At 40.0% G+C, this 62,074-nt stretch overlaps 2 protein-coding genes and 1 long non-coding RNA gene across 3 annotated transcripts; all 3 read left to right on the forward strand.

The window, feature by feature from the left end:
* The first annotated feature begins 5,986 nt into the window (after positions 1–5,986).
* Positions 5,987–30,993, forward strand: SYT8 (synaptotagmin 8). Its single transcript, XM_070957408.1, has 8 exons — positions 5,987–6,122; positions 10,199–10,359; positions 11,555–11,650; positions 12,495–12,662; positions 13,124–13,291; positions 26,766–26,883; positions 28,158–28,291; positions 30,760–30,993. The coding sequence occupies exons 1-8, from the start codon at positions 5,996–5,998 to the stop codon at positions 30,991–30,993; spliced, it is 1,206 nt and encodes a 401-aa protein (XP_070813509.1). The 5' UTR covers positions 5,987–5,995.
* A 14,470-nt stretch (positions 30,994–45,463) lies between these two features.
* On the forward strand, positions 45,464–47,089 carry LOC139308989 (uncharacterized). The gene is made up of 2 exons (XR_011599778.1): positions 45,464–45,547; positions 47,056–47,089. It is a non-coding gene; the product is annotated as an uncharacterized lncRNA (long non-coding RNA).
* Positions 47,090–51,063: 3,974 nt separating this feature from the next.
* Positions 51,064–60,536, forward strand: TNNI2 (troponin I2, fast skeletal type). Its single transcript, XM_070933020.1, has 5 exons — positions 51,064–51,102; positions 53,030–53,158; positions 55,095–55,184; positions 56,159–56,335; positions 60,138–60,536. Exons 2-5 carry the CDS (start codon positions 53,036–53,038, stop codon positions 60,228–60,230), a joined length of 483 nt encoding a protein of 160 aa, XP_070789121.1. The 5' UTR covers positions 51,064–51,102; positions 53,030–53,035; the 3' UTR covers positions 60,231–60,536.
* Positions 60,537–62,074: the final 1,538 nt, after the last annotated feature.

Raw genomic sequence — 62,074 nt, forward strand, 5'->3', positions numbered from 1 at the left:
AGCTGCAAGCTTAACTTTGTTGATGATTATTGAAACTAGGTATTACCATGTATAATATTTAAGGAAATATACACTGTTAATGAGTCTTTAAAGGCAAAACCCCCTCCCCAAAGAAATGGCTTCTAATATCATCATTATCATAATAATTTCTGTGAATATCCATTTCAGTGATATCCTCTCTGCCTGTGGAACATTCATACATATAACCTCCTGCAGGTTAATTCAGATTTGAAACAGCACTAGCTCTACTTGGAAAGGAAGTGTTGGACACTGACATAACCAATCTTCCATAAGAAAGGAATGAATATGAAAATAATTTCCATGTATTTTGAAACTCAACTTTATTGGTATATTTTTACTGCAGGCCCCCCCATAGGGTGTGTTTAGAAATATGGTAGCTATCTTTCTGCAGTGAATAGCTTCTGCTTACTTTGAATTTTGTTTAGTGTAACAAGTCCCATGGCTTGTATATAGTTATTATAATAATCTCTAGTAGTTCCTTTTATAGTTGGAAAGTAGACTTTGTGATTAATCTAACCGATATATAACTAAAATCCGAGGGCACTTAATCACATACGAATTTCTCAAGACTCCTACATATTCAGGCATTCAAAACCAATTAGATTTCAGAATATTCAGCCAGGAATCTCAAACCATTATGCAGGAAATGCTGGCAATTAAAGCTATTGTTATACTTTAATCAGCATTTAGTTATTCAGTTCAGTAGTTGGATTCATTTGATGTGTAACATCCATTTGATGCTCACAGTTCACAGTTTGTGCTCTACAACAATCTGAACTGTCGCTTTTATACATAGCCAAGAATGCAATTATAATTTCATTGTTTGATTGCACCACTGCAGGAACAGCATTTTGATTATCTCATGCAACATAATTTCTGTGTTTCCAAAAGCACAGCTTGTCTTGGGACTCACCAGACAAAAGAGAACTGATTTTACTGTGCCCTGGTTTAGATGATAATACAAGCTGTGTGTTGGATCTTTTGGCTGTATCCTATGTCTTTTGAAGGAACTGATATATTTTTAGCAGTAGCTCATTTAGATTAAGTGATAGCTATTGAGCCCAGAATATACAGCATCAGAAATCAAAAAGAATAAATGCAGGAGGTTAACACGTGTATTATTCATTTTTGTATAAAATATCAAATGCATACCTGACAGGAGATCTGGAATTAAATATATAAAACATCCTATAACCCTCTAACTCATGGGTGTCACACTTGCGGCATCATGTTGCCATCACATGCCATTTTGTGACTTTTTCCCCTTCATGGAGATGGGGTGGGTGAGGCATGCATGTGACATATCCGGCCCATAGGTTGTCAGTTTGACATACCTGCAGTCTAACTGCTGTATTATTGCTCAGGGGGGCATGCTGTAGTTTCTAATAAGCCTAGGAATAGTCTAGATTTTTCTCTTAAACCCCACTGCAAACTACTGCTGTTTGTATTGATTTGTAATATAGAATAACTTAATTATTAAAACTATTTATTTATTACTATTTTTATTTTTAATTTATTTTATTTATTTATTTATTTATTTTTGAGGGGAAGGAATTATTGTGATTGTGGTTTTAAGCCTCCATAAAACCCCAATAAATACAACCTAGAGTGAACTGCCTAATATTCAAGCATTTGTCAAATCTACTGACATTTTTGGGGTGGGGGGTGGCTTTAGAAACCAGGAGAGGAAGGCGGAAGCACTTTGAGGAAAATTCTCCCTGGAATATCAAGGGAGCAAATTACCTCCACAAAACTCGATGGCGCCGACATTTCATATTTATTATGAAATTTATTTGCCATCCATCTTGTGTCCAACAACTCTGGGTGGCTTAGAACATAAAAACATTAAAAAAACATTAAAATCCTCAATTATAATATAACAAAGCAGATAAAAATCATGAATGCAACATGGCAAAGGAGGGAGCCAGATACATCTGGCAGGGAGGTGGGATTAGGTTTTAGTTTCCTGTATGAAGCTGCCACCATTGGAGAGAGCCAGGTCTTAAGGCTCTTATAAAATGTCAGGAGGGTGGGAGCCAATCTCACCTCAGAGGGTAGGATGTTCCAGAGGACAGGAGCCACAGCAGAGAAGGCTTTTCTCCTGGTTCCCTGCCTCCAACAAACAAACAAACAAACCTCCCAGAAGCAAATATTTAAAGACTGCAGGGTAGGAAGAATGGAATTCCTTCTTAAATGTGCTTGGCATACTGTATATTGCATAGGGCAGTGATGGCTAACCTTTTTGCCATCGTGTGCCAAAAGAGGGGGGAGCGCGGGGGGGGTGTCATGAATGTATGTGCCCACATACTTCAACGCCTCCCTGTGCCCGCCCCCCGGCACCCCTAATCACTTTTAGCACACAATGGCATGATTGTTCGCCCTCCCCAGGCTCCAGAGTTTTTCTTGGAGCCTGGGGAGGGCAAAAACGGCCTTCCCCACCTCCCTGGAGGTCCTCTGGAGGCTGACTTCCAGTGGGCTCGGAAGGCCCAAAAATCAGCTGGCGCGCTGGAGCTGAGCTAGGGCAATGCTTGCGTGCCCACAGATATGGCTCCGTGTGCCACCTGTGGCACACATGCCATAGGTTCGCCATCACGGGCATAAGGTTTAGGGCTGGCTTTCTGGATTTATAATTTCCTTAACTGCATTTTTATTTTCATCTTGTTTTATTTAAATTGTATGCCATCTAGAGTCATTTTGGACTTGGCCAGTGCAGAAATTAAATGGAAGGAGGGAAGGAGGGAGGGAAGAAAATAAATAAATAAAGAGAAGGGGAGAGAAAGAAAGAAAGAAAGAAAGAAAGAAGGAAGGAAGGAAGGAAGGAAGGAAGGAAGGAAGGAAGGAAAGAAAGAAAGAAAGAAAGGAAAGAAAGAAAGGAAGGAAGGAAGGAATGAAGGAAAGAAAGAAAGAAAGAAAGAAAGAAAGAAAGAAAGAAAGAAAGAAAGAAAGAAAGAAAGAAAGAAAGAAAGAAAGCAGGATTGGTGGGAGCATCCCTCTATTTGTCTATACCCCTCTTCCTTATTGGTACAAGTTCTGCCACATTGTTTTTGTGTACATAAACTTTACACCAATAAGGTGTAATGCAAGAAAATACAAAAGGAAGGGAATCTAAAAACAAGAGCAGAGGGAATGTCCAAATGAGATTTAATGGTCTAGAAATGGAACTATTAAGAATAATTAAGAAAAGATCTAGACACAATGATCCCCAGTACCTGTTAAGAGTTAGGCAATTAATAGAAGTCCTGAGAAGTGTGAACAGGAAGAATATTAAAACAACGTATGCCTGTGGTTAAGTAAGGTCAATCCTAGCTGGGATCCATCTCAATCTCTTCAGTGGTGAAGGAAACAAAATCTTGTAATGCTGACATGTATTAGTATAGTCGCGGTGGCACAGTGGTTAGAATGCAGTACTGCAGGCTACTTTTGCTGACTGCCAGCTGCCTGCAATTTGGCAGTTTGAGTCTCACTGGCTCAAGGTTGACTCAGCCTTCCATCCTTCCGAGGTGGGTAAAATGAGGACCCAGCTTGTTGGGGGCAATACGCTGACTCTGTAAATCACTTAGAGAGGGCTATAAAAGCACTGTGAAGCGGTATATAAGTCTAAGTGCTAATGCTAAGTGCTATAACAATAGAAAAGAGGGACAGAAATTCAAGAAGTGTGAAGGAAGAAAATAGGAGATTCATTGTTTTTTTTTTAATAAAATAATTTTTATTGAATATAAATATTAAAAAAGACATACGTAACATATACACAACAAACATTTATACAACATATACACAAAAAGAGTATAATTTCTTCTTAAGCATTTTTTCAGAGTGACATTCTACAATTCTACTTATGATATATTCCTTCACCTCTCCTCTTCATTGTTTTTTTTAAACCCCAAGATGGTTATGAATAAAAAAGGTGAAATGAAAAGACACTTTCCTTCCTAGAGCTACAATACTATCAAATTACAGAATGAATAGAGAAAATATAGAGGAATATATTTTAGAGAACCTCCATCCTCCCAGGGCTGATCATGCCATCAATAGGCATTGTACCACATCTGAGCACTTATAACAGGTCTTTGAATGTGTACTGGCCAAAGAAGAAAGTAAGCAGCTGGATCAGCATGGAGTGCAGGATTATCAGTAAACTGATTATGTTGAGTATTGAATGGCTGATTCAAATGAGCCAATCAATGAAAGAGACCCGGGAGTGGGACACTTAAGCAAGCGTCAGTGGCTGAAGCCGTGGACAGCTCCGGACTATAAAAGGAGCTGCCGTGGCTGGGATTACTCATTGCAGTTACGGAGTTTAAATAAAGTATTTGTTGCTAACGGAGTGTCCAGTCCTTCTTTGCGCCCTATACTTAATAGATTATACTTAATTTATATCTCTGTCCCACCTATCCTGATGAAGCAGTTCTGTCTCAGTGCCTTGAGGCATTGGCAGGCTTGACTTAACCCTGCCAAGACTGAATGGCAGTGGATCTGAAAGTGGAGACTTTCCATCCTTAACTCTGAGTTAAGGCATCCCATTGCCTTGCTTGGGCTCTGTCTGCAATTTGAGAATCTTCCTGAACTCACTACTCCTGCATGCGGGGTGGCAGTTGTAATCAGGGGGCTTTGCACAATTTTGTTTTGTGTGCCTCATGCCTTAGTCTAAGGGTCAGCAACCCGTGGCTCTGGAGCTGTGTGTGGCTCTTTTAGTCCTCTGCTGCGACTCCCTGTCTCCAATTGATAGGACTTTCAGTTAGGAAAGGTAGAGGAAAAAGGATGCCACGCTAGGAGGAGACGTTATGGTGGGGGGGAACCGGACTTCCAGTTGGCTCCAGAATTCAATGAGGGGCTTCAGGTTAGGACCTTTGTGGCTCTTTGTGTGTTTAAGGTTGCCGACCCCTGCCTTAGTCACTTGCTGTTTGAATTATTGCAATGTGCTGTATGTGGGACTGCCCCTGAACACTTCCAGGAAGCTATAATCAGTATATAATGTGGTGGTGCGGGTAGTTATGGTTGCTTTTCACTATGCCCATGTGACACCAATACCCTGCAAGCTGTATTGGCTCTCAGTTGGCTTCTGGGTGCAATTCAAGGTGCTGGTTACCATATGGCATAGGACCAGATTATTTTGGGAACTGCCCTATCCCCGATATATCTTCCCCCTTATTCACTCTGAAGAGCCTGTTCTGAGCACCTTCATTGGAATCATGTGGGATCCTCCAGGAGGTATACCTTCCAATGTCTTCCTTCCTTCTGACTTAATGAAATGCTCAATCCTGCTGGCTTTTAGGAAGATTGTCAAGACCTGGCTCTTTCCTCAGGCATTTGGGTCATGACATGTTACACTCCCAATTGGATAATAGTGTTGTTTCACTTTGGATTGGCATTTAATTGTCTTTTTCTTTTATTATTGCTTGTAGGTTGTGTACCATGGTTTTATGTTTTTTTCATTAGGCTTTATCTGATGCCTTACTGTTTGTACGTTGCCCAGAGAAATCTTGGTTGATTAGTTGGCCATGTTTTTCAACAAACAAAGATTCTCTGTGGGCAGTTTATAAAAAGACAATAAAATGTTAAAATCCCATTATTAATAAAGGCAAAATGCTAAAAACAAATCCAGTAAAACCTCATTAAAAACTAAAATATAAAAAATCTTGGGAGGTTTGTTTCATAGCACAGGAAAGAGCTAGTTAAGCAATGATGTCAATGGATGATTTAGGAATGCAGAACAATACTCTCTTATTGGGTGACCCTATAAGTTCAATGGCCCTATGTTGGCACAATGGTTTTATGTATCACTGCAAATACTTTAAACCACGGATGTCAAATTTACCATGTCACGTTGCCAATCTGACTGGCTAGTGCTAGTGCAGATACTGAGGTATAATTAAAATTCAGGTTATATGAACATCTATATGGTGATGTTGGAACATAATCAGCCTCTTGTAAATAATTATATTGTTCCTTTTTTCCAGCTCACCTTTCCTGGGCCATGGCTTCTAGAGCATCATCTGGCATCACTGTTGTTGCTCCCAGAGGCTCCAGTAACCTCACCACAAGTGCTGTGCTAACCACTGCCCAACCCAGCTTCATCGAAGGCCTTATCAACAAAATTCCATGTGAGTCAATTATTATTATTATTATTATTATTATTATTATTATTTATTAAATTTCTATACCGCCCTTCTCCAAATAGGACTCAGGGCGGTGCACAGCCAAGATAAAAACAAAGCATACAAAATTTAAGAACAATATTAAAATAATTAAATGTTTTGGCCGAAATTAAGATAACCCAATTTAAAATCAATTTAAAATTTAACTCAGGCCAGCCCAGCTTGTTGAAATAAATAGGTTTTCAGGGCCCGACGAAAAATCCGGAGGTCTGTTATTATACGTAACTCTGGGGGAAGGTTGTTCCAGAGGGTGGGCGCCGCCACAGAGAAGGCTCTCCCCCTGGGGGTCGCCAGCCGACATTGTCTGGCGGACGGCACCCTGAGGAGGCCCACTCTGTGCGAGCGTACTGGCCGGTGGGAGGCTATTGGTGGCAGAAGGCGGTCTCGTAAGTTCAAGGCATGATGGAATGAACAGTTCATTCAAGGATCTTATTATGTATAGCTCAGCTGAGAAGTTCCAGAAGGTCCAATTCATACTTAAATTGGATTTCTTTTTAACAAGTGATTGGAGGCTTATTATTTTTTCTTTCTTTCTTTCATCCATTCAGTCAATCATGTCTGGTTCTTGGAGACTGCTTGGACATGTCCCTACAGTTTTCTTGACAAAGTTTTTCAGAAGTGGTTTACCATTATGTCCTTCCTAGGTGTGAGAGAGAGAGTCTGGTCCAAAGTCGCTCAGCTGGCTTCATGCCCAAGGCAGGATGAGAATTCAGTCTCCCAGTTTCTAGTCTGATGCCTTAACCTCTATACCAAAAACATTTACTAAAAACATTTACTAAAAATACATTACTAAAAATACATTTACTAAAAAAAAAGATGACCATGAATGTAAGACTTCCAAGGAACAGTGTGTATGTGTGTAGAATTTGCCTAGCTTCTTTACCTTGTTGATTTAACAGCGATCACCAACACTTGAAATTACTCCTATAAATTTCCCTACCACAAGAACCCTGGCCAATAAGTGGTTGCAGAATGTGTGTGTGTCCTCATTAAAAACCACCTTCCAGAAAAATAAGGCCCCATTGTCAAATTGATAAAAATTACCTAAAATACACATACTCCATTTCTAAATTTAATCCATCCTCCCAAATCTGGACATACCAATTTTTCTCATGTATACAAACTGCTCAAACATGCAAGTACATGCCTGTATTCCTCCCCCCCTTTTTTTTTACCCAGCAGAAGCAGCCACAAACAGAGGGGATACATGGGGAAGGATAGTTTATAGGGAAAATGTAGCTGTAGTGAGATGTGAAAGAAGGGATGGAAAAATGGATGAAAATGAGACAAGAACTGAATAGGAAAAAAAAGGAGGTGAGAACTTTGTTTAGGTATTACAAACAATGGTAAAAAATAACCAATATTCCCCTCTAAAACAGCAATTAATTTATGCTTTGCAACTGAGATGTCTGCAGCCACTTGTACCTGTTGATCTTTCTAGCTTCTTTTAGATTAGAGAAAACACCCTCAATTTTGAATTTTAAGATGATTTTACAAATATAAAAGTAGAGCATAATTGGTGATGTAGACACTGCTAAACAACTCCAATAACCCCTGAAAGCTTTTATTTAAAGTCCACTGCTCCTACATCAGCTCTATATTTGATAATAAGTCCTGGAGATTAGTATAGAGAAGAAAAAGAGGAGATAAATTGGCCCATTCTGATACTCTTTTACATGGCCCTGAAGATCTGGTTTTGCCAATGGGACTGGGGAACCCAGTGTGAGATGGAGGCCATCAAGTGATTTATTGGATTGACTGATGGCTGTGGCCAGGGGCATGGGAGGTTATTGTTTTTTAATTGTTTTTTTTTTAATATTGGTTTTTTGTCTTTGTAAGCTGCCTGGAGTCACTAAGAGTGAGTTGGGCAACCATATAAATGTTCATAAATGAATGTATGAATGAATTAATGAATGGTTGTCTATGGCTTTACATTACATTAAGCCATTATAGAATGAGACGTAAAGTGTCAGATGTGGTTCATCAATGTAACACAACCCATGGTTAATGAAACTACAGCCTGATTTGATGTATGAAAGTAGGCAGACTCATTAATGACATTAAAAAAAACCCCATTATTTGTAAACCCACTTTCATCAGATCATTTTAGCAACAGAAGAGGAGTCTTCCTTGTATGTTCCTAACATTCTACATAGCTGTTTATTCTAGAACATTATTCTGTTCTTTTATTCAAGAGAAATTAGTTGTCCGTTTAATTCTCATGGCAATACATACATAATGCCTGGGAACCTTGCTGAGATTATAAAACGAGTCTTTAAAAATACTCCTGGACTGAACTCAAACTCTCCATTCTAAAACAATAGGATTGCTGGGAGAGCTTGCCAAACTCTCTCTCTCTCTCTCTCTCTCTCTCTAACACAATGAGTGAGAGTAAACATTTATCTCCTCCTTTTTTTGGTTCTAAAGGACAAAAATGTTTTATTAATGTGTATGAAAAGAAGAGCATTTAGTGTAGTCCCTGTCGTATGTGTTCATCATGACTCAAGGTGTCCAAGCCTAACTTCAGTATGTTCTTTGCTTCTGCAATCTTCCTCATTTATTCTTTTCTGTCCCATTTTTGCTTTCATGCCTCAGAGGTATTAAAATGCAGGCATTCATTGAGGATGACAATAAGATCTGCCATCTTACAGAGAAATTGGAAAACTATGGGAAAGAAAAAAAGTCACTCCTATCAAATAGATGTCATGCATCAATAAGCTATTATCACAAATGTGTTTGTGCATGTCCTTTTTAATCTTTTGCTAATTGACTTTGGCATGATAAGATGAAGGAACAAATTATATAACTTTTGGGAAGGTGGCATTAGATGAATAAACAAAAGTCTTCTTTAAAAAACAAACAAAGGAACTGACTCAATAATTTACTATACCCTTTTGGCATAGTGATTATAAAAATTAAAATATAATTTATGGTAATTCCTACTATTGATGTCCTTCCAGATGTGCTAGATTCTAATTCTGACATGGTGAACGATGTCAGTCAATAGGCATCTTAGCTGAGGGTAATGGAAATGGTAGTCTAATGTGGTCGGCTTCTGAATGCAGTTCTAGGTATTAGTTATGACCTTTAAAGTTCTTAATGTCATAGGTCCAGGCTATCTGATGAACCACCTCATCTCGCTAGGACAAGCCTGTCCTTCTTGTGCCAGCAGAGAGTGCCTACTTTAGATCCTATCAGTCAAAGAACTCTGGTTACTGAGATTCAGAAGAAGATCCGTCTCTGCTTCAGTGTCTGACCTTTGCAACATCTTACCCTCTAAACTAACATCTGCCCCCACCCTCCTATCCTTCCACAAAAGACCAGAGACCTGGCTCTGCAGGTTGGCCTGGGTACCAAATGGGGGAGTTCCACACTGGAGGTGGCTGCTAGATTGATGGCAGACTGTACGCCCCCCCCCCCTTTGCTCTCTGTTCTCCACCCATCCATCTTTTTGGTTATCATATTGATGTATTCTCGTGTTCCTTTTTCGTTGTTTCTTTTATTGTTCTATTATCTTACTTCTGTTTACACTCCTTTCATTTTCTTTTTTTTTAATTATTGTAAGCTGCCTTACATGGCAAGATAGGCACCAAATAAATTTAACAAATCAATAAATCTTTGGTGGATACTAGGATAGGCATTAATTGTTGTAAATGCTTAATTCTTTGACATAGCAGCCCCATCTATTTTGCAGATAATTATTATGATTTGCCTACATTTGGAAGTGATACTAGACCAGCGTCCCCCAACCTTTTGGACACCAGGGACCAACTCCATGGAGAAAGGGTTTTCTGCGGACCAGAGGAGGTGTGGCTTCGCATGCTGCCTTCATCCCACGGATGGGGCTTTGCTTGTTTGCACAGATTGGTTGCTGGCATGCTGTGGACCAGTACCGGTCCATGGACTAGGGGTTGGGGATGGCTGTACTAGAGCCTCCAAATCTTTGTAACTTTCCAGAAAGAGTTCCCTGATTTACATTACATGATTTCTTTCCTCTTTTTTGTCTCCTGCTGCGGAAACAGTACCCAGATGGGCTCTCATAGCAATTGCTGTAGCAGCAGGCTTAGTCCTGCTACTTTTCCTTATCTGTATCATCAAGTGCTGCTGCTGCAAGAAGAAGCGCAAGAAGAAGGAGAAACTCAACTTAACAAACATTAATGGTGCCTCCACAACAGCCAGCTTGGTAGGTAACCTTGACTTTTAGGATGGAATAGCATTTTGATTTTTAAGTTCAAATTTCAAGAGGACTATAACCCCTGGAGAACTTTCAATGAGTTCTCAGTTACAAAACTCCTTCTAGTCTTGAAGTACAAATGGTTTCTAGGCTTGAAATATAAATACACAGCAAAGTGGATAGGAAAACAAGATGGATACTATTCAACTGATCTCAGTAGGGGTTAAGCAAGAACTGGTAACCAGGCAGTGAAAAAAATCAAATTGGTGGCCATGAATGCATAATCAAGCTTATGGTACTTGTTAAGAAAGGGGCAGAGCTTCAATTGTGCACTTGTATGCCATCTTGACTTTTTGATAATCTGTGTAGCTGTCCCTGGTAGCTAAGTGATTGGGAACAGTTGATATGACACAGAAGCTCAGTTTTGGAGTATATTAATATCTTTGATAGATCACTTGTGAAATCATACACAGCTCTGATTTTTACTCCTTGGCTCCAAATACTTATTTCTTAGTACAGGTGATCCACAGTTAATGACCACTTGTTCAGTGACCATTCAAACTTGTGATGGCACTGAATGAGGGTACTTATGACTGGTCCTCAGGGTCTGGCTGACACAGAGGGCAAACTGGGTACTCAGCAACCAGCCCAGATTTCTGGCCAACACAGTGTCCCACAGTCATGTGATTACAATTTGCAATCTCTTCTTCTGCCTTCCCACAAGCAAAATCAATGGGGAACTGGCCGAAAATCAGAAGTTGTGGACACATGAGGTCCTCACAATCCATGAGGATTCACTTAACAATAATAACCAGGAATTGCCAGAACTGCTGTCCCTAAGTGGTATCACCAAACACACTTTACAATTGCATCACTTAGAGATGGAAATTTCAGTCCCAATTACTGTTGTTAAACAAAGACCACCTGTATTCAAAGTACAATTTTTTCATTGCTGTTGATAAGATTTGATAGATTTTGAGTTGGTTTTGTGTCTCCAAGAACTGAATATACTGTAATACAATAAACACCAGAGGATTGTTGTTATAGGGAAAAATAGAAGTGGGAGCGGGGGATCACTGACTTCCTGAATGTAAGATGGCATACAGTATATACGGTCAACCCAAAGTAAGTCATACTTCATAGACCATTTATTATATGAATTCCATTGAATGTTTGAATGAAAGGTGTTAATATTTTGATGTAGGTCCAACCTGATTTGGAAGACATTGAATGTGGACTGGAAGATGAGAAACGAGGACGGCTGCAATATTCCCTAGAATATGACTTCCGTGGCCAGGAGGTATATTTCACAAATCCCAGGGTGACAAATTTGCACTCCTTTTTTATTATTATAAAACAATATTAAATAGCAATACTTTTTCTTTCTGCATTTCACGTATTTGTTTTCATCTGTGTCACCCTTGTATGTTTTCCTTTACTCTACATTGATTCTTTCATCCAATGATGACCAATTTTAGAAAAGCTACCATCCTATTGGCAAATGCTGATAACCTGCATAGCTTCTGGGTTCTTCCTATTCATTACTACTCCAACAAATTTGAGGCAGTGACTAAGGCCTCAGTTGAACTATCCACCAGAACTTAAGGGAAAGTTGAAACATTCACTGAAACCAATATGGGTCCAGTATTTTGATTGGTTGTGATTGCTCAATAGGACTTTGTTCCCTATGACGTTTGGGCAACACTAGCAAACAATCAGAGAATGATCAGATCATGGCAAAGGACTGATGGTGAAGTCTTGTACTAAGATCCTGTCACAACTGTCTGGGACAAAACAATAGATCTAACATGTAGCCAAGTGTGTTTTGGACCTTCAGTGACTAAAGTCAATTCCATGACTTAAAGCCATCTAGGCAAATTAAAGTTTCTCAAACCCAGTGACAGAATCTAGAAGTTTATTAAAGGATGTTGTTGTGCAGTAGGGAGACCAATACAGCAGAACAATCCAACTGTTTCCTAGAATCAGATTTCATCCAGAGAGTCTAATGTCACAACTTTTAAGAACATTACTTTTCTATTCTGGTTTGCTTGCCTACTCCATTTCTAGCCCAGGTCTACAGATTTGCAAACTTAATACACATTGTCCATTTCAAGACTTTCATATTTTTGAATTGATTCTCTAAGTTGAAGGTTAGAGTGAAGCAAGCAGCAGATCTAAAGGCCATGGACAGTGGGGGTACCTCTGATCCCTATGTGATTGCTTTCCTGACATCTGACATAAGGAAGAAGTACGAAACAAAGGTTCATCGTAAGACACTCAATCCTGTTTTCAACGAGAGCTTCATTTTTCAGGTAGGATGCAAGGCCCTCTGTAAGTTCATTGACCTGTTTCAATTCAGTTTGGTATTGTTAAAATTTAGTTTATAAGTTTGCAAAGATATTCATTAACAAATTTTTCATTGTTATTTCATATTCTTGGTTAGCTTAATTGACTTTAGTATGATTTGTGATGTTGACTTTACAAACCCTGTCTTCCATTGAAATCACACCTTCTTTATTGTGGCACCTGATTTTGATAACCCCATTTCCTCTCCCCCCTGCACCTGAGATCCATACAGGTCCCAACCTGTTGGAGAACCAATGTTGGAGAATCAATCTTGAGCAAAATGGATACAATTTTTTGACTCCATTCTTACTTTACAGGATGATTGTCCCGTATCGCTCAGATTCACTGCTTCATCATTTGAGAAGGACATGAGATTTCATCCATTGGTAGAAGTGAAATTGCCATTCCCTTTTTTCCTCTTCTCTAGGTCTCCCAAGCAGAGCTGACTGAAGCTATACTGGTCATGCAAGTGTATGATTTCAACCGCTTTTCCAAGCATGACATAATTGGTGAGGTGAGCCTGCCTCTTGTGGATGTGGACTTACAGCATGTAATGGAACAATGGCTTGATCTCTCTCCAGCTGGCAAGATAGAGGTACGTATCTCAGATGTGAGGGTGACAATTTTGTCTAAATTAGGTGATCTGGCATCTTATTCATTCAGGACAAGGGAAGCAACTCCCAGCCCCATTTTTATGCAGTGGTGGGCTGCTGCCAGTTCAGACCAGTAGTTCTGACAATCAGCTGGCCCTGTCCATCCACACCCTATCCTGTCATATATTTCCTTCTTTCTGGCTCAGCTGATTCGCACAGCACAGCTGATTTCCACACCTCTGCTGTTCTACTTACCGGGGCTGCCTTAGAAGGTAATCAGCTGAGCTTCAAATTGCTGTATTTTGAACCCTGGATTAGGTGTGTGCTCACAGAACCAGACGTTAAAACGGTTGCAGCCCACCACTGTTTTTATGGGTCTAAAGCAGTGGTGGGTTTCTACTGGTTCACCCTTGTTTGGGCGAGCTGATAGTGACGGCAGTGGAAGGCTCACCCACCCGGACGTCACTACGGACGCTCTGTGCATGCACAGAAGGTTCTGTGCATGTGCAGAAGCACTGCACACGAGCAAAGCAAGTGCGCACACACGCACGCACCCAATTCCGAACCGGTAGCGAAGGTTAGTGGAACCCACTACTGGTCTAAAGCTTTCCAAGGTTGTATCATATGAACATGGAAACAAATGGTTTGCCTTCAGCAGTATTGGTTGTCACTTTAGATACAACAGCAGTAAACTGAGAGTGATAAGCTGAATAATTATTTCATTTCAAATATTCAAAGGAAAAATAAGAAGCAAATAATTTAGATGCTTTCCTTATTAATCATCTCAACCTCTCAGTGCCAGACCTCTTGTGGACCCCCAGGCTGAAACAAAAATCCCCAAATAACTCTGACCCCAATCACAAAATACCTGCTCAGCTTTGATGCAAATAATTTAGATGCTTTCCTTATTAGTCATCTCAACCTCTCAGTGCCAGACCTCTTGTGGACCCCCAGGCTGGAAAATAAAAATCCCCAAATAACTCTGATCCCAATCACAAAATACCTGCTCAGCTTTGATGCAGAGACTGGAATAAATCTCACAAAAGTTCACGTGACATCATTATGAAACTCTGGAGCTAAAGAAGGAAAACGCTGACTGGTTCTATTTAACTGAAGAGTTAGATCTTGGTGCTGATTCTCTTGACCAGTCAAAAGTGTTCTTTCAAGCTTAATTATGCAGATTGTATCACTTAATTGTATTATATTAATTATATAGGAGTTGTTTCCCAAGCTGAAGGTTTTGTAAATTCTTCTGCATGTGGGGCATATGTTGCCAAAGGAAGGAAGGAAAGATCTTTTTTGAGGCACTATAATAGGATGTGTGGAAATTGAGGGGATTGTGGCCCCCCCAGATGTTGCTGAACTGCAATGCTCCATTGTTGGGCAACCTGGCTGAGATTGCTGAAACTATAGAGTACACAACGTTTAGCTGTCTCCCCTCCTTACCTGTAAGGTAAAGTTAGCAGCGGGATCATTTACTCAGTGTTTGTTTTCAGATTTGGCAATCCCTGTGAAAAGAGATTAGACTAAATTACTTTGTTATTCTGCTGGTAAAAGACAACAATAAAAAGGGTTTTTTTTCCCAGGCAGGGAAAAATGGCTTTGTTGTTTGTTTTGTCCCTAATTTGTGAGCGTGTGAACCATTTTATTCTGTGTACTATTAGCTGCCTTGAGCACCATTGTTTGATAGAGAGGCAGGGAATCATTACAATAATAGATCTGTTTAGTTCCTGTGGTGTGCAAAATATTGTAACACCCTGTTCAGATTGTAAACTTTGATAAATCCCCAAAAGAGCAGATGCTATCACAACCCTTGCATAGTATAATGTTAAATGCACCATCTTTCTACAAATTTAAATGCATTCTTAACACTTTATGCACAGTTGATTATAGATTCACAATAAGAACATTGTGACTATTGGCAGGTGCAGAAATTAATTTGATTTGATGCTATAGTTTTTACAGTACAGTGGTTAATAAGGCCCCTGAAGGTGATTGAGTCATTAAGTCTACAATTACAGAGGTGAAGAAAATTCCATTGGATATATAAACATTCTGAACCTTCAAATCTCTCAGGCTGTGATATTTGTTTATTTTAATGGTCCTTGACTCTTCTAAAAGAGTTATCTGAGTATTCAAAAATGGAGATAATTGTGTCTTACAAAGTAGGGGAATGCTAGCAATTTTAGCTGTGAGAAACATTGTGAGAGGAAAGCTACATGGAACTGTGGAAGTCCAGACTAGATCTGAAAAACCAAGAAAAATATCTGCTGGTACTACTTGAAAAGTTCTCAGATTTGCAAAAGAATACCCTCTGTGAATCACCTACTGAAAAGTTTAGCAACAGATAATATAGCACCATTAATGCAACAAGACCAAGACTCCTACAAGGAAAAACAGAAAACATTTCCAAAAATCACAAATAGAAACACTTGTACTTTGCTATACAAAACATTTAGAAACTCTTATTTCTGTCAAAGAAGATATTACAAAGTGTTCAAACTTTGCACCTACTATATTCATTGTTTTCATATTTTGAAGCTCTAGAGAACTGCACAATAGATACCTTGTGTTGAAATTGATAAAAAGATGCTGTGTTTAATTTTGCACAGTTTTGAGGTCGTGTCACCTTCTGTTCACTTAGGAAGTTATCAGTGTGTACAACTCGACCAGGATGCTGAAATTTTTATATGAAACTGCATAGCCTAGGTCCACATTTCAGCTCATCATAGTTTATTAAACTACTTATGACTTTCTAGATTGAGACATGGCTCACAAACTGCACATTATGGTTTGGAGCCATGGTGGCGCTGTGGTTAGAATGCAGTATTGCAGGCTAACTCTGAATTTTATTGCCAGGAGTTCGATCCTGACTGGCTCAAGGTTGACTCAGCCTTCTATCCTTCTGAGGTTGATAAAATGAGGAAACCAGATTATTGGGGGCAATATGCTGACTTTGTAAACCACTTAGAGATGGCTGTAAAGCACTATGAAGTGATATATAAATCTAAGTGCTATTGCTATTGCTATGCTCTATGAGCTAAGCCAGAAAGAGTTGCTATTCTTATTATTATATTAAGCTAATGGGAATTGCATTCCAACTTCTGGAGGACATCATATTAGGAAGATACTGTAGATTTAATACTATTAAAATTCCTAAAAATAATTTGGAATATTCTGATAAAATTAGTTCTTAGTAGTAAGACATTCCATGCATGTTCAAACAACCACTTTTCTTTGCAAAAGACTCTTACTCAAAATCTGCTTTTTGAAGTAATCAAATTCTTCAAAGAGAGAAGAGGTTAGAGTAAGTTGATGTCATTAGGATGGTCAGTAATTATTATTTAATTATGTTAACTATATCTAATATTAATTTATTCATCGATGTTAGATTTTATTTTTATTATTTGCCAAATGTTCATCTTTGGTAATAAAGTAGGCTATAATTCCAATAACTAAATAAATAACAGGGCTACATAAACAATGTAATGGCAAGAAATTTACCCATTTTGTACCATTGGAGCAAAGCCAACTCATCACTTAATATCAGTCCACTTACGCAGTAAAGACTAAGAGGAGAGACATAAGCCATTTTTTTCAAAGTAAAGTTCTGCTTGCAATATGTACTTCTTGTTTTTGATCAATTATAAAACCAATTACAAAATTGCTGTGACTGGCAAGTGTACCGTACAGGTATCTAACTTACTGACTGCCTTGATCATCAACCATTTGAAATTGCGATAGCGTTGAAATAGCATTGAGGACCTGTCATAGACTACTGACTGGTCTTCAAACTTGCTGCTGTTGCAATGTCCCTGTGTTTGCACAGTTGTAATCTGGGCACTTTGCAACTGGGACATATTTATGACAGTTACGGTGCTCCAGGGCAGGGGTGAAATGTAATTTTGTTACTACCGTATCTGTGGGCGTGGCTTGGTGGTGGTGGTGTGATGTGACTGGGTGGGTATGGCCAACTTAAAAAAAAAAAAAAAACTTTTCAAAGCATTTTTTCTAATGCTTTGAAAAGCCTCTCTGCCAATCAGGGAAATCAGCTGGGATCGTCAGAGACTTTTCAAAGCATTTTTTTTACCACCTCTTCGGCCAAGAGGTTGCAGAAAAAAATGCTTTGAAAAGCCTCTGATGATCCCAGCTGAGCTGCACGATCATCAGAGGCTTTTTTTTTTAAAAAAAAAACTTTTAAAAGCATTTTTTCATCGGAAGAGGTTGTAGAAAAAATGATTTTAAAAGTAAAAAAAAAAAGCCTCTGATGATCTTGCGGCTCAGCTGGGCATAATGGTGGTGGTGGGGCCACAAGGATTTTTGCTACCGGTTCTCCAAACCACCTGCCACCATTGCTACCGGATTGGGCGATCCGGTCTGAGCCAGGAGCATTTCACCCCTGCTCCAGGGGTGGTATTCACTTACCTTCACTAACGGCTCGCAAATGTGAGTGCTTGTGTGCTTGGTTCGCTTGCACGTGCTGCCTACACGCATGCACAGGACCTTCTGTGCATGCACAGAGCATCAAAAGCAGGACGTGAATGTTATCTGGGCGGGTGGGTGGGGCCTCCTGCAGCCGCCGCTACTGGTTCTCCCGAATCAGATAGAACCGGATGAATACCATCACTTCGGTGCTTCACAGTCACATGAATGCCACTTGCAAGCTTAACAGCTGGGAAGCAAAATTTATGGGGAAGCCAGCAGGAAGTCACAAGTCTCAGTCACATGATATCATGCATTGCTTAGCGACAGAATTGCTAGTCCCAATTCAAGGTCAGTAAGTGAGAACTATGTGTATTTTTTGTGTCTCAGGAATGAAGCTGAGGAATCAGTTCTAATAGTATAGCTTGGACTAATATCTTTTGATTAGACAGATAGGGATACAATAGATCTGGGTGATGGAGCTGCATGTATAACAGAATAACATTCCGGTAGTTGGAAGGGGCCTTGGAGGTCTTCTAATCCAACCCCTGCCCAGGCAGGAAACCCTACACCACTTCAGACAAATGGTTATCCTATATCTTCTTAAAAACTTCCAGTGTTGGAGCATTCAGAACTTCTGGAGGCAAGTTGTTCCACTGATTAATTGTTCTAACTGTCAGGAAATTTCTCCTTAGTTCTAGGTTGCTTCTCTCCTTGATTAGTTTCCACCCATTGCTTCGTGTCTTACTCTCAGGTGCTTTGGAGAATTTGTTCAGAAGCTGAGCTGATTTCTTCCAAATCAGCTACAGGGTAACTGAAACCATAAGGCCAGGTTCTAATATATGAGAAATGTTGTGGATTAGTAAACAGTCTCTTTTCCCGTTTGCAAAAACTTCTGCCTTATTCTGTTTCCTATCTCCTAGGCCAGTCATGGCGAACCTTTTTGGCACCGAGTGCCAAAAAGGGAGCGCACATGTGCATGCACATGCGCACGGCACCAAGTGCCGATAAGGGAGCATTTCACACACATCCCTGTAAAGTCCCCCTCCCATATGTCTAACTGACATACCGTATGCAACTTCAAGTAAGACACAGAGGAGGGTGTACAAGCAATTCATTTTATTTCTATTTTGTTTGGAATGAGGGTGAAGACAAGTTTGTTTCTCCAGGATATAGTAAGACGTGATTTTTTACTCCTTGTTCTGAAAGGTCAGAGAAGAAAATATTGCTTCTTGGCTTGTGGGCTGATCAAGTGCAATCCCTGTTCTTATTCTGTACCACCTTCAGACTGAGAAATTGGCATGTGTACGCAGTGGCAAGGCGGGAGTGCCTTGAATCAAAGAAAGTCCATTTCCTCTATTAAAATCCATATCAATAAGCCATCCCGTGCAGCATTTTCAGTGAAGCAGTCAATGAAAGTTTTTTTCAATCTCCCAGCCTGACTCTCAAGTTTCTTTTAGCAGTTGAAACACTCTGCAGGAAAGTGTAAGAGAATGAAATAAGGATGAGGGATTTGAATGCAATGAAGAGCCTTGGTGGTGCAGCAGACTAAAGTACTGTTAAGTAATACCAGCTGCCTGCAATTACTGCAAGTTCAAATCTCACCATGCTCAAGGTTGACTCAGCCTTCCATCCTTTCGAGGTAGGTAAAATGAGGACCCGGATTGTGGGGGCAATAAGCTGACTTTGTATAAAAAAGAATACCGCTTGGGGTGGGGCCAAAAAGCCCTACTAAGCAGGTATGCACAAAAGTATGAAGGCTATTGCTTAAAAGCATTGTAAGCCGCCCTGAGTCTCCGGAGAAGGGCGGCATATAAATTGAACCAATAAATAAATAAATAAAGAGTAGGATGGAGCATCAAGAAAACCCATCAGTCAATGGATCCAGAATATCTGCAAGCACACAATTCAATTCAATTTAAACCAAACGTTTAATGTCAGAGTACAACATGTGTACAATGAGATTGGCTGAGCCTCCCTTCGTGCACCCCCCTAACCCAATACAACTTACAGTGAAAGACAGTTAAAGAAAAGAAAAATCCCTAACTCAGTGAATCCTACTAACAAACATACATTCCTACTGCACCATGTGAATTTATTGCACATCGCACCAGCCCCACAAGTCAATCATACTATGTTGTTGTAAAGTTATTTTCCATTCAGAAGCCTGGCAGCCGACAGATAAAAACTGTTCTTCAGCCTATTTGTGCTGCCGCCTTTACTTCTATATCTCCTTCCCAACGGTAGGAGAATAAAGAAGTGCTGACCAGGGTGTGAGTCGTCCCTGAGGATTTTCCTCACTCTCCTAAGGCAGCGAGCCCTAGTGATGTTGCCTAGTGATATCAGGGGACAGCCCATGATGTTTTGTGCTGTGCTCACCACCCTCTATAATGTCTTTCTATCCGCGGCTGTCTAGCTGGCATACCACACCGCAATGCAATGAGTGGACACCTTGGACACCACACATTGATGTCTTGAGCAGCTGCTGCTCCCTTTCATACTTCAACCATCTTGATTAGGCATAGAAATGTAGTTAAATTTTAACCTGTGATGAAAGAGCATTCTTACTGCTGGATAAAAGGATTATCCCACCCATCTATGAGTCAGCTCAGAACAATGCTGGCGTAAAATTGGCTGCCCCTGTGGCCGGACCTAAGTGTTCTGTTCTGAGTCATTGACAAAAGGTGGTGCTTTGATTTCTGAACATGCCCTTTGATATAGACATGAATAATTGTCTGCTCCTACTTTGCTGCTATTCATTTTCAGTATGTCACCAGCTACAGGGAAAAATACATGATTCAGGAGTCTTCAGGGTGGATTTAGGGGGACTCTAGAATAGAAAGTTTGTCTGCTTTTTGGGGTCCCGTCTTGGTATTTCTTATTCATGTTTATCTTCTTTGCAATAAAAACACATTAAGAAGGAATAAAACAAATGTTAAAAACTAAAGTACACGCAACCAAGAAATAATCTAATTAATTGATAAATTATAATAGTGCAGCAGACCAAAGACATGTTCTAATATCATTCAACAAAGGAACAAAAAGAGATACAACCAAATCATATAATGATTGTACCTTTACATCATTAACACACTAAGTCTATACTTTCTGATACATTCTTTAAGGGTCCAAAGAATTCAGAATTATCTCAGGACCAAAGCAACATTTTAAACATTTTTTAAAAAAGATTTGCATCTACTGATGTTCCATTATTGGTTATGCCAATTGTTCATTCCGTAAATCATAAGGTCAGTTAATTTCAACTTCAAAAATATTTTTAAATTTCTGCTTTAGGTGCAAAATTGATTTGATTTCAGAATGGGCTCCATCAAATAATGATAGCATCTTGGCGCTTATTGGGGTAGCTTAGATATTTGTTTCATGTTGAGCAATCAAAACATTTAAATTGGTTTATATTGCCAGAGTCATGTATTAGGGAAAGAAAATTCTATCTGAAGTTGTTGACATTCCTTTAAATAATCATTACAGAAATTAATTCAAAGTAATTATTCCAGAGCCTTATTATACTTTCCAATAGAAAGTCTTACCTCTTATGTTTACAGTAGACTTCTTCCATAAAATAAATATTCATGAGATTAGTGGATGGCCCCAAATATAGCTACTTGCTTGTAAACCAGGAAATGAAAGACTGTTTTTGCTATATGTTGCTGATTCAGATCATTGCTAAGATCTTAACAGAAATACATAACAACTTTCCAATAAAACTTATAAAAGTTGATATTCAAATATAAATCATAACATAAATGTCTAGAGATATTTTTGAGACTCTGGTAAATTAAAACTCCTTTATCAAACATAATTTCAGTTTAGCCAGTAAAATTCCTGGTAGTTTATTTTCCCATATAAATTTCCTCAATAGTCTTTTGATCTGAATAAAATAACTTTTTGGAATTAACAACAGTACATATCTTAAAATATGCATCAATTAGGTAGTAATTCATTTTACTAACATTAAATTTAATGGATTTTAAATGCATCCAGTGGCCACCGGAAGCTTACTTTTAATATTCAATATACTAATTTCCACATATTGTGAGATTTTTAAAATTATAGAAACCAAAATATTTAATACATTCTGTATAAATTATAAAGCCCAACAACTTACCTGTTTATAAATCAGATTCCAAAGAAAGTAAATTAGATTGTCCCAATTAATCTTATAACTTGAATATTTAGCATTAATCAAGTGAGGCAATAAGTTAGAATATTTATACAATATTGTCCAAATATCAGCAATATGTAAAATAATTAAATTCTGAATCTAAATAGCATGGCATATGCCAGTGTAATACCAGTAATATTATAAGATTGCCTGAGAATAATTGTTAATGGCTCAAGAATTAGGTCATAAACCAATAGAGCAATTGGGCATCATGACAGCTGCCATATTATAACTCATCTGATAACTCAACTAGTCTAAAAATTAAAAATGTTACTTCACTTGCTATGAGTTTGAATAATAAATTTCAATCTATTTAGTAAAAGAAGTTGGGAATCCATACCTACACACACAAGTACCTCTCACTTAAAAAAAATTACATTTTTTTTAAAAAAATTGATTTATATGCCGCCCTTCTCCGGAGACTCAGGGCGGCTTACAATGCGTTAAGCAATAGCCTTCATACTTTTGTATATTTATACAAAGTCAGCTTATTGCCCCCACAAACTGGGTCCTCATTTAACCTACCTTAGAAAGGATGGAAGGCTGAGTCAACCTTGAGCCTGGTAAGATTCGAACCTGCAGTAATTGCAGGCAGCTGTGTTAATAACAGGGTGCTTTAAACCACTGTACTACCAAGATATGAGTAAACTACCAAGTTTACTCATATCTAAAGCTTTTTCAACATCCAAAAACATTAATACATCAGAATCCAATTTATCTTGAGCTATATCATGAGTGTAAATTATCTGATACTGTCTGGTTTTTGAAAAATCCAGACCAAGTTGGATGAATTATTCATGGTGAGATTCTCTGAAATCATCTAGACAAAAAGCAATAAATATTCTTGCATCTACCGTATCAATTTATAAATTGTACAAAATTCAAAATCTTTACCTGCTTTTAAAATTAGTGGTGTAGAAGACATAAAAAGACAAAGACAATTTACTGGATTTAAGTAATTCATTATAGACCTCTGACAATAATGGCTCAACAAATCTACAAAACATTTATAGTTATACCATTGGACAGAAAAGCTGTCCACTGCAACTTTCACATTTTATCTCCAATATGTCTTGCAGTTTCAAAGATACCTTCCAAGATATCCATAGACTCCTGTGATAATGGTTGGATAGCAATCTCATTTTGTTGTTAGTTGTGAAGTCATGTCCGACCCATCGTGACCCCATGGACAATGTTCCTCCAGGCCTTCCTCACCTCTACCATCCTCTGGAGTCCATTTAAGCTCACGCCTACTGCTTCAGTGACTCCATCCAGCCACCTCATTCTCTGTCATCCCGTTCTTCTTTTGCCCTCAGTCTTTCCCAGCATTAGGCTCTTCTCTAGTGAGTCCTTCCTTCTCATTAGGTGGCCAAAGTATTTGAGTTTCATCTTCAGGATCTGGCCTTCTCAAGAGCAGTCAGGGTTGATCTCCTCTAGGACTGACCAATTTGATTGCCTTGCAGTCCAAGGGACTCGCAGGAGTCTTAAGCAATCTCTTAAAGTTACCCTATTATTATATTTAAATAATGTAATATAGAGACTCAGGATTTGAGAGATTTGAAAGTTTAGATTCTGTAAGGTGGGAGAACTGAAACTGTCTACTTGATTTTGGAAGGAAGAAGGCCTGAGACCAACCAATACAGGAAAGATAGCAAATGAGCATAAACTCACACCTCCACTCTTTTCTCAGTGAAATAGCGTTCTCTTTTTCCTCTACATTGTTCAAAGCCTGAATTGATATAAAAGGAAGTCAGGAAATAAAGAAGGCATTTACAAAAGCTGAGGGAGAAATGACTGAGGTGGAGGTCATTCATAAGCATAGAGATGATTATGAGATGTTGAGGCTTCCAACACTCCCAAAGCGCACCATTTCTAGGTACCTCTAGCTTCCTGATTTATCTTTCAAGATGAAACATTTTACATGTATCAAAGCTGTTCTTGAATGCTATTGGATTAAAGGGAAAATTTTTACTATTATACCAATGTAATTAATGATAGCTGATGCCTATCTCCACCATTAGTGAGGGAGAAGATAAGGGCAACACCATGGAGACGAGGCCCAAACTACATTAATGTCCACTCCCTTTATAATAAGGGATTATAAACAGTCACATCCAAATTAGTGGAAAACAAAACATTTAGAAAGGGTTCAATAAATAATGGATTCTTTGTCTATTGTAGTATATATCAAATCAAGTTTGGTCTCTCTTGATCATCAACATAGGCTGTTTGAAGACATCTCATTTGAATTCAGGATATGTTGATAGCAGATGTTATTATATCTTTGGAGACAGATTGTTTTTCTTCCTCTTGAAATCCATTTTAATCAAAAGATGGTGAACATCAATTTTCCAAGATAGAAAGAAGCACATTTCATTCCCTCAGCTCATTAAAAGAATTGGGTTGCTATTGTTGATCATCAGTGGGATTATGGAAGGATACAAATCTCAGAAATAAATAAATAAAAATAAGTATGCTTGGTTATGAGCATGCTAACTTGATAGCACCTTGACATCTGTGAGACAATTCTAATAGTTTTATTACTGATGTAGAGATGGAATATCCCCTAGAGGGCACTATTAGCAATTATATTACCAGGGAACTGATAATATCTCAGGCTGAATATGAATGGTTAATGAAGTTTGTGTGTTGAGGCCATTGAGTAGTAATGTTACGTTTTGTTTAAGAAAACCATATTCACTTTGGGATCAATTGCCCAGAGCATGGATTTTATTATCCATGCTCTGGGCAATTTATTGATGTGCAACACAGGCAGTTGCTCATGGTGATGAATGGTTGAAGCTTGTGATATTACAAATTGAGAACTTTGTATGGGGTATGTTTATGTGTGTGTCTACACACACACACACACACACACACACACACACACACACATTCCTATTCAATGAATTGACATGCAATTGATTGGATTCATAACAGTGGTGGGTTGCTACTGATTCACACCGGATTGGGCGAACCAGTAGCGGCAGTGGCAGGAGGCTCCGCCCACCCGCCTGGACACTTCTGTGCATGCGCAGAAGTGCCACGTGTGCAAGCACCAGTGCGCACATGAGAAAACTGGTAGCAATAGGATTTGGAACGTGCCCCTGATTCATAATAATGGTTTTATATATCAAGCTATATGATGTAATTTCATTGATTATTTCTCATGCAGTGTAAAAATAGCCATTGTACTTGGTCAATATGGTTTATGCTTTAATAGCATATAAGAAAGCAGCCCTTTATGTCTTATTCAACAATTAATGATTAAAACAAACTCCTAGATCAGTGCAGTATGTGAACCTAACACGTTCACTTTGAAGGATAAAAAAAATGGGAAATCCTTTTTTTAAACAGATATTTGGACAGACCATTGGAATAGAAACAATATTTTTCAAATTATATCTAGGTTCCCCTCCAAGGAGCAATGTTTTCAATTAATACAGTGTAATGTTGGAGGTTTTTGATCAGATCACTCTTTTCCCGTGTGTATGGTGTTCCAGGGAAATAAAACTACTTTCCCATCTCATTTTATAAAGTTGCCAGTTTGGAAAATGCCAGTTGCCAGTGATGCTAATAACATCCATACAAGGATGGGACCGAGGGATGTGAATGGGAGAAATGGTTCAAGGATAGGCTTAAACCTCCTCTTCCCTGCTACTATTGCTCCACTTTAAGGTGGAACCCTGTGCCGACATTTGAAATCAGGAGAAGGCTGCTTGAAAGGATTTGCCTATGAACTTAAGCAGAGCACTGAAACAATATAAGTGATTTAAGCAGAAGGACATCCCATTTAAAACACTGCTCCTAGCCAAAACAAAATAATAATAATATCATTGTTGTGGATGCAGAGGATGAATGCAAGCAGACGTTCACTACATTTGATTTAAAACCTAGATTTGAGGGGTCCTTGGTGCTCTTTGAACTGATGATGTTACCTAATTAGGGTAATGAAACATTTGCAAGAAAATAAGCAAGCTCAGAGAGCACCAAGGACCCCTCTTTTCAACCCTGAGCTACAAATATTCTCCTTTACTGAAACCTAGATTTGTTAAGAACTACAGAAAAGCCTCACCTTTTCTACCTATAGAGCAGGGGTGGGTTCTACTTACCTTTACTACCGGTTTGCATCGTGGCCACACGCATGCTCTTCTGCGCATGCACAGATCACTTATGATGACATCTGGGTCAGTGGGAGGAGCCTTGCGCCAGTTTACTCTCGGTTCTTGCGAACCGGTCCGAACCGTGGGCAACCCCACCACTGCTGCACGAGTGAACTGGTAGCAAACTAAATTGAAACCCACTACTGCTACAGAGAGGGAAACCCAAGAGGAGGAGGAGGAGGAGAACATTCCTTTTGTCTCTTAAGCACAGAGACTTGTTTCAGTATCAACAAGATACGTGAGCGAGACACACGGGGCAGCATGTTGAAGACACTCCACTTCCTATTTCTGGCCATTGGTTCTAGGTGTCCAATGGCTCATGGATGCAAATAAACAATGTCAACATATTTATTAAAGACTGGATCATAGGCATCATCCATCATACATCGCTTGGCTTAAGTTGAATTTGCCTAGGTTTAAAAAAAAAAGAATTAGGGTTGTTATAGCAGAAAATAGTTTGGTGCATATTAAGTTGATGCATATTAAGAATACTTTCACCTCTGTGGTGTCAATGGCATAGTTCTCCTATTTTCTGGGCTTAGAAAAATGATTTCTGGAGCAACAATAATTGTTTCAAAGTATTCCTCAGAGTGTTCCTATTTTAGCGCTATGTTAGAAGGACTATTGGCTTCATCCCTTTATCTTGTCTCAGTATATCAGTCTGGCTTCTCCTGTGCTTTTTTTTTTTTTTTTTTTTGTTTCTCACAGCAAGAGCACCTTGGAGAAATCTGCTTCTCACTGCGATATGTCCCCAGTACCAGCAAATTAACGGTAGTTATCTTGGAAGCCAAAAAGCTCAAGGTTATGGATGCAGATGGATTATCAGGTATGAAGGACAGATTCCTAAGACTCATTGTGGAGAGCAGAGGAACGTCATGCTGATTTAGAGCCTGTTAATGCATGTTGCTGAAATGGATCCCAGAGTCCTATTATTTTGATCTCTTGTCTAAAGCACGGGTGTGAAACTTGCTGTGTCACATTGCCATCATGTGATGTTTCGTGACATTTTTCCCATTGGTGGAGCTGGGGTGGGCATGGCCTGCGTGTGACGCATCTGGCCAGCGGGCTGCCAATTTGACACATGTGAAGGCCCATATTAGCTCTCTTGATTTGAATTACTGCTGATCTTGGCAGCAGGGAAGATACAACATGGCATGGATCTCTGTTGTAAGAGCTACAATCCTCTCTTGCATCATGAAAGCTGGGTGAGTTTGTCATAGCTGCTGTTGTTGCTATCACAGTGCTTTAGAAGAGAGCTAGGAAAACTGTATTAGTCTAGGGTAACCAAAAATCAGAAGGAATCTGATTTTCTGGCTAACACATTTAATTAAAACATAAGAACTTTTATGAGCTGTAGTTCATTTCATCAGAGGCATAAGTGGATCTACGTACTTGATGAAATGAGCTGCAGGTTAGAAAAGCTGATGCCTTTTCATAAAATTTGTTACGTTAGAAAAGAAGGGCTAACGGATTCCTCCTGAACACCGGAACCAAAGGAGATTACTGTTATTTTTGTAAGAGCCATGGTGATGTAGTGGTTAGAATGCAGTATTGCAGGCTAAATCTGCCAACTGTCAGCAGTTCAATTCAATTCAAGGTTGACTCAGCCTTCCATTCTTCCGAGGTCAGTAAAATGATTGTTGGGGGCAATATACTGACTCTGTAAACTGCCTAGAGAGGGCCACAAAGCACTGTGAAGCAGTATTTGAGTCTAACTGCTATTGCTATTGTTACTTTTGTTTAAGAAAGGGGAACCATATAACATTTGAATAATATGATTTGTTTTGGTTGTGAAAGCTGGTGGGGATGAATTACATTTTTCTCCCAAAAACTCACAACAGCATTACAGTCTCATGGTGACCTTTACAGGAAGATCAGTTGTTTTGTTGTTTTTTCCTCCAAGCCAAATACCTAGTCAACCTACAAGGCTGCTGGCAGAACCACCAAGCTTTATAATAAAGCAGCTAATATTTGAGTTAGGAGTTTTTCATGGAGATCTAAAAGGCTGCAATATGGTGTTGAGGAACACTTTAATGTCTGGGAAAAATTCTTTTCAGATTAAATTGCCTCAACTATTCTTTGCTTTACTTTCCACGCCAGACCCATATGTCAAAGTGCAACTTATTCTGAACAAAAAGAAATGGAAGAAAAAGAAGACAACGGTGAAGAAAAACACATTGAGCCCCTATTTCAATGAAGCTTTTGTTTTTGAAGTGCCTTTCAACTTGATCCAGGTAGGCCCAGTAGAAGCCATTTCATAGCAGAACCAGGTTACTGGAGAACGAAATAATCTCTAGAACAGCGGTCACCAACTGGTGGTCCGTGGACCACAAGTGGTCTGAGAGAGAATTTTGGTGGTCCGCAGAAAAATTATTTGCATTTTTTTATATTGCACTAAAATCAGGGATCCTCAAACTATGGCCCCTGGGCCGATACGGGCAATGAACATTTGTATTGCTGCAGAGAATCTCCCCCTTTGGGGTCTTCTTGTGTGGGTCAGAGGGGGGCAGAAATTCCAACTTGGGGTCAGCTTTAGTCTCCTGGTGCAGGGCTTTGGGCAAAGGCTGGAGGGAAGCGCCGCTGGTGGCGAAGAGCCAAAGGGCCTTCATCATGGCCTGGAAGTGGCTGACCATCTCAGCCCTCTGAGCCTCCAGGCGCCGGTACCTGGCCTTGCACTCCCACAGGTTTCCCTCTGCTTGGAAAGCCTATGCTCATAGTCCTCAGTGAGGTGCTTCTGCTGAGCCTCCTTCTTGGTCAGATCCAATTTGAACTGAGCCAGCTGTTTTGCCAACTCTTTCTCATGATGGCTGCTTAGCTTCAACAACTGCTTCCTGTTGGGGCCCTAAGAAGCCTGGGCGGGGAGGTGAAGAGTGGCTGGCAGGGGAGGGGTGAGTAGAGGCTGGTGAGGTGCCCCTTGATGTGAGTGACAGAAGTTGGCCATCGAGTTGGCCATGCCAACCCAGTCACATAGCCACCTAGCCACGCCCACCCAGCCGGTCATTAGGCAGATCATATTAGTGGTCCATGGTATTTAAAATTATGAATTTAGTGGTCCCTGAGGTCCGAAAGTTTGGGGGCTCCTGCTCTAGAAGCATCATTGCTTTTGCAGATGTTTTGAGCTCATCTTACTAAGGCCTGCTGTAAAAATGTATCTTCTTATACAGATAATCCTTGTTTAATGACTGCCCTGTTTACAATTGTTTAAAGTTACAATGGTACTGGAAAAGTAACTTTATAACTTTATGGTCCTTGCATTTATAACCATTGCAGTTTCCCCACAGTCATGTGATCATCATTTGCCTGATTCACAGCTGGCTTCCATCAATGGAGAGCCAGCAGTAAAATTGCAAGTCATGATCATGTGATGTCTCGCTCATCTATTATGGGTGCTTTGCTTAGCAGCCATGATGGAAGTGAGGTCATATCTCAGTTGCAGTTATATGATATCTTTCTTAATGACCACATGAGTTAGCAATGGAAAGCCTGATCCCAATTATGATTATTAAGTGAGGAATACTTGGACTGAAGTCTGTTTTGCTTCTTATTGTGACTTATTTCCTAGTTATTATTTTTCTGGGCCTAAACTAAATAAGCATAATAACTAAGAATTTTTTTAAAAAAATCAAGGCCATATTTAATGCCTACCATAATGGTGTCAAACAGGGTTAGAGCAGTGGTGAAATGTAAAATTTGTTACTACTGGTTCTGTGGGTGTGGCTTGGGGGAAGTAATGTTCATTGTTATCATAAATTTGCCAAGTGTTACAAATTGATTGTGAGCTGGATGATGTATTCCTTGGTAGTTTTTGTGGTCTGGGCATGTCGATATATTGATTTTATATAAAAATTTAAAGCTTAAATTCAGAAATATTTCAGAATGGATCTATATACTTTAAAAATAGTTACATTAACTAGTTTTGAACAATATGCCTTTGAATTAAAAGGGGAAATGTTCAGTAACATGGGCCAAATTATACGTGTGAACCAGTGGTGAAATGTAAAATTTGTTACTACTGGTTCTGTGGGCATGGCTTGGGGGGAGGGGGTAATGTGACTGAGTGGGCGTGGCCAACTTTTTTTTTTTAACTTTTAAAAGCATTTTTTCTACAACCACTTTGGCCGAAGAGGTTGTAAAAAAATGCTTTTAAAAGGCTCTGACAATCTCAGCTGAGCCGCACAATCATCAGAGGCTTTTTTTTTTTTTTACTGTTAAAAGCATTTTTTCGGTGGAAGAAAAAATGCTTTTAAAAGTAAAAAAACAAAGCCTCTGATGATTGCGCAGCTCAGCTGGGCGTGGGGAGTAGGCAGGGATTTTTGCTACCGGTTCTCCGAACCACCTGCTGTCATTGCTACCGGATCGGGCATTCCGGTCCGAACCGGGAGCATTTCACCCCTGGGTTAGAGGAGTCTGCTCTTTTGCCATCTTGCAGCAACATTGTAAGTGTTTTGCATTCCATTTTGCCATGGAATGTTTAAAGTCCTTACCCATAAATCTTTATTATGCAGCTCTTTTAAGCAGGATTTGGGCTGACATTTGAGAAATAATAATGTATGTGAATACAAAAGAGGGACAGAAAGTGACTAAAGCTGTAATGGTAAAAAGGCATGAACTCTCTCAAATGCTCCCCATGCAAATAGCACCTTGTAAGGAGATCCCTTCCTTTTCCTCCTCTCCTCTTTCTGCTTTGTAATTTTCATTTTAGAATGTAGACCTGGTGATCTCAGTCTGGGATCGTGACAAAGTGACCAAGGATGACCAGATTGGAAAGCTGTTTCTCAGCTGCCGAGCTACAGGGAACCAGTTGCGCCACTGGTCAGATATGCTGGCTAATCCTCGCAGGCCTATGGCACAGTGGCATAGTCTGCAGCCTGTGGAAGTCATTGACAAAACTCTGGGACTGAAGACACGCTTCAAACTGCCACTACCCACCAGCTAACCCACCCACCCCAAACAGTTCTCTCTATGCCTCTCCACTCCAGAAGGAAACCCACAGCTATTATTTATTAAGGAAGACCTGATGGCAGAAATCACCACACCCAGTTCAGTTAAAGATATAGCTGTAATTATTCTAGACAAGGGGAGGCAAGGCAAGGCATTATGCCACTGTATCCCACATTTAGGTAACCAGCAGTTATCTCAGGCCACCCTGCCATCAGGATCATACTTCTGAAGAGAATTTGAACCACTGCACAGGTCTCTCTATTGGTGTTCTCTGGGACTGGAGAAGATAAGGAAGCAAGAGAATCACAAGTTGGCCGAAGTGGGAGATGAAAAATCAGTGCACCAACCTGCGTACTTCCCTTTGAATGTCTTAACTGGGAGACATTTCACATGGAGGCTGAAAAAACCCACTGTCTCTGTAAATTGGGATGGTTGCGTGGGAAGGAATGGCAAAGCCCTACTGCACTTTAGGAAGAAGGGAAGATAAGGAAAACTTTCTGCCCCATAGTGTCAGAGCAAAATAGCAAAATAGCAGAACTGGAAGTTAATCATCTATCTATCTATCTATCTATCTATCTATCTATCTATCTATCTATCTATTTATCTCTAATCTGTTAGTTTGTCCACCTACATACCTATAGTCCATCCATCCATCCATCCACCTACCTACCTACCTATTTGTTGCCCATTTGTCTCTCTTTCTAATCTATCTATCTATCTATCTATCTATCTATCTATCTATCTATCTATCTATCTATCTATCTATCCACCTACCTACCTACCTACCTACCTACCTACCTACCTATGTATCAACTCATCAGCTGATGACTTCCCTAAGTCTAAAGGTATTCTGAAGACACAGAGATGTGGGGCCAATCTTAGACACAATCTTGTGAATCCCACAAAAATTAATATGCTCAACAATGGTATATACTGTACTATCATGGATCAAATCTATTGTTTTACTTTGCTGGGGAAAAAAGCATGTAGCCCTTCAAAATCAAACTGTTAACATATCAGTATATGGACATGTGTGGGTCAGTTTTTTCCTCTAGATTTAAGGGGAAAACAAAACTTGAAAATAACCGTGGTTAGAGTTGTGCCCCCTGTTCTTATTAAACATTTTAAAAATAATTTACTTTGCCATTCAAGATATGTGTGCAGTCATTTATAACTTTAGTTGGCATTGCCAGCAACTTTTTTTTTTTAGAAAGCTTTAAAAAAAAGGATTCAGATGAAACAAATGCAAATAATGATTGTATATATGAAATGAATAATTTAAATTGTGGATTCTTTGTTCTCAAGGATCAAAAGAAAAGCTACCATTCTAGCTCTTTAGGGATGGACCAATGTCCCCTTGCCTGATGGGATGCTTCAAAATGGACTATTAATTGGATGGCACAAATACTAATTTCCCATTATGCTTGCACCTGACATAAAGCCTTACTCCCATTGTGCATTTACATGACATATATGTTTTCTTCTTCTTGGGAAATGTAATAATTAAAGAATAATAATTAGAAATGATAGCAAATTAGTAAAACAAACTAATTGATCCTTTTTAAGAATAGTTGTACATTATTCTATCATACCTCTTATCTTATAGTTTATCTCAAGGATCCTTCCTGGGTTTGTTGTTTCCCTGTTGATATTTGCAACGGCCTCTTTGTATATATTGGTGCAATATAATTGCAAAGAAAGACTTTTCCTGTGTTTCAAGATCCGGTTGCTGCTGCGGGATGCAGTGAGCTTCTGTCACAGGCTCCAGCTCCTGCCGACCCAGCAGTTTGAAGGCGGGAGACCGCAAGTAGATAGATGGGTACCACTTAGATGGGCAATTTATTTGGGACATGAAAGGGCCCCCCAACTGGGCATCCCCTGGACAATGGTCATGTCACTTTTCAATCCTTTCAACCCAGAAATGCTTTGGTACTCCTGACACGAATGTAGTACTAGTAGCATCATATAGGTATGAGATATGGGACATGATCAGGGGTCGGTTCTACTTACCTTTACTACTGGTTCGCAAAGGGGCCGCGCACGCACGCTTGCTTTGCTTGCTCGCTTTGCTCGCTCACTCGCACGCTCTTCTGCGCATGCGCAGAAGCATTCTGATGACGTCGGGGTCGGTGGGCGGAGCCTTCCGCCAGTTTTACTACCAGTTCTATAGAACCAGTGTGAACCAGGGGCAACCCACCACTGGACATGATGCACCAGATGGGGCATCACATGGCAAACACTATATTGGATAGCAAAATCAGCCACGCTAGCCAATTCTGTGGAAGAGTTGATCCTTTATCTACTCTTTATTAGCTGAGGTTATCTTTATCTATCCTTTATTAGCTGAGGTTGCTTGATTTAACCAGGCAGTCTAGAAATAGCAACAGGAAGCAAAGCAAAAGCAAAAGCAAAGCAAAACAGCTAAACATTGTGCTCCTAAAACTAGATGACATTTGGACTATTGCAAGAATTCATGCTTAGAATTCTCAGAAAAAAGTATTTGCATCATTATAATATGCAGACATCTCCCGCTTCATTAGACAATCAAACGTCTTTGGAAAGCTAGTCTGCAAACAGACAGAGAGGCATTCAAGAATGCAAGGATTTCTGATAAAGAGGTTTCTTGTAGAAAAATTAATGAAGCCATTACAAAACAATTCCAGGGACTGCAGGTTATTAAAGGTAAGTCCTATTGATAAAGAAACCCAATTTCACATTCTTGTACCTCTTTCCACCTTCTGAATGTAAAGAGCTAGAAGCCATTTCTTTGGGGGCAGAGTGATGATTTCCACAAGCACACAAAAGACAGATATTCCTTCATGATATTTGGCTCCTGTTCCCACAGGTGCCATTTGTGACTAAATGAGAACTTGTTGCAAAATATCAAAGAGTCTTGACTTTTGTGGCAGGTTCTCAAATTGAACTCCACAATATATACCGGTATATCTACATGCAAAAGGTAAACATATATAGATACAGATATACATCAGAGGTGGTATTCAGCAGGTTCTGACCAGTTCTGGACAACCGGTAGCAGAAATTTTGAGTAGTTCGGAGAACCGGCAAATACCACCTCTGGCTGGCCCTGCCCTCATCTATTCTCTGCCTCCCAAATCCCAGCTGATCTGCTGGGTCTTCTTTTGTTGCCCTGCACAGGAGAACAGAGCTGGAAAGCAGGTTAGTGGGGTGGGGTGGGATTGGAGATTTTGCAATATCCTTCCCCTAGAGTGGGAGGGAATGGGGATTTTGCAGTATCCTTCCCCTGCCATGCCCACCAAGCCATGCCCACCAAGCCACACCCACAGAACCAGTAGTAAAAACATTTGAATCCCACTACTGATATACATACATACACATATACATTTCATATACATATATGAAATATATTAGAAAGTAAAGATATATATACCCTTATCAAGCAAGAAGCCAGCACAATGTTCAAATGTTCAAAATTTAGCACCAACTACTGAAAAAAATGTGAATGTGTTTCTGAACCTCAAAGCGTTTTTCTTATTGAGACTGATGTCACCATCAAATGTGCTGCCATACAGATATTTTAATAATTTCCACTATTCATATAACTTAAAGATGGATATTCTAGCCACTCATCCCACCAGTCAAGTAAAACAAGTAGGATATCAAAGGAGTCATTGTAGTTAAAATACAGTGAAAATAGCCTTGTTTTTAAATTACTTTCATCATTCTGCACAACAGAATTTGGAAGCTGATCTGTTTTTCAATGACTTCAGTTGATGTAAGTGTTCTAGCCTTAAATAAGAAGTGTGATGTAAAAGTGGGAAGAAATCTGAATATGAAGGTGGGAAATGAAATGAAGAAATGAAGTCCAGAATAAATTCAGAATGTAGATTCATAATTCAGTTGCATTAAAACTCATTGGGTGAAGCCTTAAGATGAAAAGCAAATGAGCCACATGCAAAGCAGGTCATCTGTGCAACATCTAGAAGCAAAGATGGAAGTGCCTGCCCTTTTTGGGAGTCCTCCAGTGACTATTATAATGGCATGTGGAAATAACCTTGAGATACAGGGGATAGAGCTAGAGCCTGGTCAACAGTCCAATAAGTGGCAGCTTAGCCTGCAAAAGGAATGTGGGCATGGGAAACATTTCAGAGGGGACCCTCTATAGAATCTTGGACTGTAAAGGTGGGGGAGGGAGAGATGTATTTTCAGACTTGCAAATTTCAGTGAGTGTAACCTTACAATAAAGTTAGAGCTATGGTAGTACTTCTGGGTGTGCATCTTGTTTGAACAATCCTGCAAGGCTGACAACTGTCACCTTTATGGGTCATTCACTGCTTCCTGAGCATAGAAACAGGGGAATTTGTCCTTATCTCAATCTCGGTGCACCCCACATCTTTACTATATGTTTGAGTTTCAATGCAGAACTGTTGTTTCCAAATCTGAGCTACCATAAACTCTTTTCCAGTACTTTGTTCTATTTAATAGCACCCCCACCCCACCCCCAGCTCCCAGTGGCTGCAATGCCTGGCATGTCTGTTCTCCTGCAGTGGTTGGCCACTGTTCTGGGTAGCCATTTCACCCTGAATTATCAGATTTATGTTCTCTGATGCTCCAATTCTAGCCTGTTAAGTCAGTGGACTATCCTTAAACCTAAATACTCAACTCCTTACTTTTCTCAGTGGGCCTCTTTTCAATTTCTACCCAGGCTGGGTAAAACAAACCTTTGCTTTTCCAACCCCCATCTTGCAAAACTTCCTTTCCTTATTTTTTTAAAAAAGTATCTTTAGGTTGCAAAATAAGTATACTGCCACTTTGTTTCTACAAAGGAAGAGAGGAACATAAAAACAATTGTTCCTTTTGCGTTGATTATTGTAGGATTGGAGCTTTGATGGCATCATTGGGGGAGGGAGGAAAGGAAGGGTCAAAGCAGGAGATAATTGGGAAGGGGCTACACGCATCCACATGTGAAACATCTGGTAAAGTAAAGGAAAAGATTGGGAGAAGGAAAACTCAAGCAAGGATTAAGACTTGTGGTGGTCAGATTTAGTACCCACCCAGTTCTGTTGCCAACCCATTGCAATTTGGACTACAATTTTCAGTCACTTTTAGAAGCAGTAGAAACATGGGAGACAAGCAGCTTTAACTGCAATGCAGAATTGTCCTATGTTCACATACTTACTGAACCATAAATTATCCAGCTAAATTTGAGCGGAGTGAATTGTGCAAAGCTGCCCACCTTTTTATGGTTGAGTATATTGTGAAAACCTTGGGGAAAATTGAGTACCTTGGAGTTAGCATGTTGAATTCTACAGCAACAGCCTGTCTGTTCCCAGACCAGTTTTCAGGGGTGGCAGCTCAAGCTAAATTCTGTACCAGCTGGCTCCTTGTAAGATGGATCTTGCTTGCAAGATAATTTATGTTTAAATTAACAAGTGACTTTTATAGGTGGTGGTAGGGATGCACCCTTCTGAGGAGAGCAATTTGGCAGACCCATGGGACCCACTGGAAGGGGCTAGCATTCTTCATTTTGCTTCAAGTGTAAAATGTGGCTTTCCAAGTGTATGAAACCTATTTAAAAATGTAAAATATAGTTTTTGCAGATTTTTATATTTCTTGCCTCAAAATGACAGGATGCTACAAAGTCAAGGGTAGCTAGATAGAAGAGAATGAATTTTAAAACCCACAAATTACCTAAAATGTACAAGAAACAGAGTTTTCTTATGGTTCCCAAAACTTGGAATCAGTAATAATTCCCGTGTCATTTGAAGATTTTATTGTTTCATCAGACACTCTTTGTTTAAACTTTATGAGCATTGTGTTGTGATTAGAGTTTGCTTAATTGTCTTTTCTTTTAAATCCAGGTCAGCAGCACCTAATGCTCTGTTTAGAGGATATAGATCTCATAGGTAATAAGTGAACCTACCAGGAAGTCTAAACATTATTTCAATTAAAATCCGAAAGCCCATCTAAACCTGTGTTGGGTTTGGATTCAGGCATAGAAGCAAAACTCAGCAAATGGTAGAACCCAGAAGCAGAGCTCAGCATCTTGACCTTTAGAGGAATAAAGGTACAGCAAATCAAAGGGTCCCCCAAGCAGAGAAGCTTAAATGTATCGATCTCTATGGGGAGATGAATCTGTCTGTAAGTGTCAACAAAAAATATCTGATGTAAATGCATAGACTATAGGAGGGAAGTCTGCAGGCTGTTTGCGTCACAAAGCTATTTGTATTCATAAGCTGTTTATTTAATCTTTTCATGTATTAATTATGCGATTCCCAGGGCAATGTATTATAAACAGACTGCAGCTTTCAAGAAATCTGTCATCACTACCCAAAACACAGAAGCACAGACAAACTCATAACACAGTAGCATTTTGCACACATTAGGGCCATTTAGTGCTGCGGTTACTGTTATGATTTAAACCCACTGTGTCCCCAACCCCTGGTCGGTGGACTGGCAATGGTCCATGGCATGCCAGAAACTGGGCCACGCAAACAAGCAAAGCCCCATCTGTGGGATGCAGGCAGCACATGAAACCATGCCTTCTCTGGTCCATGGAAAAACCTCTCCCCACGGAACTGGTCTCTGGTGCCCAAAAGGTTGGGGGCCTCTGGTTTAATCTAAGTACTATTAAAACTCTAATTGTCATGACCTTTAACTGGGTGAAATGGTGCATCACAGAGCAGCCATTTTTAAAACAAAGCACCTCAAAGCACCTAACTTACAGAATGTGTCCAAATTCTGGGATCTGTGACTCCTGAGGGAGTGAAATTTGGGGAAGATGTGACTGCTTCGGTCCCTCTGTCTCCTGCTGTGCTGTTGGGATGTTGCTATGATTACATGGTCTTCATTTTCAAAGTTCTATGACGGTTTCCTAGCCAATCTTGCTTTGCCTCACTGCCTCTCCATCCAGCAGCAATCATTTACCTGATTCTCTATCTAGCACAGCAGCCCCCAACCTTTCGGGCACCGTGGAGAGAGTTTTCTCCATGGATCAGAGGGGGCATGGTTTTCCATGCTGCCTGCATTTTGCTGATGGGGCTTTGCTTGTTTCCATGGCCCAGTGGCTGGCATGCCATGGCCTGGTACTGGTCCGTGGACCAGGGATTGGAGACTCCTGATTTGGCATATGCACTTGGATGTCTTCATCACAATATCTCAGACAAATCTGTCTTCTTTTTTTTTTTCTTGCAACATGCTAAATCTCTCAAATGAGCAATTGTATTGTAAATTCAGACCATTATTTTCCATAGTTCAGATTATAGTTTCATACTCAGTTACCTGGACAATGCTGAATAGAAAATGTAATGCAAAGAAAAAGGTGGTTACAGTAAAGTAAAAGAAAGATGAAACTGAACTGTTGGCAAATCCAATGCTGCAGAGTTAGAGTTAGGGTTAGTCTCCCCTCCCCCACTTTTTCACACTAGATATTTTTACTTTTTCAGTGTATTTTTATGTTCTGTGACAATCTGATGTTACAGCTCTTCTCTTATTTTCTTTTCCTCCCTCTTTGCTTCAGTGGGTCACAGACAAGCACTTATTCATTTGAAATTTCTTTTGATGGAATTAAGCCACTGGTCAGTTTTTGGGCTGTGTTTTCATTTAAACAGTGATGTTTAGCATGCTGTAAAATTTATAGCGCAGCTTACTTAAGTTAATATTCGGTGGATAATATATTGCAAGATTGCAGTTTTAAAGGCTCTCTCTTTATGGAAAGATGGTAAAGTTTGGCACCAAACAGCCCATACAGTTCATTGCAATAAGCGGAGCCATTTCCTGAATTACTTCACGGGTACATCATTTTGAAAGTGTTGTTTTAAGGCAATGCATTGGTCTGATGAAATGTCCCTTGCACAGGAGATGCCTCATTGAACTCTGATTTCACTTAGTCCAAATTGCAGAAGAATGTAGGTTCAAGGTAATAGAATGAAGAAATTTCTTGGTTGAGAAGCAAAACATTTGCAAGGAAAAACAAAGAAAGTCTAGTTGCCTTTTGAAAATGCACTTTTGGGACAACCGTGACCTGGATGATCGAGAATCTCCATAGATTGCACTTTGGGATGAACACCTTTCAAATGCTGCGGGAGTATGAATGGATTTCCAGAAAATCTGTAGACTACAGGAACCATTTGCTCTTCAATTTGAGATGCAGACAAGACAGACTCATCCCCAACAGCCTGCACCTGTGTTCAACAGTGAAACACAGGGCAGAAAACACCCTGCAGGCCTCAACAACTCTCAGGGAGAGCGCTAATGACCAGATGACTGCAAGGAATATAAATCCTTCCATTTTTCACCATTCACTCAGAACTGAAGAAGCTTCTTGGATGAGAAGCTAAATGTCTTCAAGGAAAAAGAAAGAAACTCAAGTTGCCTTTTGAAAAAGCATCTTTTGGGGTGGGGTGGGGTAATAGAATGAATTATACAGTTATTCCTTTCTTACTATTTTGAGGAAATGTTTTGCTGCCTAGAAACTTTGAATAAATTGGGATAGATTTTGATCATCATTTAATTGTCATTGAATTGTCTGCTTTGTTCTTATGTCATGTTTCTCTGGGATAGGATTGAGAAGAAAGAAAGTTAACTTAAATCCAAAATAGTCCTGGAGCTACCTAGGCTAAATTAATTCTTTCTGGTTAGCTAAATTGCCCAGATGATTATGATGATTATATCCAGATGATTATAATCATGAGATGATTAATCTTTTTGTCTTTTTTATTTTATTTTATTTTTTGCTCATAAAAACTCCACAAAGATAAATAAAATAAAAGGAAAAAAGCCTAGTGGTTTTTTTTTTTTTAAAAAAGAAAAAAATTCAACAAAAGAAAAAGGAAAAAGATATAATATATCATTTTACCAGTAAAATGCTAGAATTCTCTATATAATTATCTAATGCAGTTATAGAAGTGTGTTTGTGCGTGCTATCATTCTAGCTATCCTTTGGTTGAAATGGGCCATACCTTTATCTTTCCCATGCTGCAATATCACTCTTTTGGCCAGGGTAAGGGCATGATGAATCCATTTATATTGTCTGGTTATCAAATTTCACGTATGAGATATATAGTTCAAAAATATTACAGTCTGAAATGTTAGCTTGTGTTGCACAATTATATTTATATAATCCAATTCTTTTCTCCAAAACTGGGTAAGTGTAGGAGATTGCAAAAGCATATGTTTCAAAGAAGCATTATCTTTGTTACATCTTCAACAGAATTCTGCTTTTGACAGTCCTTTTCTATATAAATGTAATGAAGCCCAATACATTCTAAATATTACTTCTTGTTGTATAAGTTGTATTTGAGATCCATTGACATTCTTGCTATGAAAGTTAAAATACTGTCCCCTTGTCTAGGCAACATGGAAACCTCTCATACTTTATTCCATTCATGTCTTAGCAATTCCATATCGCATTAATTATTGATAACAAGTATCCATAGAAACTTATGGTAGATTTTTGTTTTTTGTTTTTAAAGTGTTTAACAGGTTGTTCTAATATCTCAGGTGTCTCAGAAGCTGAAAACACCCAGACACAAACTGAGCAATGTGGTATATGCAGTACAATGCAGTGAACCATATGCAGATCTGTTCATTGGGTAAACAAAACAATCTCTTCATAAACACATGGCACAACATAGGAGAACAAACCCGTCAGGACTAGAGTCACCAGTCCATCTGCATTTAAAAAAACAAAGGCCACTCTTTTGAAGACAGCAAAGTCCACATTTTGGACAGAGAGGATTGCTGGTTTGAAAGAGGGGTCAAAGAAGCCATTTATGTCAAAATTGAACAGCCCTCTCTCAACAGAGGGGGAGGGATACAACATTATCTATCTCCAATCTATAGCACAGTCCTTTCAACAGTTCCAAGAAGGCTCCACATTCATTTGCACCACTCAGGTGACCTTGATGACACAGATAAATCACTAGGTGGCCTTAACAACTTGCTAAAAGAATGCAAATGACCAGCTGTCTGCGAGGAGTATAAATCCTTAAATTCCCTACCATCCAGTCAGAGCTGAAGAAGCTTCTTGGATGAGAAGTGAAACATCTTCAGAGAAAAACAAGAAACTCCAGTTGCCTCTTGAAAAAAGTATCTTTGGGACAACCATGACCTGGATGACTGGGAATCTCCATAGTCATTTCTATTGATACATTTGCAATGGTCTAGAACCGTGATGGTGAACCTATGGCACCAGTGCCACAGGTGGCATGCAGTGCCTTCTCTATGGGCATGCGAGTCATCACTCCAGTTCAGCTCCGTCGCACATGTACGCGTGCCTCCTACCAGCCAGCTGGTCATCAGGTCTCTGCTGTGCATGTGCAGGGGGTGGGGCACGTGTGGGAGTGCACATGCATGCATGGGTGTGTGTGTGCATGGGGGCACATGCATGCGCGGGGGCCGGGCATGCATTGCATTTTGGGAGTTCGGGCGTGTGTGTGTGCACGCTTTGGGCACTCGGTCCAGAAAAGGTTAGCCTTCACTGGTCTAGAACAATTAAAGTGCAAATTATTCAACACAAAAGTACCATTGCGGTGAGATGGACAGGAAATAAATTTAATAAATAAATATATGTTAAACTTAAAAAATCAATGTCTTTTAAATCGTTTCAGTCAATAACTGGTGTAGGAAATTAAATTTTACTGTTTTCCTGAATACTGGAAAAATAAGGTGGGGATGAGGGTAACAAATATACTCCATTGTGAAGGGTATTTTATAGCCTAGGATCCACATAGGCTAAGGTCCTCTCCTACTGCCAGGTACGTGAGTTCTAGCAATAAAGGTGCTCAAAAGAATTTATTGCTGATGTAAATAGCTGAAAAGGTTCAGAGTTGGGCTTCGTCAGGCTCTAAGCATCATTTAAAGATCAACATTAGCACCTTAATCTGTGCTCAGATTATAACTGAAGATCCTTTGTTTCAGGCATCCTGTAATCCCAATATCTTTCACAGGGTTGGAGCGTCTGCATTTTATACCAAATATGATATTTCAAGAATAGTCCCATGTAAGACATCTTGCAGTAGTCAAGAGGTAATGTAACCAATGCATGGGTATTGGTTGCAAAGTCCACCCAGCTCAGCAAAGTTTATAGTTGACCACTAGCCACAGCTAGCTGAGACAATGCACTCCTTGCCAGAGCTGTTATAAGGACATCCGCCGGGGGATTGGTTACTTCCACCAGCGGGAAGTTTGAACAACTGTCATTGGCCGGCTGGCTGGCCCAAGCAGAATATAAGGAGGCTCGGGAGCCACTGCCGGCAGTCTGTTTTTACCATTCTAATAAAGAGCTGAATGGACCAGAGCTGAGTCGCGTTTCTTTCCAGCGCCGATCTAACAAGAGCCATCACCTGCAAGTCCAGTAATCACTAGAGGTCAAGGAGAGTCTTCAAACTTCAAATTTACCCTTTCCAGGGAAGTGCAGAAGAATCCCTAAATTCAGTTTTCTTCTACTGACAGCACCTCTGCCTTACGTGTATTTAATTTCCCATTTTTCTCCCTCCCCCTGTTGATCTTAGGTAACATTCCCAGTTGCTAATTATTTCTTTAAAATTAGACCACAGAGACCTGTATAGCTGGCTGTCGTCAGCATCCTAATGGCACCCCACTCAGCACTCTAAATGATCTCACCCACTGGTTTCATTTAGATGCTAAACAGCATAGAGGGCAAGATAGAACCATGTAGGGCATCATAGGTTAGTGCCCTAGGTGTCAAACAATAGTCACCCAGCACCACCTCCTGGATGTTTCAAAAATAGAGGAATATATATGTTTAAAGAAACTATCTCTGCAGCTACTAGATCTGCAGAGCCATCTATAGTGGAAAGTCTGTAGATCTTCCAATTTTCTACCATGAATCAGTCTCTTGTAGGTTCCTGCCCAAATCTGGGGCAGTTTTACATACTGGTGATGCCATTCACATATTTTCATCCTGCTCTGTGGTCCATGTTAGGAGGATGTCACAGTATACCAACAGTTTCACGCATTCCGAGTGCATACTTTATTTATACTGGCTTTGCTCCATCTCCTTGGAGACTTCTTTTGCTTTGGTTTGGGAGTCACTTCAGGTTCTGTGGGGTGAGAGGTGGGTGGTTCAAGAAACACTAACAAAAGGAAGAAGGTGTGGTTGTGGAAACAGTCCTAATTCCGTTGACCTGAGCTTCCACTCTCACTGTACCTGTTGATTCCTTTCCACAAGGATCTGTTGGCATTAGCTGGATTGACTGTCATCTGCTGGTGTTTTGGCTGCAGCTCTACCAGCAGGTGGCAAAAGAAAACTGTCTTGTCTCCAACAAGACAAGTGATCTGTAACTTGGGCATTTAAATATTAAGGAAGGTGCCCTTCTCCATTGCAAATATATATAAAAAATGTCCACTCTTCTGGCAAGGAGATGCTATGCAGAATCTGCTCATCTGTCTTCTCCCTGCTTCAATCTGCATGCAGGACTGGGGAAAAAAGTATATAGCTGGCACCTCAACAGAATTGATGAATTATTAGCTTTTCTTTTTTCTGGTTTGCAGTTTGACAGAAATTATAAACCAGATATTGGAGTTTTTCTCCATCTCGTAACTTTTACTTCATACAAATAAGGCCATTTTTCTTTACTAACCTCTTGCAGTGCAAAAAATTCTGTATTCAAGTTCTGAATGTTGAGGTAGTTTTAAAATTGAATTTTAGCATAAATTGACAAATTATTAATAAAATCTATTGAAAGCAAACTTTAAAAAAACACCTCCCAGCCCACATACATACAAATACATTTCTAATCTTTGGGAGAGATGCAAACATTTACATATTCATATGAATTTATTTATTTCTTTATATCCTGCCTAGGGAGCATGATAGGTAAAGTGGTTAAGATGCTGGGTTGACAAGCAGGAAGCCTGTGTTCAAGACCCAAGTGCAGACCATGGGGCAGGGTGAGCTCCTGTCGTTTGCTCCAGTTCCTGGCAGGGACATGAAAAGAGTTTGAAATACTTCCTCTGAACCATTTTTGAAGTGCACAACCATAATAATGCACCCACTCACTTCAACTGAGAAGTCAGGAATTCAAAATTCCCCTCTGCAGTAAACATGCTGAGTACTATAAAGGTAAAGGTAGAGGTTCCCCTCACACACATGTGCGAGTTGAAGACGCTTTTATTTCATCAAGCGGGCCTCGCCTAAATCTTCTCCCTTTTAAGTGTAAATTTTAAATTTTTAATGTATTTTAAAATTATGGGTATTTTAAATTATGGGTATTAATTCGGCCAAATTTATTTAATTCATTTTATTTGATTTTAAATTTTGTATATCTATGTGTTTTATTTCATGGCTGTACACTGCCCTGAGTCCTTCGGGAGTAGGGCGGTATAGAAATTCAATAAAATAAATAAATAAATAAATAAATAGTCATTCCCGACTCTAGGGGTTGTTGCTCATCTCCGTCTCAAAGCCGAAGAGCCAGCGCTCTCCGAAGATGTCTCCGTGGTCATGACTAAACACCAAAGGCACACAGAACACTATTACCTTCCCACCAAAGGTGGTCCCTATTTTTCTACTTGCATTTTTTACGTACTTTCGAACTGCTAGGTTGGCAGAAGCTGGGACAAGTAGCAGGAGCTCACCCTGTTATGCGGCACTAGGGATTTGAACCGCTGAACTGCCGACCTTTTAATCTCAGTGTCCACCGTGTTCCTACTATATTGCCCCTTAAAACAGTACATGGTAATATTAATATAGATCTATGTTGGAGGTTTGTTGTTGTTAGTTGCAAAGTCGTGTCCGACCCATCATGACCCCATGGACAATGTTCCTCCAGGCCTTCCTGTCCTCTACCATCCTCTGGAGTCCATTTAAGCTCACGCCTACTGCTTCAGTGACTCCATCCAGCCACCTCGTACTTTGTCATCCCTTTCTTCTTTTGCCCTCAATCTTTCCCAGCATTAGGCTCTTCTCCAGAGAGTCCTTCCTCTCATTAGGTGGCCAAAGTATTTGAGTGTTGGAGGTTACTTAAAGTATATTTCACGAAGAGCTGATCATACAAACAGCCATGTAAGAGTCTCTGACCAGTGAAATGGGCAGCATATAAATTTAATAAATAAAAACTAAAAATAAATATTAGTGTTCAGCCTAATCTACCTCTGTCTTCTTAAGGAAGGATGTGTACAACTTAGATAAATCAGTATCATAATTAACATGGACGATTAATGCAAATTCAGTCTGTGCACTTTTCATCCCTTTGATTCACCAGATTAATTTTCCCTACCTACTGCCTAAAATCATTAACTGACCCAATGGTAAAGATTCCTATTTCTCTTTAGGAGGATTGCCTGATAAAGCAGGGTGCCTGATTTCTCCAAGGTTCCTTCAGGGTTTCCCAACCTGACTGCATTAATTGAGGGTGGTGATTTGTATTTCTGGATCCTTGCACACTATTGGTCTGAGGAAGGCTTCATGCCCTTAAAGAGAGATTTTTTTTTGCTGAGCTGTTTAAGAAACCCATTTATACCTCCTGAGGAAGCCGAGTGCTTGTGGCTTGCCAGTCGAACCTGCCCTCCCACCAGCGCTCTCTGTATTTCTTCTTGGGACTTGGGTGAGCCCTTTGCATGTCTCTTATTCATCTCTCTTTACTTTTAAGGGAGTAAAAGGAAGGAATAGAAGTGCTCTGGTGCTTAGATTAACAATGTGTGCTTGGCTGAATGATAGGATCTAAAGGTGAACATTGAATCGAAAAGCTGTTCCCCATCACCTGTCAGGAAGTCCCGTTTCTCCCCCAATCCCCACTTTTAACCTACACATTTTCATCTGACATTCTCCCTACTATGTTTCTTGCTGCTCTCACTCCATTCAAGAATGCCGGTTCGTGGCACTTCAGAAGGGAAATACTGACATTTCTCCTCTGTTCTAACTCTCATACATTAAGTGAGAAAGTTGAACAATATAAATTTGCATGCTGCTTAAATTTACCTGGGTTTTTTTCATCCAGCCTTGTCAGATGAGGAAGCTTGGACAAAAGCAGCAATTTTTGCTTTGCCAAAAGAAGTTTTGGGACAGAAAGAAATGGAATTGATGCGCCATTCAAAAAGCAGTTTGAGGCTGCAGGCAGCAAACACTAAAACCGCTTGTTCAAAGGGAGCCGGGAAGTTTATCACACTTGGCTGCTTGATCTTTTTCACATTTGCTGGTAAAAAATAAATTAGAACGGAGAGATTGCTTTTTCATTTCAGGGAGGCCAAGCTGTGCCTCTTTCCCAAGCTGTGGGCTGACATTTTTTGTCAAAGTTATTGTCGCTCATACTTCGGGCTCCTGTCGTTGCAACAGTGATTCCCTCACAACTCGTGTGGTTAGGACTGGAAAAGGCTACAATCCAAGGAGACAGCTGCTGTTCCTTACAAGCCATATTTAGAAGCACTTTCTTCTCAGTTATGTGATAGGTCCTACACATTTTTAGGATAAGATTTCTTTTGGGAGACTTGCCATTGCCTTCTGGATGTCCTTGCTGGGCATCTTTTAACTGTTCCTCTTATTCCAACTCAAAAGGACATTGGTGGTGACTGAGGCTAGCATAAAAAATGACACCAGCAGCTTCACTAATAAGAGAAAATGTCACCTTATCATCCTGGTATCCTTGAAACACCAGTAATGCCTAAGGTTATAGTTATGCACTGCACCAGTGAGCACACCCACAGTAATCAATATGCAAACATTGACTATAGAAGATGTCATTGACCAAGAATCCTTACAATGAATATAAGATGTTGGACTAAATCTCAAAACATGTTTTGCTCCCCTGTTCAAAATATCCCCTGCCATAAAAAAAATGCTTGCAGTTGTTCAAGTAGACACTATTTCTAGGAAAAAAGGAATAAAATTTGGGAACTTTCTGAAATGCTTGGTGGATCATGGTTTTCTCCAGCTACGATTAACAATACATTTGGTTGCTGTCTATAGATGTGGTAACTATTTCTCCACTCAACAGAAGGAGAAGAGTTAGGGAGGTAGTATCACCCTATTTGTTTTCTATTCAAAGCAGTGTCCAATACTAACTATTCTGAAGAATTCAATTTTATTAAAAACTTTATTCCTTCTGGTTTATTGCAGGATCTCATCAACAAAACCAAGATGTCAGAGTAAGTTGTTCTTTGTAATATGGATGTTTTTATGAACTAGAGATTCAAATATTTTTAATTTTCATGTGCCCCAATCCACCTGAAGTTCAGGCATGTGGAAAATGGTTTTTTGTCTTATCTTCATCTAGAGATGGGAGGGGCATTTGCAGTTATGGGCTTCCTGCACTGAACTTTTTCCTCTGCGTTCTTTGTTCCTTCCTTGTAACCTTTGGAAGTATTTCATCAGTGTTGCCCTTAATGTCCCATGGGTATTTTGGGGATAATGGTACTTCTATTTCTTTTCAGACCTTCAAACTAACTATCTTTTTTCCCCTCCTCCCTCCCTACCTTTCTTCTTGTGATCATCTCCTCTTTCCTAACAGTGAAGAAGTAAGTTTTTTTTTAAATTGATTATTCTGGGGACTCTGTTTAGAATTAAAATATGATTAACTTGGTAACACCGTCGGTCTACCTAAATTTTCTCTTCGGTAGAAGAAACTGAAGGACAATGAATAGTTGATAGTTATACCAGATTTTCTAGCTTCTTCATCTTTTCTTAAAAATGCCAGTTCGATTCAGCTGTATTATGTAGTTATTATTATTGATTAGCAGACACCCCCTACAAAAACACACAATGAATACTAAATTATTTAAATCTGGGCAAAACCAATCCTGCTGGGTTGTTTTATACTGAAACATTATAGTTTTGGTCCAAAGTCCCACTGAAATGGCATCACTGATCTCAATGATTGCATCACATATTCTTGGGTGATAAAAGAAACAGAATCCAGGAAAACAATCTATTCAAATGAAGAGGAAGGGCTACATACACAGGATGAAGGCTAATGTTTGATAGCTAGATTAAAAGAGCTGGATTGTAGATGAACCTGTTCCCAACATGAACATTTTAACTTATTCCCCAAATTCAATAAAGTGTTGCCATTTTGGCGAGATGCTGCCATAGCAAGCGAAGGCCTCCCTCCCATTTCTGATACTAGATTGCATATCCTTTTCGAAAGAGCCTGCAAAAGGAAACAGCATTCTTTAATGACTCCTTATCATTAAGTGCAATGAAATCGATATTTTAGGTGGCACACAAGAAAAATATTTGGATTATAATAAATTCCCATCCCACTCCTTGGAGTGGTTATTCATAGTATCAAGTGGAAAGCAGTTGTTGTAATTCTCTGGAGGGCATGCTGACCAGTGGTGGATTGCTACTGGTTCACCCTGGATTGGGTGAACCAGTAGTGGTGATGGCGGGAGGCTCTGCCCACCCACCCGGATGTCTCTGCGCATTTGCAGAAGCATTGCGCGTGCACGCGCCCATGAGCAAACCAGTAGCGAACGAAATTGAAACCCACTATTGATGGTGACCTCCAGTATCTTGCTCAGAGTAAGGTGGATCACATGCTGGATCCAGAATGGCTCTGCCGTTCCAAAGATTTCCTCTATGTTCTTGGGGGTTAAACTTTGGGGTAATCTGAAGAGCTATGAACAAACAAAGCTTTGCTCTGAGGAGCCCCAAAGCAAAACTTTAAGGACTAAAGTCAGCCTGTTCTGCCCTACCAGCAAGAAAGCAGTTGGTGCAGCCCCCTAGGCATGCTTCAGGCAAAGATGGTTTGCTTTAAATCTTTTAATACCTCAGAATTTTGCACTCTCAATACCCATTGGAAGCAGTGCATGTTGACTGCACAACACGCAGTGAAGGAACAACAGCTGTAGCAGTAAAGCAGGGGAAGAATGATGGGATCCTTCCTCTTAAAGTGTCTCTTTGGACCACTCTACACACTGCATGGACCAGATAACTTTACCGTTATACAAGTCATCCTGCCAAGCACAGCTTTCCTTTTATAATAAAAAGCTATTAAAGTAACTTAAAAAGCATAAACAGACAATACCTCAAGGGTTCCTTCTCTCCTGGGGACTATCGTGGCACTGTAATAAGGCAATCTGTTTTCTTATAAATTGTGTGGGTAGCCTTGAAGGATTTGCAAAGTTGCTGTCTGAAGAGCTATTAAAGGAGGATGTAGGATGAAATCAATTGCGAAGTTCATCCTTCCTTCTTTAAACTTCCATGTCCCTCGCCTTAATAAGAAGTGAAACACCGCCCCCTCCCATAAGCTTAAATCTGCAGATAGTTACAGGCTGCTAGAATACAGTATATACAGCCTGCCCCTCCCCTGTTATGATTCTACAACTCCTTTTGCTATAACTGGAATCCTGCTTTCCAGAGCAAATTTGTAACAGCAGAAGAATTTGCTCTATCTCTAATTATATTTGTTCTCTTTATGTAATTGCTTTGTAAATTATTTGAAGAATTCTAGACCAACAGCTTTTCTAAACTCATGTATTACCAGGAGGGATTGAGTTGTTGAAAGGGACATAAAAATGTCATGATTAGTTTTTTTCCTTCTAACCTCCTTACCTTGAATTGAGCTAGATTATGCCAAATAGTAAGATGCATTCAAATATTCAGTCAAAACCAGTAAAGGAAACCAGTGTGTTAATACAAATAAGCAAACAGATATCAATACTACAACGCTTGGCTGTATTCTCAAAGGTTTCATAAGAAAAATATTATTTTCACCAAGAGAATGTAGGTTGACAGAGTTTCATGGTAGATTCAGTTTTGTATACACAATCTTTAGCAATGACTGGAAAAGCCCTATCTTGAGAGTCATAACTTTGGTACAGCACATATATGCATGCAAAAATATCCTGGGATTCAGTTCTGGGCATTTCCTTAAACCATTACTCCCTTTGGACCAAAATAGCAGAAAAATGTATTGTTTCACTTCCAGAGTAATGAAATTATAGTAAAAAATTTAAGACCCTAATTAGCATAATTTATGGGAAATTATTTCTATTTCTGTATAACATGAAAAATATATGGGTACAAATATGACAGAATTTATGGAAATCAAATTAGAACCTAAATAGTTCCTATCTAATGATTCAATCCTGGTCACTTCCAGATGAAACTGGAAAACTCCAGTTGAAAACCTAACATCAACTCTGTTAAACTAGCTGGATCACTGGTCCAAGTTGGCATAAACAAACTCTTTTTGTGTTCCAGACTTAACATATTACACTGAGATCAAACTGAAGGAGTTTTCAGTCTAATAATTCAGACAATATAATACAGTTCTTTTGTTCTGCATCTAATTAACTCTCTTAATGTATAGGGTATCTTTTTTAAAAATAGCTTCAGAACTTCCATTCTATTTTGTTTAATCCCATCTGTATTGAATTGGATTATCTGTACATAAGAAGAGCTGCTACACTATTGGTTTCTGGAATAGCCATCTTAGAGCAAACATATAACTACAAACGATAGATTTGACTAAAGCTTACTAAAGTTGAACCAAATCTTTCAACAGGACAAATTCTGCGCTGAGGCTGTCCACATAATAAGTGACCTTATCAGATTTCTTAAACATACTTAACTTGGATAGGAGGTCCTCAAATGAATGTGCAACAAGCAGCACATACAGCTATTCAAAACATGAGTAACTATTCCTGTTACACCAAACCATTAGAGACAAAATATATGGTTGCCTAGAGAAGTCAATTTGTAGAAGTTAAAGTTCTTAAGTTAATATAATTTAATGACACATTTTGAAACCTATATTAGGTTTCAAAAACCTATAATTTGAAAAAAAGATAGCAGGAGTAGAAATAGGACAATATTAATAGGAGTCAAATTTTGACTTGAATATTTCCTGTCTCCAGAGTGTGGGAGGCTATATAATTCAATCTTTGCACTACTATGAACTGTGAAAGCAAGTCTGAGTAAAGAAAATTTCAAATAGCAAATGACTGAAGAGAAATGGATTTATCCTCTACCTCAACTATGGATGTTATTCTTGGGATGTTATCTCATGTTTACATGGAAAGGGTGGTCAGATTTCTAGGAAAGATCATGCAAAAATGTGGCTCATGGAAAAGGTACTGTAAAAGCTCAAAGTCTTCTTTTTCTTTTCCCTAATTTTAGAAAAAGAAGAGGGCTATCACTGCCCGCCGGCAACATCTCAAGGTATATATATATATATATATTTGTGGAGATATATTTTTTTTTAAAAAAGCAATGCTACTTTATTGTCTTGTTCCCTTTCTCCCTAGAGAAGAAGGAAGGTAAAAAGTCCTATGCCATGCAGCATTCCTCTTCTGGAATGTCTAGCAAAATACTTCCCAAATGATATCTGGGCATCTGCCAAGAATGAGACAGAAAAAACTAGAATTGGTCTGAATGTTCCACATGTATACATATATCTGCTGTCATTCATTAACAAAGAATGTTTCAAGTTAATGAACAGTTCTAAGATTTCTGTCCCATTTTCAAGTATAGGAGCTGCAGGTTAGCTGTGACAGTGACAATTCTGACAATACTTTAAATGCAAGCCTGGCCCAAGTGCTAGGAGTTCCCTTCCCTCCAAATTTAAAACAAGAGGACACATGAGGAAGAAGTTTTATCCCCATACCTTCCATGAACTCCATTTCAACAATGCATTTTGCTCTTGAGGTAATTGCTGATATCAAATTAATCACGAAGAAAATGCTCTGGAAAGAATCTACAATCAGTAACCTACTGGTGACTGGAAAAAACTTCTTGCTTATGGGCAAATTCATTATTTATTTATTTATTTATTTATTTATTTATTTATTTATTTATTTATTTATTTAATTTGTATACCGCCCTTCTCCCAGAAGGGACTCAGGGCGGTGAACAGCCAAAATTAAAAAACATACAAATGCAAAAGTTAAGATAATTAAAAGAATTAAATCATTGGCTACCCAATTTAAAACCCCAAATCCATAAAATTTAAAATCCCAATTAAAAACCATTTAGGCTAGGCCGGCTTGATGAAATAAAAACGTCTTCAGGGCTTTACGGAAGGTCCGGAGGTCTGGGATCAATCGTATTCCAGGAGGCAGCTCATTCCAAAGGGCGGGTGCCCCCACAGAGAAGGCTCGCCCCCTGGGGGCCGCCAGCCGACATTGCCTGACCGACGGCACCCCGAGGAGGCCCTCTCTGTGAGAGCGTATTGGCCGGTGGGAGGTTATCGGTAGCAGCAGGCGGTCTCGCAAATACCCTGGCCCTAAGCCATGGAGCGCTTTAAAGATGAGAACCAACACCTTAAAGCGCACCCGGAAGACCACCGGGAGCCAATGCAGCTCGCGCAGGAGAGGTGTTACGTGGGAGCGCCACGTCGCTCCCATAATCACCCGCGCGGCCGCATTCTGCACCAGCTGGAGCCTCCGGGTGCTCCTCAGGGGGAGCCCCATGTAGAGAGCGTTACAGTAGTCCAGGCGTGACGTAACCAAGGCATGAGTGACTGTGCACAAGGAGTCCCGATCCAGAAAGGGGCGCAACTGGCGTATCAGGCGAACCTGATTATGTTACTACGATCAGATTTTCATTCCATCTTTCTACATGATTGGGATAGTTCTTTCGCTGAACTAAAGGACATTGTGCTTAACCTCTAGTAATGATGAAAATAATTAATAATCATGAATAATTACACTTTGAATTTTAAAAACCTTCTGAGTGATTGTGATTTGCTGAAAATCTATTAGGGGATTCATGGTGTAGCCTCAACATGAATGAACATTCTAGTCATAGGAATGGAGAAATGATGGTCTTCATATTTCGTTGAACCAGAAATAGTAGCAATCCAGCCAATTTGACCAGTGCTGATGGCTGTTGGGAGCTGTAGTTTTTGGTAATACGTGAAAGACCATAGACCTCCAATTTGTGTCCTATGTTTTACTTCTTAGATAAAGGACCACTATACTGACTCTGTTCTGTGCTACTTTCTAAGCCCTGCCCTTTGTTTTGATGTTAGCAGAGGTGATTGTTGTTATGGACACAACTATATACCTTATGATGCATTCTCTCGCTCTCTTCCTTGACAAATACTTCTTCTGCCAATGTAATTTTGCTTCTTCCAATTATCTTCCAGAGTGTTATGCTCCAGGTTGCTGCTTCTGAGCTTGAAAAAGAATCTGCAGCTAAGGAACAAGAAAAAGCCAATTATCTTGCAGAACACTGCCCACCTCTGCACATGCCAAGTTCCATGCAAGAACTGCAGGTAATGATTTCATCCCTCTCATCTCCTGTTCAAGAACAGGAACATTTTAACTTCATGTATAAAGCATTAGTTGAGTTGCTGATTTGATCTGACAATTAAGTTTCTTTCCAAATTAGATTTTTGCAATTATAAAGACCCATCATCCCCAGATATAAATATATGTTATATATATAAATATAATAAGAGCCTTGGTGGCGCAGCAGACTAAAGCACTATTAAGTAACACCAGCTGCCTGCAATTACTGCAAGTTCAAATCTCACCAGGCTCAAGGTTGACTCAGCCTTCCATCCTTTCGAGGTAGGTAAAATGAGGACCCGGTTTGTGGGGTCAATAAGCTGACTGTGTATAAAAAAGAACACCGCTTGGGGGAGGGGCAAAAGCCCTACTAAGCAGGTATATACAAAAGTATGAAGGCTATTGCTTAAAAGCATTGTAAGCTGTCCTGAGTCTCCGGAAAAGGGCAGCATATAAATCGAACCAATAAATATAAAATAAATAAATAAATGTTCTTAATTTGGCTTAGATGATATTAGAGGTGTAGGCCTGACTGTCCATGGGGAGGAGACAAATGATTATTGCCCAAAGACTGAAACTTATATGCTTGTGTTAGGGATCGGGACAGTAAGTATCTTAGGGCAACATTTAGGTGATAATGTCAATATGCTAATATTGCATTTTGGTCACATTGCAGTTTGCTGAGGAAGCTGCTCAGTGTAGGAGATCAGCAGTGAAGAATATTTTCAGCTAAAGATGTACAAAGCCCTTTTTGTTCATGAGCTGCAAACCAAAAACCCGACTCCAAAATATTGGTGGTGTTAGGACAAAACTAGATTTGAGGGATGTCTTTAGCAGAGGTGGGTTTCAGCAGGTTCTGACCAGTTCTGGAGAACTGGTAGCGGAAATTTTGAGTAGTTCGGAGAACCGGTAGTAAAAATTCTGACTGGCCCCGCCCCCATCTATTCTCTGCCTCCCAAGTCCCAGCTGATTGGGAGGAAATGGGGATTTTGCAGTAACCTTCCCCTGCCACGCCCACCAAGCCATGCCCACCAAGCAATGCCACGCCCACCAAGCCACACCCACAGAACTGGTAGTACAAAATTTTGAAACCCACCACTGGTCTGCAGGGTGTGATTTAAAAAGTCAAGGTGATAATTACAATGGTGTGTAGCACTTAAAAAGTAGTTACATTCATTTCCCTCCAATGTCCTGTTGTGTTCAGATCTCATATGGTTTTATTTATTTATTTATTTATTTATTTATTTATTTATTTATTTATTTAGTAGTATCTGAATCTCAGAGTAATAGCAAAGGAATTTCTGAAAGGCAGCTCCTCCTGCTTCTTCTTCTTCTTCTTCAGCCAAACCAGCAATGGAATGACCTTGAAAAAAACAAACAAAGCAGTGACCACAAAGTAACAGGGAATCCCATAATTTATTAATTGCATTTATGCCTTACTTTTCTTCCCAGGAAGTCCATGCTATGTATATACATCTGCTTTATACCTAAACATCTTTAGGCACCTAATTGTCTTGACAGTTAACTATGTCACATCATTTTAAAAAAAAATGAATAGTTTAGGCTAAATGTTTATGTACCTGGACTATACGGACATATACCCCATCCCTGAAGACACTGTTGGCTTGGTATACCTTAATTTTTTTCATTGTGACGCAGGACCAATTCACTTCATCTCTTTCTTCCTAATTATATAATTTTACTTGGCTTATGAAAGGTGTTTTTACTTAATTCCAAGAATAAAAATAAATAAATAAAGATGTGGAACAGACTCAGTAATTCTGAAACTGCACATCTAGACATATCATCTATCAAAAGCAAGCCTGCAGAAGAAGAATTAGAAAGGTTTGGCAAAAAAAAAAAAAAAGTTAAGTAAGTTTAAGCAACCTCCTTTAATAATCACTTGTTGTTTCTCAACAGGAATTCTGCAAAAAACTTCATGCTAAGGTAGAGCAAGTTGATGAGGAAAGATACGACACAGAAGTTAAATTACAGAAAACTACCAAAGAGGTAACTACCTTAATTACAGAGCATATGTATGGTACAGCATCCATACATATGCTCTATTGACCGGGTAGGCAATTTCTAAGCATTTGTATCCAAGTGGGTTAAAATTTTCATCTCATAAAGAAATACAACAATTTTGTATTTTATGAGACCAGCATGCTGGGAGGTGGCCATGGGGAGTAGGATTTAAAAAATAATAAAGGGGTGAGCCTGATCACATGGATTGAGCTACCAACTTGACTTTTTATATACTTTCCTTTGCTCAAAATAATGTAAGCATTTGACATCACAACTAACTTTGAAATATTGAAGAGAGAGAGAAATAGCTGGACTGATACTCCTAGATTGACTGTATCTTCGCTGCTCACATTTTCAGTTTTAGTAAATATTTAAGATGAATATTGTGTACACCTATGTAGTAAAAGTGAGTGGGATAGGAAAACACTCAGAATACAGGCATCCACATCAATGGCAAAAAAGTATGGTAGAAGTGTGTTTGTTTACACACACACACACACACACACACACACACACACAATTCTAGTTACAAACAATACATAGAAGTAATATGGTTAACCCAGAGAAAGAGCCATGAGAAAATAGTCCAAGCCTTTTTATAATATGCAGATTAATTGTGAGTGTATTTATTTGAAGAGATAATTAAATTCCAAGCACGGGATTATAAAGGAAATATTTGAGGTTAAGGTGCAAAGTCAGGGGCTCTGCATTTTATTTTAGCTGATGCAGAACTGCCTGTGTGTGATTTTCTGTAACACCTCTAGCATTATTTTCCCTTTGTGTTCACAAGCATTTTCTCTTACAGTTTCGATATACTTACCTTTAGTCAGACTCTCTTCTGACTATGGACTGAATTCCTCTGTCTGGCACCTCTTTGTTTAAAATTTGATTTTGCCTTCCTTCGCCATTCTTGGCTTCGGTCTCAATATTTGGGTATTTTCATCTCTTTCTGACTGTAGCTTGAAGATTTGAGCCAGAAACTGTTTGACCTGAGGGGCAAATTCAAGAGGCCACCCCTGCGTAGAGTCCGTATGTCTGCTGACGCTATGCTGAGGGCCCTTCTGGGTTCCAAACACAAAGTCTGCATGGATCTTAGAGCTAATCTGAAGCAAGTCAAGAAGGAAGACAGTGAAAAGGTACCCAGATAGTTGAAAAGTAGTAGTTTCCGTGGCTTGGCTTTTGGACTAAGTGCATCTGTCAAGAGTTTCACTGCAACCACCAAATATCTTGATGGCTTGAGTATATTAAACTTATGCTCAGCCATCTATCATCCTCACTATTTGCCCTTGACTGTTCAGTCTAATATTTGAGGGAACTGTAAAAAGAGAAGGAATCAAAGTGATATGGTAGCTGTCCTCCAGTACTTGAGGGGCTGTCACAGAGAAGAGGGGGTCAACCTATTCTCCAAAGCCTGAGGGTAGGGCATGTGGAAGATGATTAAAGGGAGGTCCAACCTAGAACTAAGGAAAAATTTCCTAACACTTAACTAATCAGTGAAATGACTTGCTTCTACAAGCTGTGGGTGCTCCATCAGTGGAGGTTTTCAAGAAAAAACTGGACACTCATTTGTCCAGAATGGTATAGGGTCTCATGTCATGTGGCCCTCCTTTCAACCTTGTTATTCTATGTTCTAATTCTGAAGTGGTAAGTTGTATGCTACGTTTGGATATGCATGAGATTAGAGAAGTCTTTCAAATCAAGGTCAAAGTAGAATCCTATGCTGTCTAAGCAAGGCCAATCATGCTCACTAGGTATTTGACAATATTGGACTGCCCTGCAAATAAAATGAAATACTTAACAATACATTAAATGACTTAAAATTTAAGATAGAGGTCATAATTAATTTCATTTCATTTCATTTATTAAATTTTTATACCGTCCCTCTCCTGAAGGACTCGGGGCGGTGAACAGCCAGGATTAAAAAACATATAATATAAACATTAAAATACTTTAAAACATAATTAAATCTATATTGGCTTTCCCCAATTTAAAACCCCTTACTGATAAAATTAACCAATTAAAAATTTTAAGCCAGCCCGGCTTGCTGAAATAAAAGTCTTCAGAGCCCGGCGAAAGGTCCGGAGGTCCAGGATCAGTCGTATCCCTGGGGGTAGCTCATTCCAGAGGGCGGATGCCCCCACAGAGAAGGCTCTTCCCCTGGGAGTCGCCAGCCGACATTGCCTGACTGACTGCACCCTGAGGAGACCCTCTCTGTGGGAGCGTATTGGCCGGTGGGAGGTTATCGGTGGCAGAAGGTGGTCTCATAAATAACTGGGCCCTAAGCCATGGAGCGCTTTGAAGATGAGAACCAATACCTTGAAGCGCACCCGGAAGACCATCGGAAGCCAATGCAGCTCGCGCAGGAGAGGTGTTACGTGGGAGCACCATGTCGCCCCCATAAATACCTGCGCGGCTGCATTCTGCACCAGCTGGAGCCTCTGGGTGCTCCTCAAGGGGAGCCCCATGTAGAGAGCATTGCAGTAGTCCAGGCGGGAAATGACGAGGGCATGAGTGACCGTGCATAAGGGGTCCCGATCCAGAAAGGGGCGCAACTGGCGTATCAGGCGAACCTGATAGAAAGCCCCCCTGGCCACAGCTGTCATATGCTCTTCTAAAGACAGCTGTGCATCCAGGAGGACACCCAAGTTACGTGCCCTCTCCGTGGGGGCCAATGTCTCACCCCCAATAGCCAGCGATGACACCAACTGGCTATATTGGGACGCCGGCAACCACAGCCACTCAGTCTTGGAGGGGTTGAGTCAGAGCCTGTTCCTCCCCATCCAGACCCGCACAGCCTCCAGGCACTGGGACATCACTTCAAGGGCATCACTGGGGTGGTCTGGGGTAGAGATGTACAGCTGGGTGTCATCAGTGTACAGATGGCACTGCACCCCAAAACCACGGATGATCTCACCCAGCGGCTTCACATAAATGTTGAACAGGAGAGGCGAGAGGACCGACCCTTGCGGCACCCCACAAACCAGGTGTCTTGAGGTCGACCTCTGCCCCCCAGCCAACATGGACTGCAACCGGTTGGAGAGATAGGAGGAGAACCACCGTAAAACAGTGCCTCCCACTCCCAACCCCTCCAGCCGGCGCAGCATGATACCATGATCGATGGTATCAAAAGCCGCTGAGAGGTCTAATAGGACCAGAACAGAGGAGCAACCCCTGTCCCGAGCCCTCCAGAGATCATCAACCAACACGACCAATGCCGTTTCCATGCTGTACCTGGGCCTGAAGCCGGACTGGATCGGGTCTAGATAGACGGTTTCATCCAGGTACTGCGGGAGCTGTCGCGCCACCACACTCTCAACAACCTTCGCCAAAAAGCGAAGGTTGGAAACTGGACAATAGTTTGCCAAAACAGCTGGGTCCAGAGAGGGCTTCTTGAGGAGGAGCCTCACCACCGCCTCTTTCAAGGTGGGAGGCAAGACACCCTCACTCAAGGAAGCGTTTATAATCCTCTGAAGCCTCGTGTAACCTCCTGGGTAGCCAGCACCAATCAGGAGGGACACATGTGGTTGCATTCAACTTCCCCAGCATCCTGTCCATGTCCTCGGGGGTCACAGGGTCGAACTCATCCCAGATAACATTCTCAAGACACACCTCGGACAACTCGCCTGAACCCACCCAGTCAGAGTCCAAGCCTTCCCAAATTTGAGCGACTTTATCGTGCAGATAATGCGCAAAATCCTCAGCACGTCCTTGCAAGGGGCCTTCCCGTGCTCCCAGATGGAGAAGGGAGAGGGTCACCCTAAACAAGGTGGCTGGGCGATTATCTGCCGACGCGATAAGAGTGGAAAAGTAGTTACACTTCGCCGCTTTTATCGCCACTAAGTAGGTCTTGATATAAGACCTCACTAGTGTATGGTCAGATTCGGAACGACTAGCCCTCCAACTACTCTCTAGGTGTCTTTTCCAGCGCTTCATCTCCCTCAGCTCCTCGGAGAACCAAGGAGCTGGGCAGATTCAGCGCCAGGTCAGAGGCCGCAAAGGCACGACCCGATCTAAAGCACCAGCGGCCGCCCTATCCCAGATTATTAATATAATATTTTTTTTAAAAAAAGAAATTTCAACTCCTTCTCCTGCCTAACTGTCATTTATGGCTTCCTGCTAGAAGAATAATGTTATTAAAATAAGTGAAACACAAAATAAAATTAGATATTAATAATTGCTTTAGGTTCCATCAGAACTGATAGATCCTTCGCTCCAAGAAAGTCTCCCCATGAGTTTTCCAGATTGCATCCAGGAAACTTGTCATGCAGATTTCTATAGTGACGGCAGCCACAAATTGAACACAAGGACACTAGATTATAGATGGACATAGATGATAGATGATAGATAGATAGATAGATAGATAGATAGATAGATAGATAGATAGATATCAAATATTTTTATTTCAAAAAATGATGTTATAAGAGAACTGGAAGACGAGACATTCAGCTTGCAGCTTTGCCACTATAATGAGTGAACTCAATCATTGTGGAATGTAAATGTAAAGAATTCCACATTGTGGAATGTAAAGAATAATATATGGTTTAGTGCACTGTATGAACCATGGCAGTTTATTAAACAAACTATGACTTATTAAAGTTTGTAAATGCAGTCAGTGACAGTAAAAACAGGCTTTCTGACTGTAATATATCCAAAATACTATGGAGTTCTCAGCAGGGTAGGCCATTTTAATTTCTTTCCAATTTGCTGTCTGTTGAACATTTCATTCTTTTGGAATGTGTTGGTAAGCTTCCAGCTTTCTTGATGAAAACTTGTGAGCCACCACAATAGATATTAACACACTTGGCAGTCATCTGTGAGCGAATAAAGGGTTTTTCTGTCCAGGGAGACATCATATCAATAAGGCAAGGGTTGCCCCCTGCATGAGCCCTGTTAAAGGCACTATCCAAGCATAACATTTTATCTCCTGTCTTTCCATAGGAGAAGGACCTACGTGATGTGGGTGACTGGAGGAAGAACATTGAGGAAAAGTCTGGAATGGAGGGCAGGAAGAAGATGTTTGAGGGCGAGTAATAAGATCTGCTCAACTCTATAATCCAGTCCTAATGCCTATCCAAATCTTCTGCAAACCTTCACAGCGCTGTTTTTGGAATGACTTTCCTCATGTCACAGTTGCATTCATAGTGCAGTCCACCATACAGAACCTGCCTGACCCCTTTTTATTTCTGGGTACTAAGTCATGAGATCCTTAAATACATATTACAACAAAGGTAGTTGCATGAGCTTCAACTATTCAGTCTTCATTAACTCTTATCATTTGGTAGGATCTGGTGTTGCAACGTGAACTAAAACTGATGTAAATAAAGCTTTGAAAGTATGGCTGCTATCTTAAGACTTGGGAAATCAAGGCATGAAAGGGCTGTGTGTCACACGGGCTTTGATTTCCTAATAGGGGAATTGTACATAAATTTCTGATAGATAGAAATTACCTTTGATGTTTAGGAAAGCAACATAAAGAACTCATCAGGAAATTAACTGTACCACTGAGAAATATTTCCAAAGCTGAATGCCATCAAATTTGCTGTTGCACTCAGATTTATTCTTGGACTAAATCTTTTGGCAAACGATCAAATGTTTCTGAAACATGGAGGATAATTGTAGGTGGCAACAGGATGATCATAAAAATGACAGGAATTGTTCATGAATGGGTGAATAGTTTCTCAGTTGCATTCACATATTAATGGAACAATTTTTCTCCTATGGGAAGTAAGTCCATGGGAGTAGACTGAACAAGTGCCAGCACTGAGAATACTCAGAACAAACTGGCACCTATTTTGCTCTGGCATTAGGATGATGATTGGTTGCTTCAATTCTCAATTCTTCTGGATCAGTTCAAAGAGTTTAATAAGGAACAGCATGAAGGGTATATCTCAATATTTCATTCAACAATGAAAACAGTTATTGTGGAGTTATTGCCCATCAACTCTTGGGCAAATTTCCATGTGATTCAGAGTGTGTACCTTTCAAATACCATTTCTTTCTATCATCTAGATAAAGGCAGGTGTGAAGATGCCTGGATAAGGTGAGAAGGCAGAGGTTCTATGGTTAGAGGAAATCTGGAGTATGTATATATGTGTATACCCACACATACACAATCTATTTTGGGCAGTTTGTATTACTTCTAAGACAGCAGGTCCACAGCTGGGAGCTGTTTCTAGACCCAACTTTGTTGCCAGAGAACCAGGTGGCCTCAGCAGTGTTAAAAGCTTTTACTAACATTGCCTGGTTTGTCAGGTTATAGCCAACTCCGGACAGGAATAATTTTGCAACAGTCATCCATGCTCTAATAATTTCCCAGCTGGCTTACTGCAGGATGATCTCTGTGGGCCTTTTCTTGACAATGATTTGAAAACGTAAGAGTACGACTGCTGGAATTCTGGCAAGTATAATCAAATGCATCACCTTTGCAAGAACCTCATTTACTTCTTCTCCCTTGTGACTTCATTTCAAAGTATAAATATTATCTACCCTAAATCCTAAATAGTTTAACATTCAAATACCTCTTCTCATACAGGTTTGTGTTTATTATAAGATTATTGGGCTTTCATCAATTGCCTACATCATGTTGTTGTCACGTGATGTATCATGACTTCCCCCCCCCTTCACTGAACCGGGGTGGGCGAGGCCAGCGCATGACGCATCTGACCTGCGGGCTGCGAGTTTGACACCCCTGGTACATTGTCAGAAGGAAATTATTTAAAGACACAGCAGAGGGATGTCATAACACTCAAATCATGATTTTGAAAGTCCTCCTTAAAGGGGGAAAAGTCTACCTTCAAGGCAATAGTTGTAATTTATCCCAACGTATTGGTTGTCTACAGTTTAGGCTGTGGAATGGATACAATTGCTATATTGAT

Source organism: Pituophis catenifer, unplaced genomic scaffold (assembly GCF_029215685.1).
Source record: "Pituophis catenifer annectens isolate HBS135680 unplaced genomic scaffold, rPitCat1.0.hap2 SCAF_1, whole genome shotgun sequence".
Taxonomy (NCBI): domain Eukaryota; kingdom Metazoa; phylum Chordata; class Lepidosauria; order Squamata; family Colubridae; genus Pituophis; species Pituophis catenifer.

What these genes read in the sequence shown, in the direction of transcription:
- SYT8 (XM_070957408.1), top strand. Translation starts at nt 5,996, where the DNA reads ATGGCTTCTAGAGCATCATCTGGCATCACTGTTGTTGCTCCCAGAGGC. An exon ending in CCTCCACAACAGCCAGCTTG is followed by an intron (nt 10,360 to 11,554) that starts GTAGGTAACCTT and finishes ATTTTGATGTAG; the next exon opens with GTCCAACCTGATTTGGAAGA. An exon ending in GGATGCAGATGGATTATCAG is followed by an intron (nt 26,884 to 28,157) that starts GTATGAAGGACA and finishes TTTCCACGCCAG; the next exon opens with ACCCATATGTCAAAGTGCAA.
- TNNI2 (XM_070933020.1), top strand. Translation starts at nt 53,036, where the DNA reads ATGCTCCAGGTTGCTGCTTCTGAGCTTGAAAAAGAATCTGCAGCTAAG. An exon ending in GTTCCATGCAAGAACTGCAG is followed by an intron (nt 53,159 to 55,094) that starts GTAATGATTTCA and finishes GTTTCTCAACAG; the next exon opens with GAATTCTGCAAAAAACTTCA. An exon ending in AGAAGGAAGACAGTGAAAAG is followed by an intron (nt 56,336 to 60,137) that starts GTACCCAGATAG and finishes GTCTTTCCATAG; the next exon opens with GAGAAGGACCTACGTGATGT.